This window comes from Ctenocephalides felis, unplaced genomic scaffold (assembly GCF_003426905.1).
Source record: "Ctenocephalides felis isolate EL2017-DRISC unplaced genomic scaffold, ASM342690v1 CF-g0.4_SCAFFOLD_01886, whole genome shotgun sequence".
NCBI lineage: Eukaryota > Metazoa > Arthropoda > Insecta > Siphonaptera > Pulicidae > Ctenocephalides > Ctenocephalides felis.
The window spans coordinates 105,628,129-105,700,217 of record NW_020538040.1 but is presented as its reverse complement, the minus strand read 5'-3'; the positions used below and the strand labels follow the sequence as shown (position 1 = coordinate 105,700,217).

The 72,089-nt window shown below is 28.7% G+C and overlaps 3 protein-coding genes across 5 annotated transcripts in view; 2 read left to right on the top strand and 1 right to left on the bottom strand.

Moving 5' to 3' along the window:
* The window catches only part of LOC113375640 (cytochrome P450 4c3-like), a 13,611-nt gene extending 8,569 nt beyond the window's left edge, over positions 1–5,042 (bottom strand). Inside the window, exons 1-7 of the mRNA XM_026615569.1 lie at positions 4,994–5,042; positions 4,016–4,106; positions 3,762–3,947; positions 3,164–3,230; positions 3,002–3,035; positions 576–644; positions 332–500 (exon numbers count right to left, since the gene is read on the bottom strand). Of these exons, the coding sequence (XP_026471354.1) occupies positions 332–500; positions 576–644; positions 3,002–3,035; positions 3,164–3,230; positions 3,762–3,947; positions 4,016–4,106; positions 4,994–5,029 (652 nt within the window). The 5' untranslated portion in view covers positions 5,030–5,042. The remainder of the gene's footprint in view (positions 1–331; positions 501–575; positions 645–3,001; positions 3,036–3,163; positions 3,231–3,761; positions 3,948–4,015; positions 4,107–4,993) is intronic.
* A 20,679-nt stretch (positions 5,043–25,721) lies between these two features.
* LOC113377059 (cytochrome P450 4C1-like) lies at positions 25,722–39,298 on the top strand. The gene is made up of 10 exons (XM_026617235.1): positions 25,722–25,802; positions 30,007–30,116; positions 30,255–30,345; positions 32,022–32,207; positions 33,761–33,833; positions 34,656–34,977; positions 35,070–35,138; positions 35,212–35,380; positions 36,521–36,700; positions 39,118–39,298. Exons 1-10 carry the CDS (start codon positions 25,793–25,795, stop codon positions 39,282–39,284), a joined length of 1,377 nt encoding a protein of 458 aa, XP_026473020.1. The 5' UTR covers positions 25,722–25,792; the 3' UTR covers positions 39,285–39,298.
* A 7,117-nt stretch (positions 39,299–46,415) lies between these two features.
* LOC113377053 (double-stranded RNA-binding protein Staufen homolog 1-like) lies at positions 46,416–62,735 on the top strand. Of its 3 annotated transcripts, none has more exons than XM_026617230.1 (15): positions 46,416–46,640; positions 47,672–47,843; positions 48,791–48,915; positions 50,799–50,999; positions 52,304–52,593; positions 52,715–52,904; positions 52,991–53,166; positions 56,465–56,677; positions 56,889–57,093; positions 57,560–57,756; positions 57,934–58,309; positions 58,666–58,953; positions 59,032–59,255; positions 61,172–61,413; positions 62,620–62,735. In XM_026617230.1, exons 2-15 carry the CDS (start codon positions 47,701–47,703, stop codon positions 62,693–62,695), a joined length of 2,946 nt encoding a protein of 981 aa, XP_026473015.1. In that variant the 5' UTR covers positions 46,416–46,640; positions 47,672–47,700; the 3' UTR covers positions 62,696–62,735. The 3 variants fall into 3 exon arrangements, with proteins under 3 accessions (XP_026473015.1, XP_026473014.1, XP_026473016.1); XM_026617229.1 differs by having other exon boundaries at positions 46,418–46,640; positions 52,979–53,166; XM_026617231.1 differs by lacking the exon at positions 50,799–50,999 and having other exon boundaries at positions 46,423–46,640; positions 52,979–53,166.
* The last annotated feature ends 9,354 nt before the right edge of the window (positions 62,736–72,089 follow it).

Below are 72,089 nucleotides of genomic sequence, written 5' to 3'. Positions count from 1 at the left end.
AAATATCTGCATCCATACACATGTTACTAATATGTTCAAATTTGTAATTTTGTAGTAAAGAAACCAAAAATTGTGGTTTGCCTTTAAAACTATGTATTTCTTACTGCTTTTAATTTTATTTATGTAAATTTTTATATATAAGCACTAACGCAAAAATAATTAAATGAATGATACAGATATTTTAAGCTTTTATTAAAATTCGAAAGCTTTACTCGAACGCTTGAAATATTTGCTTGGAGCAAATCTCTCATAATCATTCGAAACTTTTCAGTTGCTGATACGGAATTTGAAGTTATTTTAATAGCATATTTTGAATATTTTATATTTTTACTTAGTTGTAATGGTTCTTCGTTATATCTGGATATAAGTGGCACTGAAGGATAAAGGCGCAGTACTTCTTTGATGCATCTCTCCAAATACTGCATTTTTTGCAAATCCTGCGTCGTTGCCAAACGATCAGAATCGCCAAAAATTTCAGTTAATTCTTCTACGATTGTTTCCTAACAATTAAAAATAATATTAGTTGCTTAATACTTGAACGTAATAATTTAAGGTATATATTATATTTATAATACCTGAACTTCTGGATTATTAGCAAAACACATCATTGAGTAAGTAATTGCCATAGAAGACGTATCATGACCCTGTGATTGTGATATAATTTTATATTAATATTTTCATAAAACGATGATATTTAATGCATTATTAAATAGCATCACGTTCAAAAAGATACCTATAGAGAAGTTTAAGAGTGATTATGTGATTTTACTTCTTACTTCTTGATTATCTAACAAGTTTTGATTTTTTTTTATATTTCCAGAAAATCTTCTTTACGTTTATTAATGACTTTACACGTGAAGGAATGGAGTTGATCGAGAAGAGACTTTGTTTTCGTCCAATTCTTGTGAGTCCAAAGATGATGTCGTTGAATAGCCAGGGACGAATCGATCGATATACCAGGTATTCACCTTGTCTTAATTGCAAATAATTTTTTAATGAGTTTCAAATTTCTAAATTTTATATCTCATGAAATTAAAGAATGATATTAGATACAGTTACCAACAAAAGATTTTTTGGTCACAATAATCGGTGATATCACAATACGAATTTGTTTTATTTATTTATTAGTTATTAGAAGGTAGTTTCAAAATTATACTGCTTTATAATATTTACTCTATGGATGGTGACTGGCTCTTTCTTTATATTTTATATAGCTTAAATTCTATCTATGGTAAATTTGGTAAACTGACCTTTGGTAAATTTATTCATTAAATTATTTATACCTTTCATACATTTATATAAAAATTATTTTTAATATAAAATTTACGAAATCAACTCATGTTGCTACTTGCTACAAGCTTTTGCATCCAATATGTTTGTTGTTTCTTAAATTACTCATTACGTTCGTCTCACATACGATTTGTGTTAGTTCGTTTAAAATGAAACATGTTATAAGACAGGATTCGATAAAAACAGATCTCTTACACAAGTTTCGTTCATAAAAAATTTAGTTTTGATTAGTAGACATTTTCCATAATTTCTAGTTTTTAACTTCCCGTAGGGCAAGTTATAGTAATCGCAAAAAATCGAAAATGAAAATTTTTATATATCTTCACATTTCAAACCTTCTGAACATTTTGCATACCCATTATGTTTACTTAAATATGGGCATACCTTAGAAAAAATGGATGTGTGTGTGCGCGTATATGTGTGTGTGCGGATACAAATTTTCGTCGACGATTTCGGGAACATGGATGAAGCGATTTGAATAACTCAAAAAACATTTGATTCGTATTGATAAGGAGACACGCTAATTGTTTTTGGCTAAGTAGGTCTAGCCGTCCGAAGATAAGGGGCAAAAAGTGCCAAAAACTGTAACTCAGTTTTTAAGAGAACGGAGCGTCCGATTTTAATAATTCAAAAAAACACTTTACTTGTATTGACAAGATGAAGAATTGATCAAATTTTCATGAAGGCAGGTTTAGCGGGTTCGAAGATCTAGTAAAAAAGTAAAAAAAATGCCATTTGGCGGTCAAAAATGATCATTAGACATATGCACATGAAATTATTAGATATTTTATAGAGATTTTTAACAATAAGTATAAATTTTGTTTAAATTTTTATGGGTTTCGTACTAATGTTTATCCGTTCAGAATTTCCAAAATATTTCAAAATAATTTTTTCTTTAAAAAGTCTTTTTTTTCAAAAAAAAGTAAATTTTTGTCAAAAATTTATAGTTTCTCAAAATTCTAATTTTTTCAGAGTATTTTTTTTATAGTTTTTCAAAATCTCTTTTTTTCAGAGTATTTAAATCTTTTAAAAAAAAATAATTTTTGGTACTGAAGTTCCAACAAGTTGGCTTAAGGCACGAAAAAATTTTTGATGAATTTTTAGGGATGGAAATATTTAATTGAACGAAACTTTCAAATTTTATTTATATATTTCAACATTCTTCTGAATTTTTTTCATTAAAATATATGTCATAATATGCCGGGTATAAGCATTTTGCCGATGCGCGCGACGAGCCGTGTGGGTGTCATTTGGCGGAAAAGATGCATTTTTAATAGTATAGATTTTAGTTGAATCTAAAAATAAAAAAAACGAGAAATTCACCAATTTTTCGCAACTTGGAAAAAAATCATGTTTTTTTATTCAAAATTTCACTTTAGATTGTTTAAAAAGTGGGTTAATTATAACTTTTATTAAGTTTTTTTAGGTTCAACTAGAATATAATTTAATCCTGAATACAATGAATTTTGTCTCGTTTCGATAGGACGTTTAGTTTTTTTTTATCTTTCCGGCCAATTAGAAAGAATCGTAAAAATGAAACACCGAAAAATCGCGCTTCGAAGTTTTCGTTTTGCTCGTATACATGACGCTTGCTCACTATTTTTTCTGTAACTCCGAAAATAATTTGAATGTGTTTCTTAAATTTCAGAAATATATTCTTGGCTAGTTTTGAAAGGCAATATTTGAAAAAAAAAACAGATTTTTTTCAAACCTCTAAATCAGGCTTCCCTTTTAAGGATGCTGCACTATAGTTGTATCATCAAAATCATAGAAATGCAGCACTTGAATTTATTTATACTGCTTCAAATTAGCTTTATTTTAGCTTCAAACCTTAGAAAAACTATCTACAAAAATTGATACAAAAAATATTTACCTGCAAACGGCTTGCTTATATGTTTGGGCTGAATTATCCTGATCAATCTTGAGTCCCATAGCAGTCTCTATTTCAAATATCATATTTTTAATGAGTCATTATATTATTGTGACTAAACAAAAAAGTCTTCACTTATATAGTATTTATTATTAGTTTCTCAAACAGCAATTAGATTATTATCATATCTAATGAATTAATTAGTATGCATTAATCTTAATTAAGGTTATCCTATAATGTCAAAAATAGTTTCTATATCAAAGATTTGGTCAAAAGGTTCACAAACATCACTCACACAATAATTTCCAAAAAAAAATACTATATCAGTCAAGGCGTAAAGATCATTGGCCATAACATGAACTAATTAATAAAGCCAGATTTTACTTGGTTATTAATAATAACATATGAATACTTCAAATTTATTTCAATTTGTATTCTCATATGTTACAATGACGCATATGTGCTGAGTTTGATACTTAATTAAATCGCTTCTTTTTACTCTCGGAAACAATACCAACATAGGATGTCAATACATATTGACTCTTGACCTTATTTATATATTTACTTTAAAAATAATTTTCTTTGTATAATTATTATTTACCGCATATTGTATGTAGTGTATATTCCGTCACCAATGGCACTATATTGGGTTCTTTTCCAATATGTTGCTCCTCTAACTTGCGCACCAAAATTTGAGATTGCTCCTCGAAAATTGGAACAAACTGCTGCAGAATATTAAAATGGAAAGCCGGCGTGAGAATTTTTCTTCTCGATTGCCATTTTCGTCCTAAGACATAACACGAATTTAAGTGATGTAGGTTAAGAGACATAGTTCATTTTTAAATTAGAACTTACCAAAGCTGGTGAGAAGACCTTGCCTCAGCCAGGGATTAAGGAAATCGTATACGTAGCTTTTTTTGGTATGTTTAGTGCTTGATAATACTATCTATAAAGAATTAACAATCAAAGGAATGAAACGGGTTATTCTGAAGTTAATAAGAAAATTTGAAAAATATAGATTGATTGCAAATAAATTAAGATATATTATAATACATTATTATTTGAAAAAAAAAAGCATTTATTGACGTTATATGATAGAGCATAGCTTAAAGATCAGCGGGTAAAAAAGTCCACTATTATTATTTAAAAACAAGCAAAGTATAGAATTTTTTATTGACACTGTTTTAAAGTGGAAGGCAAAAGATTTGTAACCAATCATCACTTGACTTCTTACAACGTCGCAGTCAAGAGATAAATGAAAATGTATAAATATCCATAACAATTTTTTTTTTCATTGGTAGCTTTTTTTAGTTTTGAGTTCTAAAAAGTATTTAGTTTATGATATATGGATGTAAATTTTAAGAATACGTTATTTATTTTTTTTGAAGATATTTTATTATTTTTACGTTAGATTCAAGTTTTTTTTATATAACCTCTATAAGAGCTTACATGTAGGTGGGATAAATATGATCAATTGAACTTTTACATTGGCGAAGATGTAAACAATGAGAAATAGTAATAAAAAAAATTAAGTTTAAAAAATCTATTCTATAGAAGTTAAGTTAAAATATTCCTTTGACCTTTGCTGATGAATATTTTTTTTGAAATACCAGATCAAGGTTATATACAATAAAATCTTTGTAAAAAGAGAAAGAAACATAACACAGAGTTGCCATGACAACGGTCTAATTTACCGTAATTGAAACCTTTTACACGTTAGTCTGGTGCGTGTTGCCATTACGACCATGCCCGACAAAAATACAAAGCATTTTTATTTGATTATTTTATAATCAAAAGTTAACTAACCTGAACGACCTTTTAATATTTTCTTACCTCTATGTCCTCGGGTTTGGCCAAATTCAGGAACATAGTAAACCCAAAACGGCCTTTGAAAATGCCATTGAATTCTCTACCATATTGTCGTAACAACTGAAATATACCGGCTGTAATAGAATCAAATTATCACCTTGAGTCAGGAGTCAATATTTTACTTTCAATTACTAATGTCGCTCACAAGATAACTCATATGTCATAATGAATTTAATAGGGAAAATCGTCATCTTGGTAATTTTGATAATATACATAATCATATATTTATATTGATTTTTTTGTTCATTATAAATGTTATTATGTTATTTTCAGATAAAGACGGGTTAACAATGTCGACGATATAACAGGTCAGGGATACTGCTATTACCAAATTTACTTCTTATCTAACTGAAGAAACGCGTAAAAACTATTTTTGTAAAATTGTTTATTATTTATTTTGCTTTATCAAAAATTTCAACATATCCAAATACACACACACATATATATGTATATATATATATATATATATATATATACCTGAATAGTTTTTTTCGACGTTGGAACATATTTAAAAACAAATTAGCAGCCCTTTCGTCGAAATCAAAACAAAGTTTCTTTCATGTTTAAACACTTAATGTGTGTCATCATTTAGTAATCACCAGCATAAAAGCATAAAACAAAAATAATATTAAATCTATATAAATTTTACACAAAACTAATATTGGATAAAAATAGATAACTATTGATAAAAAAGTTCTATTATTAAAGTTTATCATGAAGTCTAAAATTAAAATCATGCTACCGTATATGGATGACATTGACAAACGCTGAGCATTTATGACAAATTTTTAAATAATTAAAACAATGTATAAAATTATATAATTTTTGTTTGCTTTTAAAGAAGTTTATTATATATAATAATTACTCGATTCTGGAAATAATAGTGGGACAGATTTCCCATTGCCATTTTACCCCCAGTTCCGAAATTGGCTTATTTTCAATTGAAAACATATTTTTGATCTATATTTCGAGTGAAAATGGGCATTGCTGCTGCCCGATGTCAGGTTGTTCAAAGCGGGATTGAACTCGGAAACATATACATATATATATTATATTATTAAATTTTTATATAATTGATGTTGAAATATGTGATATTAGTTTTCAGGGCATACATCAATTAAAATTTGTATGACTTTAAAAATTATTTATTCATACGTTTCACATTGTTTTGTTTATTCAGTGGACTCTAGATTAAAGAACAATAGAAATATTAAATAAAACTAATATATAGTGATATGGTATGAACTTAATGTAATGAATTAATCCTAAGTATTTCATATTATAAGTTCACAATGCACATCCTAAATTATTTCATATTGTAATGTTACAATGAACAATCCTAATTATTTCATATTATAAATGTTCACATGCATAAAAAAATCATCCTTGTATTTTAAGTTAAACAATATGGGCATTGTGATATAATATGAAATAATTAGGATAATTCAATTACATGTATCATACCATATCACTTTCTATATATTAGTTATTTAATATTTTATCGTTCTTTAAATCTAGAGTCACTGAAGATGACACAAAACAAATGGTCGAAACGATGGAATAAATAAAAATTTTTAAAGTCATACAAATTTTTTAATTGATGTATTGCCCTGAAACTGAATATCAACATATATATATATATATATATATATATATATATATTCTTGATGAATGGACAGAAAACTTTTCGGTTATTATTCCAATTAATAAATAAAAACAATATTAGGAAAGGGAAATTAGATGTCTACAAATGCCCAATGTAATTTTTTAAACATAGTCTTACACGATCCAAAAAAGTATATATTATATATATATATATATATATATCATAGGGTCCAAAGTTTATTCACAAAGTACACCGGTGGAATAAAACAGAATTTGTTTCAAGTGCTACTTATGTCGTGTAGTGGAATAACACCAAAATGCGAATTTAATTTTGATACAACTGCGAATTTTTGCTAAAAATGCGTTGCGTCATCATACATGTGTTTATTGTTTCGAAAGATTTCATTCATAAATATATGATAATTAGTGAAACGTCATATATCTGTAAATCAAAGTACATATTATACTATCCGTTAATCATTGCATTATTTGGTCATTAAATAATGCCTCATATCTATTTCTCAAAATAGCAGGTTTGACGAAAATGTTATTGAATTATGTGCGAGATTTTATATTAAATATAATAAAATGTTTTGTATCTCAGTTTAATTACAGTTAAATAAATCATTTAATAGAAATGTATTATGATTCGAATATTATTAGGGTAGAACGCTACTTAAAGGTACGTGGGTAAAAAAGTCCACCACCGATATCTCAAAAACCAGTCAAATTAAGAATTATTTATCAACAATGTTTGAAAGTAGAGGGAAAAATAATGTATAACTAGCTATTACTTTCGGGAGAAAAACGTCAGTGTTTGAAAATCCATAATAAAGTTTTTTGTTAATATTTTTTTTGAATTCTTAATTAACTTCCCGTAGGGCAAGTTATACTAATCGCAAAAAAATCGAAAATGAAAATTTTTATATATCTTTACGTTTCAAAACCTTCTGAACATTTTGGCATACCTTAGAAAAAATGTGTACCAATGTTTAACAGTTAGACAGCGGCGCGGCGCTTACGCGCTTTATATTTTGTCACTATGCAGTTAAATCAGTACGATTGCTTTGAAAAAAAGTTCAGATCTTCCAAAATATGTCAAAATAAAGGAAACATTTTTTCCAAAAAAAAAAAATTTTTTTTTTTAAATTTTTTATAAAAAAATTTTTTTTTCCAAAAAAGTAATTTTTTATCTAATTTATTGTTTCTCCAAAATCTAATTTTTTCGAAGTAATTTTTTTTCAAAAATGTTATTCGTTTTTTAAAAAATAATAATTTTTTATAAGGGAAGTTCCAGCAATTTGCTTTAAGGCACGATGCCATGCGCCCCACTAGTTTTAAGATAGATTCAAAAACTTACTTCGAATTTTTAAGGGGGTTTTTCTTTTTTTTGCAAAAAATGCAAGGTATTTGTTTTTGTTTTTCTCGAAATGTATTTATCATAGAGACATGCGGTTTTTTTTAAGCAAAAATTACAAAATCATAGAATATTACGTAATTTTCTTCTTTTTTTTGCGCAGTCATTTTTTAACCAGGGGGCGCCAAAGTCGGTCTTGCAAAATCGATCTCTTTTGCGGTGTTACAGATAAATCCGTTGCGCATTGCCCGAAACAAAAAAAAGAAACTACGTTGAAGTAGAAGTTTGAATCCAGTCCCCCTACCAAAATGAAAAAAAAGCAAGAAGGAAAAAAATGGCAGCTATTTTAAAAAAAAAGTGTCAAAAAATGCCTTTTTTTAGGGCGAGAAGCTTCGCAAAAAGTTTTTGCGTAATGTTATCAAGTTGTTTGAGGTAGGGGGACTAGGTATTGCCTCATATCTATTTCTCAAAATAGCAGGTTTGACGAAAATGTTATTGAATTATGTGCGAGATTTTTATATAAATATAATAAAATGTTTTGTATCTCAGTTTAATTACAGTTAAATAAATCATTTAATAGAAATGTATTATGATTCGAATTTATTAGGGTAGAACGCTACTTAAAGGTACGTGGGTAAAAAAGTCCACCACCGATATCTCAAAAACCAGTCAAATTAAGAATTATTTATCAACAATGTTTGAAAGTAGAGGGAAAAATAATGTATAACTAGCTATTACTTTCGGGAGAAAAACGTCAGTGTTGAAAATCCATAATAAAGTTTTTTGTTAATATTTTTTTTGAATTCTTAATTAACTTCCGTAGGGCAAGTTATACTAATCGCAAAAAAATCGAAAATGAAAATTTTTATATATCTTTACGTTTCAAAACCTTCTGAACATTTTGGCATACCTTAGAAAAAATGTGTGTACCATGTTTAACAGTTAGACAGCGGCGCGGCGCTTACGCGCTTTATATATTTTGTCACTATGCAGTTAAATCAGTACGATTGCTTTGAAAAAAAGTTCAGATCTTCCAAAATATGTCAAAATAAGGAAACATTTTTTCCAAAAAAAAAAATTTTTTTTTTTTAAATTTTTTATAAAAAAATTTTTTTTTCAAAAAAATCTAATTTTTTTATTGTTTAATTTGTTTCTCCAAAATCTAATTTTTCGAAGTAATTTTTTTTCAAAAATGTTATTCGTTTTAAAAAATAATAATTTTTTATAAGGGAAGTTCCAGCAATTTGCTTTAAGGCACGATGCCATGCGCCCCACTAGTTTTAAGATAGATTCAAAAACTTACTTCGAATTTTTAAGGGGTTTTTTTTTTTTTGCAAAAAATGCAAGGTATTTGTTTTGTTTTTTCTCGAAATGTATTTATCATAGAGACATGCGGTTTTTTTTTAAGCAAAAATTACAAAATCATAGAATATTACGTAATTTTCTTCTTTTTTTTTTGCGCAGTCATTTTTTTTACCAGGGGGCGCCAAAGTCGTCTTGCAAAATCGATCTCTTTTGCGGTGTTACAGATAAATCCGTTGCGCATTGCCCGAAACAAAAAAAGAAAAACTACGTTGAAGTAGAAGTTTGAATCCAGTCCCCCTACCAAAATGAAAAAGCAAGAAGGAAAAAAATGGCAGCTATTTTAAAAAAAAAGTGTCAAAAAATGCCTTTTTTTAGGGCGAGAAGCTTCGCAAAAAGTTTTTGCGTAATGTTATCAAGTTGTTTGAGGTAGGGGGACTAGGTATTGCAGTGGTGAACAAATTAAAAAAAAATGCAAGTCGATCCGACTTGTAGTTTTTTTTGAATTTGTGGCACCGCATTGAAAAAGTCAATTTGAGAAAAACGTATTTAAAGTTTTAAATATAATGTACTAAATACACCATTTAATTTAATGTACTAAATACATCATGTTGTTCAAAGATGCTGACACATTAAAAAGGTCATGTGCATGAGGTATTATAATGAAAAAGAGGCAGCTGGCATACAATAGCTCGCGGAGCAATAAAAAAACGGTTTCAGAGGATCATACATATAGATATATATATAATATTATATATATATATATATATATATATATAACTTCGTCAAAAATAGATATTGAGATGATTTTTTTAAAAACAATTCTAAGGTTTTTAGCTTTCATATTATCAAAAATCTCAAAACCGAAACAAAAAAAATTAAAAAACAAACAACCCCCTTAAACATAGTCAAACAGTTGTTTGTTTGACTATATTTGCTCAAAGTCAAATTGAACTTTTGTGCCCCGCCCTACCCTATATCATAACTCATAAGCTGTTTATAATTAAATATGTTATCAATATTATCAAATTTTCTCAATGTGATAAAAGTGATTGTTCATTCATTGTAAATTTTATAATCTATAATCGTATTTTGCACGACACTGGGTTCCCCGCCATGTGTCGATATAAATTTAGAGGACAGTTCAGTTTTTGCCTGATTTTAGAATGAACCTGGTAACATTTATATTTTCATTTGGATTACTTATTAGTGAGATTCATTAGACGCTCCGAAGTTTGCTAAACAATGCAACGCGTTAATTGCGGACAAGGCTTTTCTTATAGTAAATCAGCACTCGTACTGAATTTACAAACTCGTACTATTCTAATTTAATACGATGTAGAATGGAAATATTATGATCTTATCATTATCTCAAATATTTGCTCTGAATGAAATAAAACTGTATTATTACTCTGGATGACTGTGAATGACTTTAGTAACTATATATTGTAATAGGTTTTAACTCTTTCCACTCGGATGCCGCTGCTCCGGCAACAAATACACATTAATTCTGCAATTTGCGAGTGAAAAGCTATAACTTAATAATATAATTTTTTTTGGCTTGTTAACCTCTCACAATATAATACTTCATATGAGGAAAAACTGATGGAATGAATTGATTGATAAGTTATAAGTGAATATAGTTATTTTTGACCTTTTTACCTTTACAATATATCTTTACACTAAGAATTATACTGATGTAATATTTGAATGATATGACTAAGAATAATTACTGATGTAATTATTTGATGCACCCATCTCAAAAGTATTTGTAAACAAAATGAGGGATTCTAATCTCAATTTACTAGAGATGAAAAAAGGGCTTTTCTTATCTATGGAGCTACATTTGGCTAAAGAATTAGATCTCTTTAATGCTTGTTAATACTTATTTTACAGTATTCAGTTAATATTGTTAATTTAATTAAATAGTTAATATATTAATTACTTTACTTATTAGCACTTATTCTTAGTATCTCACAACGCGGTTTCCATACAACGCCATAGCCGGTTTTCATAAAACGCTATATAAGAATTATGCTATACGGCTCAAATCGAGTTCTTTTTGTAGCGCGGTTTCCATATTACGCGAACGCACTCACCGCGTTATGTTTGAAATAATTAAAATAATGATTTTCTCGTTTCAATTCAATTGCATTCATTCATTAATTTTTATATAAAATATGTTTATAAAATAGGTAATTTCATAATTTTTGCCTTCAGGCGCAGTCGGATAGGGTAAGGCGGGGCTAGTTGAGCATAGGGGCAAATTGAGCAATCGAAATATCTCGAAAACTATTCACCATCCGTTTAGGCACTATATGGCGGAAGATAGAGGTTTTGGGAGAAATAAACATCCCGCGATCGCTAGTAGCCGCTGGACAAATGAGTGAGACTCACGGGCGTTTTGTTTATTTGAGACCAAAAAGTAAAAAAGTCATTCATCACGAGTTTTCGTCTGGTTTAGTCAAATGTTTTTTATTTTAACCAGGTAAATCTTATTCTTCCATATAATTATAGTACTTTTAATATGCACAGATTCTGGGTATAATTCTAACGGTTTTTTTAAAAACTCACTTTTATTTTGAAATTCCGAGTTGGGGTTAGTTGAGCATAGTTGCTAAACTTGTTCTGTCACTAAGACAATACCATTAACTTCCAGAAATTGATTATTATTTTTAAGATTTAAGCTAGTTTTATGAGTAATGATATAAAGAATAATGATTTTAAACCAAAATACTGATATAATGGTAAAATAATTCCTAAGTTAATTAATCGTTAATTATTCAAAGCAAATTACTATAAGTTTTTGTTTTCTCTGTCATGAAGACTCTAAAATCGAACATGATTTTTTATTATTTTATTTTTATCTCACTTTTAAAGGTCATTTTAGGAACATTGAAAAAAATATGTATTTATTTTTTTGTCTACTGTACGCATATACGTAACTATAGATACAAAACTATAATAAAACTAGTTGGTATTGGTATTTTGCCATGAGGCAAGTTACATAAACTTCCCGATAAATAATCGACTTGATCAATAAAAAATAAATTCATTTATAAACGATTAAAGTATTCCCAGCGGATTTATAATATCACACATAATTGCAAACGAACGAACACGTTAACTCGGAGCTTTTTCTAAAGGCAAATTTTCAAAAACCAATAATTTTTATGATTGAACCAGTTGCCGTAGGACTTTAATGGTTTACTATGTTCATTAAGACCAAGTACTCTATCGTTATACCAAGTAAATCGTCTAATTTTAATTTTAACAAATGTCAAAGAAACTACTCATTTTCTCAAACTTCTATAAATTTTTAAAATTAAACTACTTGTCGTAAGGCCGTAATATTTCAATAAGTTGTATAAGACCATAAAATCAAAAAAGGTTTCATTAAAATCGGCTTAAATTTTTTTTTCAACAGTTAATTACAAGAAAACGGCTCGGTAGATTTTCACCAAAAACTAATCAGTATCATTCCCAACCAATATCTTTCAAACAGGTTTTGATTTTTTAAAATCGATTCGGTAGTTTGTGCTTAAATGTGGACGAAAAGTTTAACACTTTTTTCCAAATTTCAAAGGAACGGCTCGGCCGATCGCCGCACAAAATTGACAAGCGATAGTCCTCATTAAGACACATCAAATGGTTTCTAAATTTCTGAAATCGGTTCAGACGTTTTTGAGCAATCGTCGATGAAAGGTTTAATTTTGACAAATTACAAAAAAACGATACTAATTTTTGCAAATTTTGAGGAATTTTTAAAGATAACGAGTTGTCGTAGGACCGTAATATTTTAGTATGATCTAGAAGACTATTGTCAGAAAATAATAATAATAAAATTCGTCGAAAAAGAATTTTTCAACATTTTATTACAAGAAAACGATCTCTCCAAAAACTCATCAGCACGATTCCCAACCAATATCTTTCGAACGGTTTTTGAATTTTTAAAATCGATTCAGAACTGCGGGCTAAGACGTAGACGAAACTTTTTTCATTTTTCTGCTATTTACAAAGAAACGGCTTGACTGATCGTCGAGCAAAAATGATAAACGCTAGTTCTCATCGCAATGCATCGAATGGCATTTGAATTTTTGAAATCGCTCTAGCCGTTTTTGAGAAAACGTCGATTTACGACAAAAAATCTGTTCACACGTACGCACACACACACACATACTTTTTCCAAATTTGGTCTCATTCGATTCAGAATGGCTTGAAACGTCGAGAAAACATAAAATTAGCGAATCGGATTTTTTGATGAAAACATAAACTTCTCCTTCAGGAAGTTAATATATGACAAAATATATATGTAGGAATTAACTTCAGATAGTTAAGAAATTTGCTTCGTATTGATAAACGCACAGAAGTTTTTACAAAAACTACGAGCATGTCCAGTTATTTCGAAGTCACCAAGAAAAAGGTGGCAGTATCGTTTATTTGGCTAGTGATAGTGATTTATGCAAAACAATTTTGCTGAATTTTCAATTTCGTGCCCATATATGAGTATTATCAAAATCAAATTTTCACAAGCAAAGATTTTAACTATTTAATCAAAACTTGTTTTATTTAGAAACCTATATAATCTATATTATGTTTTAATTTAAGTTAGGGTTTCAATATCATTTAACCCCAAACAGTAGTGATATCAGTTTTCAATTGTACATATAGATCTAACTATGATTTCAAGTGAAAAGAGTTTCGCGGGGCATTGCTGCAACATCAAAATTAGAAAGAACGACAATTGGTGCAACCTTCTTATACCGTTCAGAAGTAAATAATTTTAATGATACAGTAAATATACTCAATAAATATATTTCAATTAAGTAAAAATAGCTTATAGAATAACTTAGATCTGATTGCTGTTCAATAACAAAACTAGTGGCGCATGATATCGTGCCTTAAGGCAAATTGCTGGAACTTCCCGTACCGAAAATTATTTATTACGGATAAGCATTGGTACTGAACCCATAGAAATGTAAACAAAATTTATACTTATTGTTAAAATCTCTATAAAATATCTGATAATTCGATGTGATAATTTGATTTGATGATCATTTTTGACCGCCAAATGGCGTATTTTTTTTATTTTTTTTATTAGATCTCCGAAACTGCTAGACTTGCCTTTATGAAAATTTGTTAAATTCTTTATCTTGTCAATACAAGTAAAATGTTTTTTGAATTATTAAAATCAGACGCTCCGTTCTCTTAAAAACTGATTTGCCATTTTTGGCACTTTTTGCCCCGTACCTTTGAAATAGCTAGGCTGCCTTCGCCAAAAACTAATCAGCACGTTTCCTTATCAATACGAATCGAATGTTTTTTGAATTATTCGAATCGGTTGATCGGTGTTCCCGACATCGTCGACGAAAATTTGTATCCGCACACACACACATACACGCACATACACACACACACATAAATACACACACACATGCATCTATTTTTTCTAAGGTATGCCAAAATGTTCAGAAGGTTTTGAAACGTAAAGATATATAAAAAATTTTATTTTCGATTATTTTGCGATTACTATAACTTGCCCTACGGGAAGTTAAAAAATCATTTATAAAGCAAAAGTAAAGCATTTATAAAGTATTAATAATAACGAAACTTTTAAATATTAGTTATTGATAAAAGTTAGTACTATGTTTTGAATAAGTAAAAAATGAATATATATTCAAAACTTTCAATTAAGAAAAAACAGTATTTTCAAAATATATTCGAAACAATTAAATGAATAATTTCACTTTTCAATTCAAATAATTTATTAACTAATTTTATTTATCAAAAATGTGTTTATAAAATAGGTAACTTCACCACTATGTGGCAATGACAATAATATTCAAGGCTCGTAATCTTTATGAGTTTCTAATTTTTGTAACGTTTGCATTGTCATTATTTTTGAAAATAATTTATAAATCCGCATTTGAAATATAATCTTATCAATTGAGCTCGTATTAAATTTTGGCGACGGAAAAATAAATAACAGATGGTCATATCTCGGTGCAGCAGTTCTCAAATCAATTCATACAAATATGTAAACATAAATAATTTGCTCTTATCGGCTTGAATGCTGCAAAGATCTATTTAATTATGTTTCTAAAAATAATTTTAATCGATTTTATACGTTCAAGTCCCAATTTGACTCTTATCTAGTGGAAGAAGAAGAAGAAAATCTCTACATTAGTTGAAATTTTTCTACATTTATTTATTTGATTTTGAAAAGAAAGCATGTCTTGGCTCAATAGTAAAACCCTTGGCTCTTCATAGGGTTTTAGGTTCAAGGGCGGGGCAGAAAGTAATTATACTGTCCTAAATAAATCAACTACTACAACACATAACACGTATAAAACGAACAACTATCATACTATGTTCAGTAATTCCTAACTATAGAAATGTGTTTGTTACTGTTTTTTGAAATCATTCATCTATCTTTTTTACCCTATATGCGTGGTAAAATGGTACAAACATATCCAATGTTTTAGTTTTAATTTTGTATGGATTTTACGTTATAATAATTACAATATTCTACCAATGCAAAGTTTAAATTTTATGGGCACATTTTTGACAAAGATAATACGGTATAAGACCTTGATCTGGTATTTCGTCAGAAATATTTATTAGAAGCGTTAAAATAACTTTAATCAATCTAATTAATTTAATTTATTTCTTGTAAAATTGTTTTTTTAACTGAATTTTTTATTGCGTGACAGTATTTTGTTATCTTTCTAAGTCTTTCGATAGTATTTCCCATGAAATCCTTATTAATAAATTAGAAAAATATGGTGTGCGTGCTTTAGCACTTCAACTTTTCACATCTTACCTATCTAGCAGAATAAATTTATCTTGATGATTGAAGACTTAAATATAAAACTTGGAGTCTCGCGAGGCTCTATTCTTAGTCCCTGATTATTTTTAATTTATATTAATAATTTGCCTAATTGAACCGATCTTTGCAAATTTATTCTTTTTGCCGACGATACAAGTTTAATTATTAAGGGAAAATCTTTTGAGGCAGTCAGTTTTAAACTAAACTAATCAATGATTGCAATTTCTAATTGGTTCAACTCTATTAACCTTTTACTTAATAACGATAAAACTAAAATAGTGTCGTTTTGACTTTGAACTGAAATTATTAATGATGTCCTCTTCAATTTTTCTGCCGGTTCTAAATTCCTAGGAATTCAAACTCAAAAAAATTTAAATATTATAGAGGTTATTTAAAATATGTGCTGAATGTGACTCAAAATTAACAATACATCATTAACAAAACAATTATATACTTAAAAATTATATTAAGGTCTCGTAAACTAAATAAAAGTTCTCATAAGTTTGCAACCAAAAAACTAACAACGATTGTTCTAGATTTTCAAACATTAACATATTAACATAAATAAAAAGTTTATTAAATTATATAATTATTTGAAATATTATTCGTTTATATTTTATGTGTTATATTATTTTTCTCATAAGTGTAAGAAAAGTAAAAATTTGTATGAAATTAATCGTCATATTGCTAGTTGATTTTTATACGATAAAACATCAATTTTATTTATTAAAATAAGTATATTGGCACTCAATATTTTTTAAAAATTATGCATACAAATATTTAATAATAAAATGAAAAATAAAATATAAAATAATATTGTAGTTTGCAATAATAACCGATAAAAAATAATAATAAATAATAAATAATAATTATCTTTGATAGAATTTTTTTGCCAATAACGATTATATTATAATTGCTATTAATTTAAATTAACACATAATTGGCAAATTTGTACCCGATGAACTTTTATCAATTTTCTTGTTAATGCATATAACCTTGTAATTATAAAACAGCTAGATAATTACGAGTATGATTTTTTCTTATCAGAAGCAAAAACAAGAATTTGCAAGACTAATTTTTCTTCTAAGGATCTATATAATTGTCAGTATACGAGGTCTGTTCAAAAAGTACCCGGAATTTTCGTTTTTTCAAAAAAATATTTATTTATTCGTCTACATTAATGTGGTCCCCTTCAAAGTAGTCCCCCCCCAGATATAATACACTTATGCCAGCGTTTTTTCCAATTTTCGAAGCACCCTTGATATTCACTTTTTGATATGTCCTTGAGCACTCTCAGCGATTTTCTTCAATCGAGGAAAACCGCCGTCCTTTCATGGGTCTCTTCAACTTTAGGAATAGGAAAAAGTCACACGGAGCCATATCTGGTGAATTTTTGCACTTTGCAACACTTTATTTCATTTTTTACGCAAAATTTAATACAAATTCTTTGACTTTTCAATTCTTCCATTGTAAAAATCGCCGAGCTCAGAAAAACACGTCGAAACTTAGCGACTACCACAGACAAAGTAAACAGTGAATATAGCTGAAAATTTCATCATACTTTAGGGGCATGTATACCAACACAATAAAAAAAAATTTTGACAATCAGACACTCCAGACCCGCGAAATTTAATTATTAGTAATTCCGGGTACTTTTTGAACACACCTCGTATTAATCTAATAGTTTCACATATATAACTCATTGTGTGATCATTAAAAAACGTATACGTATATACTCTGATGATGTAAACTCGAAGACAAAATCATAAATTACCAAAAAAAATTGCGTTACTTCTGTAATCAAATTTGATGTGTAAATCCTTACTGGTTTTAACGAGATCGATAAAAATCTCATTAAGGGACCGTATAAAAATATCGTTCGCTATATAATCTGACTTCCACATATGAATTGCGATAAAACGATGTGTAATATACAAATATCATTTAAAAAAAGGACAACTAATTATTTTTATCGGACTATCAGTTTTAATTTTCGATATCTGTTCGTATATCAGGTCAAAATACTTATTAAATTATTGTCATTGTCAAGTTGACTCGGCGTGAGTGCAGCCAGGGGTGCTGAAGATAGAGAATAATTTCAAGAAATTATTTAATGTAAAAAATCAATGAGACAAACACATTTTTCGGCAATTATTTGTTAGCAACATATATCAAAACTAGTGGTGCATGGCATCGTGTCTTAAAGCAAATTGCTGTAACTTCCTATACTATACGAAATGATCGAGGAATAATAAATGTTTTCAAATAAATTATTATAAATATTGTAACATTGTCTAATATTTAAAAGAACTATATAAACTGAATTGCAAAGTTGAAATTATTTGTTTAAAGTATATAAGTGAACTTCAGAAGCTTTGCTAGAATTAAAATTAAAATCTGAATTACTTTCGATAATATCGAAATAAAATAATTTTTGTATAATACAAAAAAAAATGGAAAAAAAAATTTAAATATTTTTTGCTTCAAAAGCAATTGCTTTGCCAACACAAGCAGAATGTTTTTTGGATCATTCAAATCAGATAGTTTATTCTATCAAAAACTCGGTTTCTATTTTCTCTGAAACGTGAAGATCACTAATATCTAATTGAACTAAAGAATTATTATTCATTTTCTTACTTAAATTATTTATTTAATTTATGTTTAAGAATAATAGTACCGCTACATTAAGATTATTGTGTATTTAGGGTAGGGCGGGGCTAGTTGAGCAAATTTTTACTTAAACGGGTGTAGCTCCTCAATGAAAAATATCTCAATAAATTGTTATACGGCTTAATGGATTTGTTGTTTATCGCTTAACAAAAGTGTTAATACTATTTTTTGGTAATAAGTAAAATTGAAAAGCTATAGCTGTTTAAACGCAAAAAGTCAAGTATGCTCAATGTACCCCATATGTGGGGCAGGTTGAGCACTAAGAAAGTATAATGAAATCATAGGTTCAATGTCGATTAGTGATGAAATAAAATAAGTTTTTAATAACCAGTTCTATATTTATAGTCTTTATTGACAGAGAAAACAAAACTTATAGTAATTTGCTTTGAATAATTAACGAAAAGTAGAATCAATAAAACAATATCGTATCTTAGGAATTATTTTATCATTATATTCAGTATTTTTGTTTAAAATCATTATTTCTTTATATTATTACTCATAGACTTAGCTTAAATCTTAAAAATAATAATTAATTTCTTGAAGTTAATGGTAATTGCCTTAGTGACAGTACAAGTTTAGCAACTATGCTCAACTAACCCCAACTCGGAATTTCAAAATAAAAGTGAGTTTATAAAAAAACCGTGAGAATTATACCCAGAATCTCTGTGCATTTTAAAAGTATGTACTATAATTATATGAAAGAATAACATTTACCTGATTAAAAATAAATAACATTTGACTAAACCAGACGAAAACTCGTGATGAATTACGTTTTTACTTTTTGGTCTCAAAATAAACAAAACGCCCGTGAGCCTCACTCATTTGTCCAGCGGCCACTAGCGATCGCGGGATGTTTATTTCTCCCAAACCTCTATCTTTTTGCCATATAATGCCTAAACGAACGGTGAATAGTTTTCGAGATATTTCGATTGCTCAACTTGCCCCTATGCTCAACTAGCCCCGCTCTACCCTATACCGTGCCTCAAATTAAAATTTTTAAAAGCATTAAAATTTGTTTAAAACTTTGAAAAAAAGTAATTTCTTTTGACTGACTGCGTTGCAGTCTAAACGTTAAACATTATAAATCTCGATACTACCATAGAAATGTAAACAAAATTTGTACCTATTAATAAAATCCCTATAAAATATCTGATAATTTCATGTGCATATGGCTGATGAACATTTTTGGCCGCCAAATGCCAATTTTTTCCTGTAACCGCGTAGCCACTAGATCTGCTTTCGCAAAAATTCAATAAATTATTAATTTTGTTATTACAAGTAAAATGATTTTTGAATTATTCAAATCGGATGCTCTGTTCTTTCAAAAATATTCTATTTTCTTCACTCGTTGCTCCGTATCTCCGAAACGGCTGGACCGATCTCTGCCAAAAAATAGGCAGCACATCCGCCCATCAAAAGGTATCGAATGATTTTTGAATCATTGAAATCGGTTGATCTGTTCTCTTCAAAACTGTAATTTTTTTGTTCATTTGCCAAAAACTAATCAGCACGTATCCCCATGAATAGAAATCCATTGCTTTTTGAACCAGTCAAATCGGTTGATCCGTGCGCCCGAAATCGTCGACAAAAAATTTTATAATGGGCTTTAATTTTTTAATATTAGTTTAAAATATCAAGAGCAAAGTAGAGAATTAAATTAAAATTTTATCAAAATTTTCATTTTTTATTAAGGTAATCGACTTTTGCATTTCACAAGATGTAAAAAAATATTTTCAAATGAAGCTTTACAACATTTTGTCATTTACTGTATTAATTTATAAAAAAGCTATTAGTTATCATTTTCATGTTATTAAAAAAATTATCTTTTTAAAATAGTTTATTTCTCTTTACTTTTTGCATTAGCCTTGTCTGCGTTATCAAGTTCGGTCGTTGCACTTTTTGGCGGAAATGATATTTACTTGCTAATCATTACAGAAGGGAAAGAAAAACTTTTTATGAAAATATTAATGCAATTTTCGAGTTTTGTACCCTTAAATTCGAAAAGAATTCAGCGATTGAAGAAATCAGAAAAAATTATATATTGTATGATATTTTTTATAAAAAAATAAATAAAATAAAAATAACATTCTTACGTATCATTCTTAATATCTGTAGAGTAATTTATTATAATCGGATATTATTTTATATACATGTACACATACACGTTTTAAATTTGAAATGACTATTTATATATACTATATATATATATATATATATATATATATATATATATATATATATATGAGTAAGTTCTTCAAGGGCATACATCAAATAAAAGGCAAAGATTTAGAAGTTAATCTTTAATTTTTCCAAACGTTTCGACATAGTATTTTATGTCATCATCAGTGGATCTACAGAATGAATATTGAAAAATTAATATAATCTAGGAAAAAATGACAGAAATTGGAAAAAGAACTATAGATATAAGTAATATAATTATAGCAATAACAATTATACTTAACAGATAGATAAACAAGAGAAATGAAAAGTAAAAAGAAACGGAACGCACATCAAATATTGTTTATAAATTAAAATGCAATGATTGTGATTCCATTTACATAGGTGAAACTGGACAAAATTTAATAAAACGACTAAAACAACATGATAATAACTCTAAAAACCCACGACAAAATCAAACTATGATAACAGAACATATAAAAAATTTTAAACATTCTTTTGACTTTTATAACGCTAGTATACTTTATCACGAACGGAACATTATTCAGAGAAGATTTGCTGAATCTTGTCTGATCAGCACCTCGAAATTTTGTATTAATAAACGCCATGATGCCTCCTTACTCTGTGAAAATTATCAGGTGATACTTAATAATATTTCCAAATTTGTTTCCACTTAACCTACGTAATTCCGAACCTGTAAACCTACCCTTACGCGGTCCGATCCCGAACTTTGATTCTTAGCCTCTCACCCATACTTAGAAACACTGATTGTAAAAAACCCGCCAACTATTCCCTCAAACGGTCTCTTCAAATAATTTTTAAACACATGTTACTACAGCCTCGGGCTCTGTCACATAAACTACGTTCTCTGTGCAAAATATATTATATATTTCACAAATATTTTGCCATACTCTGTTCAACAAATTAATATATAAAAAAACAAGTTAATGTATATATGATAGTGCAAAATTGTGTTCCTAGCGCTAGCTACTGATGTAAGACCATATTTATGTAAGTTACCTTCATTGTCTATATATGTGTATGTGTCTGTATTGCATATGTATGTATGTGTATGTATATGTATATATATATATGTATGTGTATATGTATATATATATATATATATATATATGTGTGTATGTATGTATATGTATATGTGTATGTGTATGTATGTATATATGTGTATATATACATATGTACATGTCCGTATGTATATGTTTATATATACGTATTGTTCGTATGTATATATGCATATGTGTACGTGTTTTTACATGCATATCATATATACATGTTTGTTTGTGTGTATATTTATGTATATATATTACGCTTTTGTATGTTTATATATATTTCTTTTTACTTTTCATTTCTCTTGTTTATCTATCTGTTAAGTATAATTGTTATTGCTATAATTATATTACTTATATCTATAGTTCTTTTTCCAATTTCTGTCATTTTTTCCTAGATTATATTAATTTTTCAATATTCATTCTGTAGATCCACTGATGATGACATAAAATACTATGTCGAAACGTTTGGAAAAATTAAAGATTAACTTCTAAATCTTTGCCTTTTATTTGATGTATGCCCTTGAAGAACTTACTCATATTTCTCAACATCAAAATTAACTACTTTAACATATATATATATATATATATATATAGGGGAGAGCGGGGCACAAAGGTCCAATTTGACTTTGAGCAATTATACTGTGAAAACCAAACCAATTATGTCACAACAAATAACACATATCTAAAAACAACTATCTGACTATGTTCAGTAAAATTCTATGCTATTTATTGTATTAATTCATTATTGTAGAAACGTGTTTATCTGCCGTTTTTTCAAAAATTTGTTACCTGGTCCTTTTTACGCTATAAGCGAGATAAATTGGGACGGCCAGAATGCAAATAGGTTTAATATCTTATTTTCAATTTTGGGATTTTACGAACCAATGCAAAATATAATGCAAAACACTGTACGAGTACATAACCTTTATCGTTATTTTGTCAGTAATAGATATCAGCGGAGTTAGAATAACAATTTATTTAATTTATCTCTTTTAATATTACTGTATTTAACTTAATTTACATTTTTATTAACTTCCCGTAGGGCAAGTTATAGATTGCTTTGAAAAAAAGTTAAGAATTTCCAAAATATGCCAAAATAAAAAAAAAAAAAATTTTCAATAAATTTTTTTTTAAAAAAAAGTAATTTTTTATCAGATTTATAGTTTCTCAAAAATCTAATTTTTTTTAAGTAAAATTTTTTCAAAAATGTTAATCGTTTTAAAAAAAAATAATAATTTTTGGTACGGAAAGTTCCAGCAATTTGCCTTAAGGCCATGCGCCCCACTAGTTTACTACTTTATATTATTTACATCTTTGCCAGGGTAAAGGTTAACTTTTTCTCTTTTTCCCTATCCACGTGTAAGCTTTTATAGCGGTTATAAAAAAACTATGAACGAAAGAAACTACTTTCGTTTTTTCAAGCATTCAAGGGGATGGCTGATTATACATACATCTTTTCCCTCAACTTTCAAATACTGTTGTTAAAAAATTCTTAACTTTATTTGTTTTTGATATCGGTCATGGATTTTCATATATATATAATATATAATCAGCAGTTTCTTCAAGGAAATCAAACCAATTTTTCAATTAAACCTTCATCTCCAGTCTCCACAACGCATTTAACTTCCTTCCGCAGAGCAATAAACCAATTTCAATTCATTTGCCATTTGTGCAAATAAAGTGCAACACGTGATCATATGACAACCTCTTTTAAAAATAATCGAAAATATTGATTGTTTTATCAAGTGCAAATTACAGTTGATGGATTTTAATTATGAACTGTTGTTATCAGAAGTTCTGTGGAAGAAATTGTATTGTAATTTGTGTGCATTGAATTGAAGCATGAAATAAGCGAATACTATTACAGGGAAATTTCAATACAAAATAAAGTATTATTAATAAATTTTACCGATTATTTTGATAAGAAGCAGAAAGAGACATATAGTTCAAACGATCAACTTTGAAATGAATTAATCTTTTAAATTGATGTAAAATTTATCGAGTATTTTTTATTTTAAGATCCTAAAAAAAGATTTTTATTTTTATTCATTTATTTATTTTCTTATCATTATATGACATATTTATGTATTTTATTCATACCTCTACACTACATGGACTGCTAGTCGAACGCAAAATAAGTGTCATAGAAGGGACCGTGACTTCACTTAGTGAACGAGCGTTGCCGACAATCGTGGAACACTCCCGATTGATTAAATGTCTTATGTCATATGTCAATATCATATGTTTAACCGAAAATTAAATCTTATGCTTGAAAGTGTTAAATTCTGGTGAAGAAAAATAGTTTGTGAAAAAAAGAATTATATTATATAAGAAAATATCATTTTCTAGAAACTATCACAGATAATATTTGAATTACATTAACTATTATGATGTATAATATATAATATATTATGTAATATCCACTATTGGTTACGCAAATTAAACTAAAATATTTACTTTTAAGTTGAGCACGTGACATATGACATATGACATTTAATCAATCCGGAGTGTTCCACGATTGTCGGCAACGCTCATCCACTAAGTGACGTCACAGTCCCCTTCTATCTTTTGACATTTTATAGAATGGAAAACGTATGAGGACTAGCAGTTCATGTAGTGTGAGGTTCAGAATCTGTAATTGTTAACGTTGGCAATTAGAAATGCATCAATTTAAAAAAAAAAATTATAAAACCATTTTTTGTTGGAATGCTCGACAGTCTGGAATAACATTTATATTTAACTTGGCAAAGAATTACTTGTTATTCAATTAATTATCCAATTTATTCTATAAACTTTTAATCTAAAAGTTCTTAACTTACTGTGTAAAAATTTATAAATGAGTACCTTGCTGGATAAAAAAATCTTTTAAAAATTTAAACGGAATTTAGAAACTATCTCCATATATCAATAAATTAAGATTTGAATAGAGTTAAAAACTGAAATGTAAATAATTCGTTATTGTTAGTTAAGTGTCATTCATCGTGTATACTAACAACAAGTGAACAATAAGTGAAAATTAAGTTAAGTAACAAAAGAATTAAAATAGTAAACAAACAAGTCAGATAATTTTTCCGATGTTGAAATACTATGGTTGCATTTTTGTTTTTAGGTATTATTGTAGAGACGTTAAGATTATCTGGAATCAAAAAAGCTAATGTTAGTGTGTGCTCTTATCATAGAAATTAGTTTACAAGCTTATTACTTTGCAATCTTTTAAACCATGTCTGTTTGAAATTATTTTCTTATTATGTTTTTCGGTACTCTGATAAACTTCGGACTTTGGTCAACTCGATCTGATAACTTATCATTGATAAGTCTTTATTTAGCCTGCGTAAAGGAAAATTTGTTATTAAAAATTTGCTACTTTAAGGTTGCTCTTCCCTGTGCTGGTGATGAACTAGTGTAAATATTTAAAAAGATTAGCAAAAATAATGATCCATCGTAATAACGCAGCAACGTAACACTGTCATCTGCTGCTGCAAACGGCAAATGTGTTTCGACTAAGGAAGTGACCTGACTTCGTCCGATTCGCACGGGCCTAATTGTTAAAAAGTAAAAGTTGTTAAGTGTCTTTATTATTATCGTTATTTACAATTGGAAATATGTTAGCAATATTGACATCGGTGCTATTCACGTTGTTCTTCTTTCTGACATTGCTGCACTATGGTTTCAAAGAATTGGCGCAGGTCAGGAAAGTTGAAAATGTTCCGGCTGTTAGACCCTTCCCGGTTTTTGGAAATATTTTTGATATCATCATGACTCCAAGTAAGCACACGATTAATATTAAATTTACTTTATCATATAGTTGTGAGTCAAAGTGCATTAACAAATATTTTTATTAAAATTATTTGTGTATTCAAATAGAAAATGTTTAAATTTTGGCATTGAAATTGCTAAAACAAATTATTTTAATTGAAAATTGTTTGTGATGTAAAATTGATACATTTTAATTCGGAATTGAATTAAATTGTTTAAATTAATTTTATTTAATTATGTTTTCAATCAAGAAGCTATCCGTAATTCTTGTACATGTATTAAAATATTACGTGGGGTTAAATATTACATATTTGATCGGGGCTTAAAACTCCGCGGGTAAGAAGATCCACCACCGATATCTCAAAAATATCTCAAGTTGAAATTTTTCAACAACAATATTTGAAAGTAAAGGACAAAATAGGTATAAATTAGCCATCACTTTGATTCTCACGACGTCACTATCTGGAGATAAAAGACAATGTTTGAAAATCCATAACAAAAATATTTTCTTTTGTAGTTAGTTTTTTTGGTTGTGAGCACTGTTTAGTTTTAGTTTACGAGAACTCAAAATAATTCGATTGTTCTATAAAATGTTTTGTTAATTTTAAGTTAGATTCAACAGTTTACACGTGAATGGGGTAAAAAGGACCAACTGAACATTTACCCTGAAAAAGACGTAAACAATAAAAAATAGTGAATAAAAATTTAATGTCAGTTAAAAAATGTAATTTTACAAAAAATAAATAAAATTGATAATTACTCCAATCCTGCTGACGAATATTTACCTACTAAATAAAATTTATATTTAGCTTTGGTTGAAGAATGTAGCTATTAGTTTGTAAAATCCCTTCAAAATTTAAAATTGAACATTGGACCTATTGCCACCTAGCCGTCCCATTTTATCCCGCCTATGGAGTAAAAAGGGCTAGGTGCCAAATTTTTGAAAAACTGAAAAAATACACATTTCTACAATGAGCTGGGAGTTTTACTGAACATAATTAAATAGTTATTTGTTTGATATGTATTATTTGTTGTGATATAATTGGATTGGTTTTCACAATATAATTGTTCAAAGTCAAATTAGACCTTTGTGTCACGTCTTACTCTTATTTATTATATTTTATTTTATCATTTTATTAAAAGTGCTTACCGGCAATTTTATAAGTAAATTTAATCAAAAAAAGAATTTATAATTTTTTTCGTAGGAATGCTTAGTTGTATTAATTAACTTTTATTTTTATTAATCAAGGTGTTAAATTGTATTTCATATTATATAGGTACAAAATAATAATATTTTGTATTGTTTCGTAATATTTTATGTTTAAAATACAAAATCAAATTAATAACAAATTTAATTTTAAATTAAATAACTACTCAAATTAATTTTATTTAAAATTATTTTTCATTATTTTTTAATTGGATTATTGTCCCTTTTTTGAAATAATAAACACGTCCATTTTAAATTAATTTACTAAAATTAAATTACGACTCAATTATTAATATCGCATATAAATATCTAAAGAGAGTTAGAAATTTTCCATTTTTAGTTGTGTACACATCCAATTTATTGACTTATTTATTATAGATCATTGAAATAGATTTTATAAATATCATTATTTAAGGCAATTAAAAACACGGAAATAATTTTTTGAGAAAGAAATAGTGATCAGTAACCTCTAAATTAGCTTTTTATATTTTGTATTAATTTTAGTAAGCCCCAGATGTGTGTTGCGCTTTTATTGATTTTATATGAATAGAAACAATGATCAATATAGTTATCTAAAGTTATTTATACACTATAATTATCTAAAGTTATTTATAGTGTGTATCGGTCATAGAAGTTGTAAATAGTACACATGACCTATATCTGGGTTCACCTTTCCATATTTGTAGTCTATAATACATTTCGAAAAGAAAACCACTGGAGCATTGCATCGTGCCTTAAGGCAAATTGCTGGAACTTCTCATACCAAAAATTAAATTATTTAAAAAGGCTTTAAAATTTTCTGAAAACTGAAAAAACAGATTTTCAAGAATTGTAAAATTTTTGAAAACATTTGACTAACTTGAAAAATTTGATTTATTTATATTCTGACTTTTTTGATTTTTTTTTTTCAAAGCAAAGGCTGCGTAGACTAACATTTGATAAACATTGGTACGGAACCTATATAATTGTAAACAAAATTTGTACTTAATATTAAAATCTCTATAAAATATCTAATAATTTGATGTCCATAAGTCTAATGATCATTTTGACCGCCAAATGACCTGTTTTTAACTTCCTGATCGTCCAAAAATCGAAATTTTTCGGTCACTTTTTCGGGCGCACGGATCAACCGATTTGAATGGTTCAAAAAACATTCGATTCCTATTAATAGGGAGATGTGCTGATTAGTTTTTGGCAAAGGCAGGTCCAGCAGTTACGGAGATAAAGAGCCAAGTGTGCAGAAAATAGAAATCAATTTTTTGAGAGAACGGAGCATCCGATTTAAATGATCTAAAAAACATTCAATTAGTAATGATTGAGAGAAGTGGTTATTAGTTTTTGGCAAAGGCAGCCCCAGGTATTTCGAAGATACAGAGCTAAATGTGCAAAAAATGGCAGTTTTTGAGAGAACTAAGCGTCCGATTTAAATGATTCAAAAAACTTTCTGCCTGTTTTAACAAAATAATTGATATTGGAAAAAAAAAATGTTTCAAAATTTTTTTTATCATTTTTTTTTCAAATAAAAAATTTTTTTGTATATCGAAAATAATGCAGATTTTATTTTTAACTCTGACTAAAGTTCTACTATATTTTAAACAAATAATTTCAACTTTGCAATTCAGTTTATATAATTCTTATAAATATTAGACAATGTTTCAATATTAATAATAATCTATTTGAAAACATTCAATATTCCTCGAACATTTCTTTACGGTACGGGAAGTACCAGCAATTTGCCTTAAGGCACGATGCCATACACCCCACTAGTTTTTTTTTTGCAATCACTATAGCTTACTCCGCGGGAAGTTAATAGCCAATGTGTCAATTTGAATAATTAAAATGAATAAAATAAAATAATGGATTGTTTTAAAATGTTGCCGAAAATGCAAGTTAGTTGATCACGTCAGCCAATGTCGGATTAAACGCTTCTTACAATTAATGTTTGTTTTTGGACAAAAGTCATTATTGTTTTCCTTATTTAACACATTTCCATGTTCAAATATAATAAAATCTAGAAATGTTTATCTAGCGACATTGCGACGTTTGTGTTAATTTCTTGGTGATGTTTAATTACTGTTACATCTTAAGACTTAAGGAACGTAAAAATAAATGTATTGTTTAGTATTAATGTCTATATATAGTAAATTCATTTATATTAGATTTTCAAACTTAAGCTGCAACTCGTAGATAAATTAACTGCAGAATAACATGGGTCTATCATATTTATCATTTTCTCTGAATAGTGTGATTAAATAAATTATCTCGCTGTAAGTTGCATTTTGCATTGAGGTAAAAGCTTTCCGATATCTATAAATAATCGACTGTAAATAATATGAATTGATTTTTAGTAACTTTTGAAATTGTAACAATAGAGATTCGAAAATTTATTACGGCTTACAGTTTCAATCTTTGATGATTGTTAAATTAAACCGCTTTTTATAGGCCTTATAATATTTTAAGATGTTCAATAAGGCCATGAGCTTTATCATTATACAGTTTCATAAAATTTGTCAAAAAAAATCAAAACTTAATTACGAAGAAACGCCCACAATCAAAATCTTTCCGATATCTGTAAATAATTGACGTAATCAATATGAATTGTTTTTTAGCAACTTTTGAATTTGTGACAATAGAGCTTTGAAAATTTATTACGGCTTATTGTTCCAATCTTTGATGATTTTTTATATTTAAACCACTTTTATAAGCCTATAATATTTTAAAATGTTCAATAAGTGCTCTTTCATTATACGGTTTCATAAAACTCGTCAAAAAAAATCAACACTTAATTACGAAGAAACGGTAGATTTTTGCCAAAAATAATAATCACGACTCCCAATTGATTCCTTTCGAACGGCTTTTAAATTCTCAATATAGGCCTAATAGAAATAAATAGTACAAGATACAACATTTATTTACAATATAAATATAACGCGTTTTATAATCTTGTTGAGTATATTATTTTAATTTAATGTCACCAGTATATTTATGAATTTACTTTATTTTCAGGTGAATTATTCGACTTCGGTAGACATCTCGCACGGAAATATAAACGATTTTATCGTTTATGGATATTACAAGATTCTTTTATAAATTTACTTAAGCCAGAAGATATAGAAGTGAGTATGAATCGTACGCACGACATATTCGAAATTTTAATTATTTTCAATTAAATAATTTAGTTAAAATCGAAAAATTTTGATCCTGCAATACTCTTATATTTGAAGATTATATAATGTTTATTTTATACGTCGCAGGCTCTTTTATCAAATATCAAACACATTAAAAAAAGTCGAATATACGATCAAATAACGCCATGGTTAAAAGAGGGGCTGCTGACGAGCTATGGTAAGTAATTTTAACATTTTTATGTTCTATTTAAACGAAGATGAGGAATTTACATTACCTGCAAACATCCTCATAATATTTTGTTAATTAAAAGTCTGATCTGTCTGATTCAATGCTAAAATAAGGAGAGTTAGGGGCTTATTGTAATTTTTTATATTTTTTATTTCTATTGGACATGTAAACCGCTTTGCAAAATATTATCATAGCTACAGCCACGCAGGTCGACGCAATATACAGAACTGTGCAGGTCCGTCATTTTTGACAAATTATATTATACTATCATCAAATTTCTGTTTGCGTTATTATATCGACTATTTTTATATTTTATATATCTTTGTTTCAAATTTATGAATCTTTGATAATTTGTAACAATTTTTGTGATTGTGAAATTGTTTGAATAGTCATCTTGATTCATGTAAAATAATCATAACTGGGGTTAGTTGAAACAAAATCTTGGGAGAAGTTGTAACATGCTACATTGGTAATCTGGTATCTAGTGGAGCTTATACAGATTCAAGTCAAGAAAATGGGATAGAATTTATAATTTGTAAGATGTGTGCACATGTAAATTATGCAGGAGACGCTATATCTTTTATTTGTATTTTGATAATAAATGTAGTTTACGTTGATCTATGATAAGACTTTCTATTATAGGAGACACTATATATGTTAGTAGTATTGATTATAGTTTACATTGATTTATGAAAACAATTACTTAGTAACAAGTCAATTTTTTCAAAAATAAGTAAAAATTAAATTGTCAGTGGTATTATTGTTTTTTGTCGTTTCTACTTGCCGAGGTGAATGTTACAACTAACCCCAAACACAGGGTGATTTGCTCTTTAACTAAAAAATGATTAATTGTGAAATAATGAGCAATAGTTATGGAACTATTTTTACTTGATTCGGTAGAGAAATGGTTACAGCAACTATCTCTCTTTTTTTCGTAGAAATATAAAAAAGACTGTTACAACAAGCTTCTAGCTGCCCTACAAGAGTTATGAAATATTATATACTTATATTTAATTATTAGTATTAGTTTTTATTACAAAACGTGAAACAAACTTTTACTATACTCGTAAACAAAATGCTTCTCAAAGCAAGTTATAAATCGTTTTTACTATATTTTATATAATTTTAAGATAATTTTAGACGAGGAGTATTCACTAATATATTGATACAACTTTTTCTGTTCTTGTTAATTTTTATCTTCATATAAAAATGTAAAAAAAATACTCAAAATATGCCAAAACGAAAAAATCGCGTATAAAACTTAATAAAATGAATGTAATTTTTTCAACTTAGCAATAAGTGCAAAATAGTTTTATTTAAGAATATACTTTTGGCCTTAATTGATATTCGAAAATTTTAAATTTATATACAAAAACGGACATTTCATTCAATGCCGTATAGATGCTCGTAAAAAAATCTTTTAACGATTTAATTTTTTTAAAATTATAAAACAGAAGATCTAATTAGTTTATTTTCCTTTTATAAGTTTGAAGAATCTAACGACGAACTGAATCTAGAATTATTCAATCCAAGATGAAACTATATTAGACAATTGATATGACCATAAGACTCTAGAATCTTTAGCACAGCTAATTGTGACCTATTACAATCCTATATTACACCCATTATTAAAATCATATAAATTCTGTTAATTGTTTCTGTAGGTTCGAAATGGCAAAGCAGAAGAAAAATCCTGACGCCTGCGTTTCATTTTAATATATTGCAGCAGTTTGTTCAAGTTTTTGGAGAACATAGCAAACGCCTTGTTTCCCAATTGGAAATCGAATGCCAAAAGGACTCAACGGACGTCAACTCAATAATGGCTGATGTCGCATTGAATAATATATGCGGTATGTAGTTTTTAGTATCAATTCTAATAAAACAACGAACGAAATTAACGAAATTTAGAAATTGAAATTAAAGTTTAATCTACAAATTACGTTGCGCCATCTACCAGAACCAAATGGAATGAAATTTCAAATTAAAGTAAAACCACATATGCTTACGTGAAATCATCAATTTCTTTAATAAAAAATATTTTAATAGAATAGTTTAAATCTGCACACAACTTTATTTTATACTTCACCCTTAACTCGGAATTATTATCGACCCTAGCCCTAGTCATAAAAATGGAAGCATAATTAACATTAAGACTATAAAATTTCAGAAAGTAATATGTGAGGGCAGAGATCGACTCTTACAAATGATAAAATATAGTTAGTAAAATTCAGAAAACTGTTAATTAAATAAACTATTTATAATTAATTACTTTTATGCCGCTTTTTTCACGAAAAAGATCGCAAAAAATACATATGTATATATAATAAACGCAAGTCCCATGCTGGAACTAACCCGTTACGAAAAATTAAATTAAACAAAAAAACTAAAAATTTTTGAAAACTAAAAAAATTATCTTTCTGAAAATTTTGAAAAAAATACCTTTTTTTAATTTGTTGAATTTTATAACAAATTTCAAAAACTTAAATTTTTTATTTATATCTTAAAATTTCTAGAATATTTTAAACTCTTTTTCAAAGCAATTGTACTGCGTGGCTGTCAAAACGACGAAATTTCGATGCGCGTAAGCGCTGCGTCGCAGACTAACAGAATAATATTGGTACAGAAACCATAGAAATATAAAAAAGTGTACTTATTATTAAAATCTCCATAAAGTTTCTGATAATTTGATGTGCACATTTCTAATGAGCTTCTTTGATCTCCAAATGAAATTTATTTTACTTTTTTATTGGATTCCCGAAACCGCTGGATCTGCCAACCTGCCTGCAAAAATTTAAACAGTACAAATGTTTTTTGAATTGTTCAAATCCGTTCTCTCAAAGACTGAATTACAATTTTTGGCACTTTTTGCCCCGTATCTTCGAACGGTTGAACCTACCTTTGCCAAAAACTAATTAGCACGTTTCCATCTAATACCATTTGAATGTTTTTTTTGAATCATTCAAATCGGTTGATCCGTGTTCCCAAAATCGTCGACGTCGACATCATGTCCATAAACCTTTGAAACGTAAAGGTATATAAAAAATTTTATTTTCGATTTTTTTACGAATACTATAACTTACCTTAAAGAACGTTAAAAATATTTTTATCTCATTCAAAATTCAGTAATTTAATCCAGCAGAGAAAATGCACCAGATACATTGTGTTCATTTTGTTAGTCTACATGTTTTAAATATAAAAGATATAATTATTTCTTTAAAAAAATAGATCACTTACTTATAATTCGACGTTTAGTTTTTTCTCGGCTAATTGACGAAGTTAGTTTTAAAACTTATTCACAATTATCAGTTAGATCTATGGTAGTTTATTTTACAAGGTTCAATAAATAAAAAATAATTTTGATAATCTCTGTTTATTTAGAACATGTTTTTATATTTACTTGTAGAAACTGCAATGGGAACAAATTTAAAAGCTGTCATTGACTCTGATTCTATTGACTACAAGTGCTCAATTTTCAGGTAAATTTCTATAATACAACAAAAGTTCCTTATTTGCGCTTACTGCATTCGCGTTTTAACTATTCGCGGCCAAAGTCTTATTTTTAAGGGGCAAATTATCAGTTTACAATACGGAAGCAGTTAAAAACTGCCGAGGAAGACAATATTACAAAATTTTTCAAACCATTGCCTTAGTCTGAACATAAATAAGCAAAATGTACAAAAACTATAATTAAAAATTAGTTTTTAATATATTGTTGAGTATAACAGATGTCATATTAAAATTAATCGGTAAAATGTTTAGTACCATATATAATATTAATATAAAACTTTTATAAATTGACCCTTATATTAAGAATATATTATTGTAATTAATATAAAGTTATATATTAATGTTAAATTTGATACTAAACTTATTATTAACTAATTTTGATAGGGGAGCTGGCATACTCAAGATATTGCATATTACATTACAACTATATTTGTCACATTTATTTTGTCACCTTGGAACGTATTTCTCATAACACCATGCAAAATACCATCCTGCATTTGCGTATTTTTTTATTATTTGCATTTGTATCCCCTATAATCCCATATAAAATGCCATCCTGGATTTGCGGATTCTTTATTCGCGGCATTTTTATGGAACGTATCCCCCGCGAATAAGAAGCTTCTACACTATATGTATTTGAAAGCAATTAGGACAATGTGATTTAATCGAATATGGCTCTTGAATATATTTATTTGTGTCTTTGTCCTTAGCTATATAATGTTTAAAATTTAATTTGACAATGTATTGATTTTTCCTTGAATTATTAAAAAATATATATCTGGTTCGTCAAGGTGGAGTCAGTTATTCGTGTATCGTCTTCAAAGATATTGGCTTCATCCAGCCGTGATCTACAACTTAACGCCCATGGGCTACCAAATGAGAAAAGTTCTCAAAAATTTGCATTCATTCACTAAAGGTATCATAACTGATAGAAAAAAGAAATTGATGACAAATGTATCATTGAATGCAAAAACAAGTGATGATGAAGACAAAGATGAGTTCCACGTTAAGAAAAGAATGGCTATGTTGGATTTGCTACTATCTGCTGAAGCACGTGGCGAAAATATTGATGAAAATGGAATTCACGAAGAAGTTGACACGTTTACTTTTGAAGTAAGTTTGAGATGCAACTTATCCGATTTATGGATTAAAAATTATTTTAGGTATTTTTTTGAATTTCGTCTAAAACTAATAATTTTTTGTAGGGCCATGATACAACGTCGATGGGTTTAATTTTCACACTACTATCGTTGGCGGATAATCCCGATGTTCAGGTGAACTTACAAATTTGAAATGCAAACTACTTATTATGTTAAGATTTTGTTTTGTTAATACTTATTTTTTTAGCGCAAAGCTTATGAAGAAATTGCAGAAGTATTTGGAGAAGATGAAATGCCGGCAACAATTCAGGATTTGCAAAAATTGACTTATTTAGATAGGTGCATTAAAGAGACTTTAAGGCTTTATCCAAGTGTTCCTTTTATTTCAAGAGATTTAACGGAACCATTAGATTTAGGTAATAATTATATATTAATGCTCTGCCCAAAGGGAGGTTCATGGTGTGAGCACGCAATATTTTCATGAATTTTTACACCATTGTTTAAGGGGGGAGCCTGCTCTATAGGCTTCAGAAAATCGCTTTTTTGAAGAATTTTTAGGGAAGGAAATAAATATTTAATTGAAACAAAACTTTCAGGTTTTATTGTTATATATTTCAACATTCTTCTCAATTATTTTCAATAAAATATATGTCATAATGTGCCGGGTACAAGCATTTTGCCGATGCGCCACGAGCGTGCAGAGAAAAGATGCACGTCACAATTTCCATCCGAAACAAAAAATCAAAACAAATATATATTTTCAATAGTATAGATTCTAGTTGAACCTAAAAAATCCAGAAAACCTAGAAATAGATACAAAATTTCACTTTAGATAGTTTAAAAAGTAGGTTAATTAAAATTTTTTTAGATTTATTTAGGTTCAACTAGGATAGAATTTAATCCTAAATACAATGAGTTTCGTCTAGTTTCGAAAGGACGTTTAGTTTTTTCCTACTTTTACCGCCAATTAGGAATAATCAAAAACATTAAAAACCGAGAAATCGCGCGTCTTTTCTTTTCTTTCTGCTTGTATACATGCTTGACTATTTCTTCTGTAATTCCAAAAATAATATAAATTTGTTTCTGAAATTTTAGGAATATATTCTTGGCTAGTTTTGGAAGACATTTTTGCAAAAAAAATCGCTTTTTAAAGCTTGTAAAGCAGACTCTCTTCTTAAACATCTGCTTTTATGCTTATTATTTCTGTGTCTCAACTTTCGATTTCGTAAAATTATTACTTTTACTTCCGTAAATTGTCGATTATATTTTATTTTATCATTGTGATTCTTTTTCATTTTATCTTTGCAATATGAGTTCAATTTGCATTGGACATATACTCACATAGATTTTAATCGAATCTAGTAAATTCTTCTTTTATTCTACTATTTCAAAACTCCTTGTTCCTAATCTAAATCCACTGCCCCGCCTTCTCTATAATTTACAAAAGGTAATATATTTTTTGAGAACCTAAAAGGAATAAATATTGAAAACTAAAATATTGAAAACTAAAGAATAAATATTGAATCATTATTAATTTAGTTACGTTTTTCTTACAGTTGATTGCAGGATACCGGCCGGTCAAATAATAAATGTTCACATATTTGACTTACATCGGGATCCAGATATATACCCGAATCCGGAAATGTTCGATCCTGACAGATTTTTACCAGAAGAGTGTGCCAAAAGACATCCTTTCGCATACATTCCTTTCAGTGCAGGACCGCGCAACTGCATAGGTATATAAAAATATAAAATTGTCATAAATAATTGACAAGCATTTTTGTATTAAATGTATGTATTACAAAAAATCTCAAAATCTCCTTTCGCCGAATTGTATAAAAAAGTTATTAAATCAGACTATTAAATCAGAATATAAACATGAAACGCTATAAATATTAATGATCGGCAAATATAAATTACGATCTAATTTGATTCGGTTTTATGTCATAACTAATCTATAAAACTTAACAATCGTTTTATTACGTACATAATATTATATCACTTTCGTAAATATTAGGTGGCGTTGACAAATGGAACCGCCGATTTAATATAGACTGTGTAATATAAAATAATAATTTTATTTTTGAATAAATATGAAAAATGAGTTTTTAAATTATCTGAATTATACAAAATTCTTTCACAATATCAAACTCTATCTCACAAACAAGTAAGAGAGACTAGGTACGGTTGTGCCAGGATACTGTAGTTACCCTGTTAAATGTATATCACTGTGTTATTTTACTGTAAGTTATTTACCAGCAATTAGTTTTTGCTAAGATATTTTAGCTCAGTCATAATGATGATTTGTTTTCAAATGTGTGCGTTGAGTACGGTTGTGACAAATGTGTGCGTTGACAAAAATTCTGGAGTAAAGATTAAACAGATAAAAAAAATCTAACTTAACCAATACAAAATACTAAAAAGAAAAGAAAAGGAAAATTCAATACAAGAAAGAAAAAGATTTCACATAGAATTCTTGTTAACTTCACTTAAACAATTATGTTGTGTTATATATTGTTAAATTTTATTCATAAGCTTTTTTAAATGTTTATGTTGTAATTTGTTACATATTATTGTTATTAACTACAAAAAAATGTTATTAATCATTTTTTGTGCTTAGATCTACTGTTTTTACATCTATTTTTATGCCTGCCACAACCGTCCCTCGGATGTGGACGGTTGTGATAATCGCTCTTTTCTTGTATCACTTGGTTTCATGACAAATCCATCGTATTTAAGGTCATTGTATTTTAGTATTTTTACATAGACAAATTTTTAAACTAGAATATCATTAAAATTATTGCATATCGAAAAAAGTGGCACAACCATACCCAGTTTTGCCTATATAATTGCCAAACTCTTGATAGTTTTTATTCAAAAATTTCAAAAATGTCTATGTGATTGTTTATTTTTTATCACTTTTAATTTAGATTATATTTTTCTGAACTAATCAAAAAAAATATTTCATTTCTAATTATTTTTACGTTTCGGGGATATTGGATATTCTTCAGAAATTATAAAGGATTGATATTAAAAAAACCTTGACTTAAAATTATAATTGAAAACACTTTAAGTTATAGGTGTGTATGGTTGTGTGTATATTGATCGATTAAAAGATTGCAATTTTTCTTCACTGTTATAGAACTCAATTGTATTCCGTGATTAATATATTATATCTTTTTTTCTTCCATTAATACCTTCAAGTCTGTCATCAAACTTCCCTTTTAAACATTTGAAGATTTCCAAATTCAACTAACTACTAATAGATCGGGTAATCTATAATGAAAACAAATCTATTATATGTATTATATTAAAATTTAAATTTTGAAAAATTGGAATTACCGATCGATAATACAACACCATTATTTTATAAGAATAGGGGTCTATTAGTGGCTAAGAATTCCTAGGGACGAGGTCGAAACGGCGATCCATTCCCGTCGCGATTTTTTCTTTCTGACGCGTACTTTCACACTCTCGACACATCTCGTTAGACAATATTTGAACCGGAGTCATTTAAACTGAAATAAATATTATTGGTATATAATAATAAGTCTTTGTACGTAACCCTATGTGTACACACATGAATACAATTTAAAACCCTCGACGGCCTCGGTCAGCTCTCCCATTGTGCGCGATGTGCATAACGGTCGACATTGTATAAATAAAAAAATATAAAAATAAAATATGAAAAAAAAATCAAAGAATTGTATAGGTGACAAGATTAAGGATCCGAATAAAATGCATACAATCAGCTGATGGCCGCCGTAACAGGCTGAAGGACTATCTCCTCTTCCTCTGACGTACGAGTTGATTAATTGGTTCAGTATCGTATATGATATTATTATATAGAAGGATTGTATTTCTTTTTGAAGGGGTTCTTGGTCATACTCTGTGACATAAGAGATGAATTATTTTTTATCTCAAAGAATATTATAATTTTATAATAGTCAAAAAGTAGCCGAGTGGATACTGACCATTATGCAGACTGCACCATGCAGTGCAATATTCATATTCACATGAACATGAAATGAAATATATATTTCCAAAAGGCACCCACACCCAAACTTTTTTGAATACAGTTTTCTCATGTCAAAATAAATAGTACCTAATCATATGATTGATGTTAACATATGTATGAATTGTTTATTTTTAGGTCAAAAATTCGCTATGCTGGAGCTCAAGTCTGTGGTTTCGACGATTTTGCGTCATTATACGTTGGAGGCGATAACTAAACCAAAGGATTTAATATTTGTGATCGATATTATTCTTCGCACGGATCATCCCATCAAAATCAAATTTAGAAAAAGACGACCTTTATAAGCTGTTTCTATTCATAAGCCAAATATTTTTGTATTGAAATTATTTTTAACTATGTTAGTTTATTTTATATATTAATATGTACACAAAATATGTGAAAAATGTAAAGTATTTAAATTAATATGATTTATTTTCTGTCAATTACGTTGGAACGTTAATATTGATAATCTATATATTTTGCTTTACACGATTATTAACTTCCCGTAGGGTAAGTAATAGTAATCGTCAAAAAATCGAAATTGAACATTTTTACATTTCTTCACGTTTAGAAGGTTTCTGAACATTTTGGCATACTTCAGAACAAATGGTTTTGTGTGGATTTGTGTGTGTGTATGTATGTATGTATGTATGGATACAATTTGTCGTTCACGATTGCGAACGCACGAATCAACCATTTGAATCCGATTTGAATGATTCAAAAAACATTCAATTTATAATGATCGAGAGAAGTGGAGAATAGTTTTTGACAAAGACATATTCAGTCGTTTCGGAGATACGGAGCTAAATGTACAAATAATGGCAGTTTTTGAGAGAAGGTAGCATCCGATTTGAATGATTCAAAGATTTGGTTTTATTGACGAAATGATTGTTTTTGGGGAAACCATGTTTTTCTATTTTTTTTAGTTTCCAAAAAATAACTTTTTTATGTAACGAGAATAATTTGGATTTTATTTTTAATCTAGATAAAATTTTACTTGAAATAAATAATTTTAACTTTGCAATTCAGTTTATATAAATTGTTAGAAATATGAGACAAGATCCTTCATTCTAACTCTGCTTTGAAGGGTATCATTAAGTTTTGTTTATATACTTTTCATATAACTTATATAAACAACTTAAATAACTGTCATATTCCAATTTATAAGCTCTTATATTTTGTCTATAAAATACGAATAATGAAAGTTACAGTATTTATAATAATATATTTGAAAACATTTAATATTCTTGGAAGCACGATTACAGCACGGGAAGTTTCAGCAATTTGCTTTAAAACACGATGCCACACCAATAGTTTGCTATTTAAATGATTTAGCTCGTTTAGACGTTAAAAATTTAAATTTTATTTTCGCGGTGCATCGCTGACTTTGTTGATAAAAATATAAATTAGTCTGTCAGAGTTTTAAATTTAGCATCTAATGTGTTTTCAAATCCTCAATTTAAGTGTTCTAAGAAAACCATATCAGCAAATGACAATTTTAAGTGCGTCGATAGTAATTGTGCGCTTACGTAAATTGTTTGTGCCTTCCGAGAGCAAAACCAGCTGTACTCGTTGCTGATGTGAATTCATTCGTATACTATAAAATCATATCGTAAATCTAAGACGCATTTCAATTTAGCAAAAATGTTTTTTCATTGCTTTCAGATGGTGCTAACTCATTTTTCCCTACAAGACCAATATATTGTTCACACTTGCATGCAATTCTCTTTAACAAAACGTAAGAAGCTGCAAGTACAGCCATTCTTATATTACTCAGACCCGTTTGACGAGCGAGTGATCGACTTGTCTGGCAAAATATCTTACCGTTATGAAACGAATGCAGTCAAGCACTAAACTCAATTGTACATTGACCACTTCATATACGATATTAATTCATTGTCTTTTATTAAATGCTATATCATTTTATAGTATCTTGTTAACTTCCCGTAGGGTAAGTTATATTAATCGCAAAAAATCAAAAATGTAAATTTTTATTTTTCTTTACGTTTTAAAGTTTTCTGAACATTTTGGCATACCTTAAAAAGAACTGATGTATGTATGTGTATATGAATGTCCAAATACAACATTTCGTCGACGATTTCGAGAACATGAATCAACCGATTTCAATGATTCAAAAACATTCGATTCCAGGAATCGAAGCACGTCTCCTTATGAATAGATTCATAAGGAGACGTGCTGATTAGTTTTTAGCAAAAGCAGGTCTGATTAGTTTTTAGCGTGCTGATTAGTTTTTAGCAAAAGCAGGTCCAGCCGTTTTGAAGATACGGGGCAAAAAGTGCCATAAATGGTAGTTCAGTTTTTGACAGAACGGAGCGTCCGTTTTCAATAATTCAAAAAACATTTCACTTGTATTGGCATAATGAAGAACTGATTGAATTTTTAGGAAGGCAGGTCTAGCGGTTTCGATTCCATTTGGCGGACAAAAATGATTATTAGCCGCATGCACGTCAAATTATCAGGTATTTTATAGATATTTTAATAATAAGTACAAATTGTGATTACAATTCTATGGGTTCCGCTCATCATTTAAACTGTGACGCGGCGTTTACGCGATTTGATACTTTGTCTCTACGCAACTAATGCAGCGCAATTACTTTAGAAAAACGTTGACAATTTTCAGAAATTTCAAATTAAAAAAAAGTCAAATTCTTCCAAAAATTTCAAAATTCTCAATATCTATTTTTTTCAAATTTTCAACGCGGAAAGTTCCAGCAATTTGCCTTAAGTAAGGTGACCATACGTCCCGGATTGGCCAAGACAGTCCCGATTTTTCGCCTTGCGTCCCTGCTTTTCCAAAAAGCAATATTTGTTCGGGATTGTCCCGGATTTTTGAAAATGTTTTGATTGCCAATATTTGAACAAATTGAATTGATTGAAAATTTGAACCGAAAAAATGTGCATATAAGTTTTTCGCTCCCGGATTTAATGCAAAAAAATATGGTCACCTTACCTTATGGGACGATGCTCCACTAGTTAATCTTTATTTTTAATAATGACCGATTTAAACTGAACGAGTGTCATGTAAAGTTAGAAAACTTAGTTTCGCTTTGTAGGACGAATTCGGCACATTAGTGTATAACAAATAAAGTGAAAGCAATTGTTTCTATGTTGAAGATCTATATAACAAGTAGCAACAAGACTTCGCCAAGATATTGGACTTAGACCAAGAATTTTATCCGGATTTTTTTTATCATGTATTTTTTTTTTGTTCAGCTCATATTATTTTTTCGAATCCTGACATTACCCACAATCAGTTTAAATCCTTATATTGTTCTAACAGCCTTCATTTAAATTTGATTATTAAATTTAACCATGACATTAGATTTGAATAATGTTTGCAATTAAATAATATGAAAAAGCATCGTTTTTTAAAATCGCAACGTCGTATTTTTTTGCCAGTGCCAGCCATTATTGAAATTATGCAAACCCGTACTTCCCCATCCGATGATGTTTTAATTCAGATAAGGACACGCCTGTATTTTGCAGCCGCTGAGGTATTTAGGTGCTAAATAAACGAAAACTAATATCTGCGATATCAAATTGCTGCTATCACAATAAAAAGCTGATAACAATACACGTTAGAAACCGTGACTAAAAGATGTGTATATCGTATTTCATTCTGAAACTGATTATTTATCAAGCAGTTGTTGTTGATGTGTTAATGCAATTTTTGACAAATGAATATACTATACTATTTCTCAATTTAAATCAATTATTATTTTCGATACTTTGATACATAAATAATAAATTATTGATATATACCAATATTGAAGATATATATTCATGAATAGGGAAGAAATAAGATATTTGATTTTTAATTATATAATCTTAAATCAAAATAATAATAAAGTTTTTTTGGACCTTCTTGATATAAAATATTTTTATTAAAAAACAGTTCGTATACATCAATTTTTTTCATTTGCACAACAATGTTTTGGGCAAACAACTGTTCGATTCGAATTATTCAAAAAACGTTTTACTTGCATTGACGGAATAAATAATTGATTATATTTTTGGAAAAACCAGCGAGTTCGGCGATCTAAAAATACGATTTTAAAAATGCCGTCAAAAGCGGTCAAAAATGGTCGTTAGACATAATTAAAACATCACATTATCGGATAATTCAAACGAATTTAATAATGAGTATGAATTTTGTTTTCATTTTTTGGGTTCTGTACCAAGATTTATAATGTTTAATTATACAGTAACGCAGCGCGATTGCGCTTTCATTTTATAGCGAGTTTGTCGAAAAACTTTCAAAAAAAATCAAAACTTTCAAAAAATATTAAGTTTTCGAAAAATCTTTGAAAATCATTCAAAATTATATGGCTTTTAGCAATTTTAAAGTAAGGTACGGAAAGTTCCAGCATTTAAGGCACGATGCCATACGCCACTAGTTTTAGATCAAGACTAACGTATTTCAACATTACTCTATAAGATTGTTACTATAATAAGTTTATTAACTAAATAAGTGAAAATACTGCATTAATATTTCATTTTTCATTAAAATACCATCAATTCTTAAAATTATCATTTTGAATATTATAAATATATATATACAGGGTGTCCCAGACCTCGATAGAATGATTTATCTTAATTGCCCAAAAAATAAAAAATAAATTATCCCACGTTGTTCGGAAATCATGAATTTTTATGTGCAATCTAAAGCTTTGGTTAAATTGTGTATATTTTTTGGTAATTGTGGTTAACTTTTATTAATTTTGTTTATTAAAACTTTGTAACCGTAACCGTGAATAATATTTAAAATAAGTAAAAAAACTACAACTACAACTGCTCAGAGTTTTCAAAAACTAAGACTTTTGAACTATGAATTTAAATTTTTTTAAATCTGGCGACTTTGAGAGCCCTCCTTTAAAAAAATGTACTGAAGTGTGTTGGCAAGTTCCAATATATTATCATATAATTTGTTATTATATTTTATATAATAATATAATTATTATATTTTTATATAAATTTAACGTACTTTTTCATATAATTTCAATTACAAATTGTAAAAACAGTTGAAAAATGTTTATTAACTTCCCGCAGAAAAAGTTATAGTACCGCAAAAAAATTAAAAATTAAAATTTTTATATATCTTTACGTTTTAAAGGTTTCTGAACATTTTGGCATACCTTAGGAAAGAATTGATGAATATGTATATATATATATTTATATATAATATATGTGTGTGTGTGTGTGTGTGTTCGAATACAAATTTCGTCGTCGATTTCGTGAACACGAATTAACCTATTTGAATGATTCATAAAATATTTGATTCGTATTGACGGGGAAACGTGCTGATTAGTTCTTGGCATGTTCTTGTCAAAGAAAGATCCAGTGGTTTGGAAGATACGGGGCAAAAAGTGCCAAAAATGGTAATTCAGTTTTTGAGATAACGGAGCGTTCGACTTGAATAATTCAAAAAATATTTTATTTGCATTGACGAAATGAAGACCATATATAAAAATTTTCATTTTTGATTTTTTTGCGATTACTATAACTTACCCTACGGGAAGTTAATTACCCTACGGGAAGTTAAAAAATTGGATGTCAAAGATGATTATTAGATATATGCACAGCAAATTATCAGATATTTTATAGAGATTTTAATAATAAGTACATATTTTATTCACATTTCTATGGGTTCCGTACTAATATTTATTCGCTAGACTGCGATGCGGCGCGATATTTTATCTCTAAAACAGCTACGCAGCCCGATTACTTTACAAAAAGTCCGTTACTTTTCAAACATTTTTAATAATATTAAATAAGAATAATTTTCGAAAAAGTCATTTTTTTAATTCCCCAAAAATCTAAATTTTTCAGAGTTCAAAGTCATTTTAAAGCTTTTTGAAAAAAATAATTTTCGGTACGAGAAGTACCTGCAATTTTCCTTAAGGCACGATGTCATGCACCATTAAGTCTTTCAAATGTACAATCTATAGAATACTTAATATATACAAATTAAAAAAATAATGTACATCTCTATATAATTCCATGTAAAAACAGTTAACGGTTATTTGGAGAAAACCCGAATAAGTGACTCTATTTTCATCTTAAAAATTGTCAAAATGTGATTTCTGAAACGGCATATAAAATAAAGAAGCAAAAAAGGGGAAACGGCTCAGGATTGTCCGCCCACTTTTACTCGACGGTAGACGAGGATCTGTAACCGTGTAACTTAACTAACTTATATAATGCAGATGGACGATGACGTTACGCAGACGTAGGGTAGTGGACGTGAACGTGAACCGAATTCGAACCGTCTAAAATACTTCGTTTCGGCTAAAGTATCGAGATCTGTGGCTTAACTAGCTGCAAGTGGAATTCTGTCTTAAGGCAATTAAGGCATCGTGCCTTAAGGCAAATTGCTGGAACTTCCCGTACCAAAAATTATTATTTACGATTAACATTTTTGAAAAAATTTTACTTCGAAAGAATAAGATTTGTGAGAAACTATAAATTGGATAAAAAATTACTTTTTTTGAAAAAAAAAATTAAAAAAAAAAAAAAAATTTTAACTTTTTAAAAAAAAAAAAAAAATTTTTTTTAACTTTTTTTTTTTGAAAAAAATGTTTTCTTTATTTCGACATATTTTGCAAGATCTAAACTTTTTTTCAAAGCAATCGTACTACCCTTACTGCATAAAGACGAAATATCAAAGCGCGTAAGCGCCGCGTTGCCGTCTAACGCGTAAACATTGGTACGGAACCCATAGGAATGTAAACTAAATTTATACTTATTGTTAAAATATCTGATAATTTGATGTGCATATGTCTAATGATTATTTTTGACCGCCAAATGGCATTTTTTTTTTACTTTTTTCATTAGATCTCCGAAACCGCTAGACCTGCCTTTATGAAAATTTGATCGGTTCTTCACCTTGTCAATACAAGTAAAATGTTTTTTGAATTATCAAAATCGGACGCTCCGTTCTCTTAAAAACTGAGTTACCGTTTTCGGCACTTTTTGCCCCGTATCTTCGGAACGGCTAGACCTGCCTTCGCCAAAAACTAATCAGCACGTCTCCTTATCAATACGAATCGAATGTTTTTTGAATTATTCAAATCGGTTGATCGTTGTTCCCGAAATCGTCGACGAAAATTTGTATCCGCACACATATACATACACGCACACACACACACATACATCCATTTTTTCTAAGGTATGCCAAAATATTCAGAAACCTCTGAAACGTAAAGATATATAAAAATTTTCATTTTCGATTTTTTTGCGATTACTATAACTTGCCCTACGGGAAGTTAACTAAACGGCAAACGGGCAAACGGTCTCGGCGTGCGTTTTGCGCAGTCGTCGACGAACCGCTCTCCACGCTCTCGGCGACACCGTGCCCCGTGCCACCGGCGAACGAGCCGAACGAGCGTCGATCCGACAGCGTCGCCTTGTGGCAGTAGTGCGCGTATCATGGACGATCCATTATACGAAAACTAATATGGCCGAAATTTAGTAACCCTTTCGATATTTTCTTTATTGTTCGCCAACGTATTTGAAGTGTTTCGTAGTGCGACGAATTACGATTATTAACATTAAACAAAACATTCAAGCCTATTTCATTACAAAAAGGTGTTAAATTGCTCGACGAACGTTTTTGAAGTGAAATAGGTACTCCAAAAGAGGTTAGTTCTTGATGGAACAAGTGCGCGGAACTTAATGGAAATTGTTCAATTCTATCATAGTTGGCCGTAAAATAATTGACGAATAAATAATTCACAATGTCGATAGACTCGTGCGCAATTATTTAATGTGCTCGTTGTTGTATTTCATGTTAAAATTATAACTGTCAAACGCAAAAGGATTTCGTTCCCTTAGGAGTGGCCGAGATTTATATATCCCTATGACGACAATAGCCCTAATAACGAATTTTATTATATCACTGCATTTTGCATATGCTAATTGGTGATTGATAATATGCATATGTGTATTTTCAAAAATTAGGTTGTCTTTTTTTGTCTCTACAAATTTGACACACAATTATCTGTCACCTTGTTATTGTCAATTTTATTGTTATTTTTATCATAATCTATAAGCTGCACTACAAATGCAACATATTTAGGTCTTGCTTTTAATATGCTTCAATTATTTCTTCTATTATTGTTTATTTCATGTTTTATGTTGCATAATTATTCAACAAAACTTTATTTTATTGCAGACAGAACAGTGGTTAAATAATATTTAATAATATAGACTGAGATAATTTAACAGAATGAACTTGTAAATCTTGACATTGTTTTTAGTTAAATCATTTTTAATTATAGCAATTTACACATCAGTGTGACATTTATTTATAAACAAGCTTATAATTTATACAGAAAAATTAGTATATGTTTGGTGATCTGTATCTGCATTCCTTGTTTACACTTACTTGTGGAGTATTATCTCAAATCATTTTACACCCAACAAATTTCCAGTCAGAATAAGGATATTTAATTTAATCTATTTCTAAAAAGAGATGTTTTATAAAAGTTGCCTGTTGAAACTGATTATGAATGTCGACTATTTATATTAATTAATATATTGCTACATATTAGCATTTCAGTAGCACGTCTTAGAAAGATTTCAGTGTTTTTAGCTCATATTTTTAATAAAATCCTTAGCATTCTCTGTTTAATATCTATTATGTAATCTTTATCTGTTACTACTATTGTAGGTCCTGATTTCTTGTGTAACCTTACCATTATGATGCATCCAAATATGCATTCACATGGGAGTCATCATCATGGGGGACACCCTATTCATGGGGGTATTTCCATGGCACATCCTGTTGCTTCTGCTCATCAGCATCAGCATCAGCAACATAACTCACATAGAGATCAGAACCGGTAATTATTAATTGAAGATGCTATTAATTTTTGTTTATATAATTGATCTCTTATGATTTATGCATATAAATCTAAATTTAGTAATTAGTTATTATCTAGTGGGAGTATATATATATATATATATATATATATATATGCAGTTAACTGTACATATATGTACAGTTAACCCCCATACAACACAGTAATTACGTTTGAGAAAACTAGCATGTTATGCGAATCCGTGTTATAAGGGACAAAGAACTAGTACAAAAAGAAGGGTTACGTTACGTTCCAGAAATTCAAAAAAAACATGCTACATATCATGCTTTCTTAATAAATATTGTTATATTTATTCAATTTTTTAAGAAGTACTTTTCTAAGTAGTTTTTACTTGAATTATATGATTTTTCTGTCATATCAAGATATCTTCATCCTCTGAGCAGTTTTCTATACTACCTCCAAATCCGTACATGATGTTTTGCAAAAAAAATTATATTTGCGATTACTTGCTTTTAGCAATATAATATTTATATATTTAACACATGTAAAGTAATCTTTGTTAAACTTTTATGCTCATTTTATTTAAGGAATTGCTTAAGAATTATTCAATATATTGTTCGGATAATCCTAGATTTTTGTTTTTGATAGAACGTACGCGCCTTAATAATATATATCAAATTAGTTATCTTTTGCACTAGTTTCATCACATTTATTGAGCTATTGTACTGCGATTTTACTAATTTTAGATTAAATAAAGTTTGCTTTTTATAGGTTTTACTATATTTCTTATTTTATTAACACTTTCCTCAATTCTTAAATCGTGTTAGAGCAAATCCGTATTATAGAAGTACCGTGTTGTGCGAGGTTACCTGTGTATATATAAATGATATTGATCTGCCATTCATAATAAATGTGTTTTAAAATCATTTCTTAAATTTAACTTGATGTTTTTTTTTTAAATTTTGTAGTGTTAATTCAAATGGACGTATGACACACAATCAGCACATGTCATTGCATCAGCACTCGGTTCAGCAACAATTGCAACAACGTACAGTTCTTCATGCTGTGCCCCAACCCAGTGCACAACCTACAGGTATGTAATGACTATTTCTTTTTCCACTGCATATTACTCTTTCTTTATTTTTCCTTTATCATTTCCATATCAAGTAGTATTTGTTGCTACTTGTGAGTGTTTTGAGCTCTCTAACACTTGTTTCAAATCTGAGTATGTTTTTATTCAAAGAAATTTTATTAACTTGTTTTTTTTTTATCATCACATAAAATATATAATTAGAACAATACCTAAATACAAGAAAGTTGACAATTCAAATTTGACAGCTTGTATTTGGAAATAACATGTCAACATTCTATTTATGCTTCATTTACTTAAGTTTCAAGCTATCCCCAAATACAATTTATCAAGTTTAAATTATCATTTTTCTAATATCCAAGTTCCATGTTCTGAATTTTGTAGTTTTCCGGGATTTTCGTTTTTTTTTTAAATTATTGCTATTTTTAGGGAAGTTATTAGTACCCAAGTCGTAAGAAAGCATTGATCTTAAGATACAATTTATGCATTATTTTTCAGTAATTTTCTATGTAATTGTGGAGATTGTAATAAAAATGCCAACAAATACCCTGTGTTAAAACTAATATTAAGTACAGTTCCTATATTGTGTGATATTAGGTATTTGTTTTATTTTTACGTAATTAAAAAAAAAATTTTTTTTAGAGGTTATAACTAGAAAGGCTATTTGTTTAATTAATGATTTTACTGTTCAAATTTGTCATAGTACTATATTACAATTTTTTTTGTAGATTATCAATTATGGTTGTGGCACTAAAATTTGCGAAATATGCTATAAATATCACATGCAAATCTGTGGAATGCATATATCAGTAAAAGGCTTATTGCATGTGTTATTTTTTCTATCCAACTTCCAAAATGTTGAGATAAAATTCATGTACTTACAGCTTTGTTACCACTTTTTTCCTTTTGATTTTTTATCTATGTATTAGAAAATTTTAAACACTATTTATTTTTCAAATTCATATTCAAGAGATTAACTTTATATCTAAACCTAATTATTATTGTTTTATGGTCAGACTGAACAGAGATGATGTCTATAAGTGTATATATATATATATATATATATATATATATATATATATATATAATGTGCGGCAAATATTGATATGCAATCTTATGATCAAAGGACCTTGAACTTCTTATGTTTACGGTTACCACAATATTTATTTACAGATTTTTATCTGTTTTGATCAAAATTATTATATATTTTTTCTGATCAATCCCCCTATTTGTTTCAAAAATTACCAAAATCTATTTTTTTTTTGCATACATTATGTGGAAGAATAAATTCGGGGTTTTAAAGCACTTCTATACCATAAATATTATTGGTATAGCATAAAAATTTAATACTAAAATTACTTTGCTTTGATATTCATTTGTACTTTAACTTAAATCTTCTAAAATTGAACGACCATGGTTTACATGTTACACTTTATGAAAAAAATATACAAAGGTTTTTTTAAAGATAACAAATCACATACATTTTTGGTTTCCAATTTTTATTTGCTACTATAATTAGCAACTGTACACTCTTTGTTTTTTACTTATATTGTCTCTGCGCATACAAATATTACTTTGACAGTTCCATGAATCGAAATGATAAATTCATCTTTACCAAACAGAACGATTAGACTATATTTTAGTTTATTTATTTACATTGCAATATTACTCATAGAACATCATTTTCTGTGAAGTTCCCTGGTTGCTACCAATCTCCATACTGAAAGATAATCTAATTCAAACTTCCCCACCTCCACTCTTTCTGTAAAGGTGATTTTATCATTGGAAGCTTGTGAATAAATTCTAAATATCTATGTGTGCTACGAGACATAACTTGATCATTTTAAGTTGATTTTATTTCTTTGTTTTTTTTCCTTTCTACTCAGACTACATAAGTAAAACAAAAGGGAAATGGGAAAAATGGTGTATTTTTTTTCAACAACTTTCAACTGCTAAGGTATTCGCACTCGCGCTCGTCCTGTTAGTGTCGAACTGTATTGGGACAGCCCATGCTAGAAAACTAGAACAGACAGTGTTCACAGCTGAAGACTTGTATGAAATGTTTGGGCCAAACGGTTGTCTGGAAGGTACAAACATTCTAGAAACGTGTTTCCCAATGCGAACATTACGTCCCGTCTAAATGCATCATACTCATATTTTTATACTTGATATAACCCAATAACATGGTTTATATATACATGTTTTTAACCATTTATTAATAATATAATTTAAAGTAATTTAACAGCATGATTCCAATATAGAGGAAGCGGGACTGACCAAAATTGAATTGGGAAGCATTGCACTAGAAAAATCTATTTTAACTTACTGAATCATGGGTTTCTTTCTATTATTAAGGGCTCCCTAATTCTGTTGTCGTATGTGAAATGCGAAATGTGAAATGTACGAAAATGATAAAGTGAATTCTTCTGCTGTATTTAATTGGTTATTGTGGAATTATTATAGTATGCAGATACACATAGACACGCATATATATATATATATATACTACTCTTTTAAAAATCTCTTAAAGCTTTCCTTGCCTACATATCCACTGGTCATAAAAATTACTTCACTTACACTTTATTATACTTTTGATAAATCTCAACACTTTTATTTCATTACACTACTTTCTATTTTTTATTTTATTTTATTGTGTATTCATGGCAAAGAGTTAATTTCTTTTATATTTTGCATATTCATTATTTAAATATATCTTCACATTTGTGCTTTCTCTAAAATTTTTCATCTACGTTTTTGGTAGTTTTAAAAACGTGAGCAAAATAGATTGAAGTCACTTGAGTTCATTGTATTGATGTACTAAAGTTTCTTCTTATTGTAGTCTTTTTTTTAGCTGATGTAGTACTATTTTATTTTTTTCATCATATTTTGATCAGAATTCATAATTGGTGTTGGTTTCCTTCCTTTTCTTTTGAAAACTTTGCTTTATTCATGGAATAATTTATAAAAATCTTGGTAGCAGTATCTTTTGCATCATATAATTAGTAATTATATTTATCTTTACATTTTTGTATTATTTTTTATTTCAAATTACTTTTTTATAATATCGTTTACTATAATTTTATGTTCTGAAGAGCAAATTTTAACTTCGATCAATCTTATGGATGCTGATGTATTGTCTATGAATAATTCAAAGATTTCTTAGCTCTCACATGGATACTATGAGTTCACATAATTTTAGGCATTTTTTTTCACCAAAGATTATTTTGTTGATTGAAAAATTATTTTTATTTCATTGTAATCATTATGACACAAAAATTTTACGATGCTTTGATTATATATGCTACGTTTTTATGTATTTCTGAGCTTGTGCCGTGATATGTTTCATTGTCTAACATACGCCATATCGCGCTGTCGCGTTTTTGTGTCCCAGGCGTTCTGGTGTCCATGAGCGCCGGCCCCACTCCCGTGGTCTCCGCACAGGGCGGCGGCGTCAGCATGACGTTGAAGCAGCAGACTGTGTCCGACGCTACTGGTATCACCTCAGGAGCCACGTCCGCCACTGGCACGAACGACCCGGTCGTCGAAGTGGCGAACGTCACGTCTACTGTTCGCCCTGAAAACACTACAAACGGCAGCAGCGCGCACTCTGCGTCTACCTTGGCCAACACTAAAGAGAAGACCCCCATGTGTCTAGTCAACGAGCTGGCAAGATACAACAAGGTACTGACATAACACACGCTATAAAATATCGATCGAGTGAAAATTAAATGTTTCTCTATTGGGTTAGTTAAGTTAATTAGGCTTAAGAAGGATGTAAGTGATATCTTTGAATTCAATACAGATACAACATCAGTACAGACTGACGAGCGAACAGGGACCCGCACACAAGAAGCGATTCACTGTTATGCTGAAGTTAGGCGATGAAGAGTACGTTTCCGAAGGAGCGTCGATTAAGAAGGCACAGCATTCTGCTGCAGCAGAAGCTCTTCAGTCTACGCAGTACAAACATCCACCACCCAAAACTACACGAGGTGAGGAGAAGACATACATATAATACATAATTCAATTATTTCATTCAATCTTATTCGCTAAATTATATTATTAGGCGGTTTAAGAGGTTCCTCCGATAAGTCTGGAACCAGTGGTAGATTAGGAGGCGGCGGCAACATAACACCGACCGTCGAATTGAACGCGCTCGCCATGAAACGCGGAGAACCAGCCGTTTATTACCTGCAACCTATGATGGACATGTCAAACGCCACAAACGCCTCTCAACCGCAACAGACGCAACAAGTGAGTAAGAAACTAGATGTAGAGTCGAGTCGTTCTCGCTTGAAAATCCGATTTGCTAATTTAGTTTTCTCGTTTCAAGTCATTTTGAATTGTGTGAGTCCCGACTTGGAAAAAGTATGTGTGTGTATGTGAGCCTATTGTTGACCTAAAAACGGCTGAACCGATTTCAAAAATTTAAATGTTATTTGATGAAACTCGAAAAAGACAGCTCGAAAGATATTTGTTGGGAATCGTGCTGATCAGTTTTTGGTAAAGATCGGCCGGGCCGTTTTCTTGTAATAAAGTGTTAAAAAAAAAATTTCGACGATTTTTATGATTTTGTTTTGACGGTAGATACCATAGTCTTATAGATCATACTAAAATATTACGGCCCTACGACAACTCGTTCAATTTTAAAAATTTGTCAAAGTTTGCAAAAATTAGCATCGTTTTTTTAGCATTTCTCAAAATTAGACATTTGATTGACGTTTGCTCAAAATCGCCTGAAACGATTTCAGAAATTTAAAAACCATTGGATGTATCTCGATGAGGATTATCGTTTGTCAGTTTTGTGCGACGATCTGCCCAGTCGTTTCTTTGTATTAGGTGAAAATCTACCTAGCCGTTTTCTTGCAAATAACTGTTGTAAAAAAAAAAATTAAGCCGATTTTTATCGAACTTTTTTTGGCGATATATATCATGGCCTTATAGAACTTACTGAAATATTACGGCCTTACGACAGTAGTTAAATTTTAAAAATTCATCAAAGTTCGAGAAAACGAGTACTTTTTTTGACGTTTGTGAAAATTAAAATTAGACAATTTACTTAGTATAACGATAGAGTACTTGGTCTTAATGAACATACTAAATCATTCAAGTCCTACGAAACTGGTTCAATTATACAAATTATTGATTTTTGTAAATTTGTTTTTAGAAAATACTCCTAGGTAACGTGTTTGTTCATTTTCAATTGTGTGCAATAAATCCACTCAAAAGACTTTTAATCACTCATAAATTAATGTATTTTTTATTGATTAAGTTGATTATTTACATATATCGGAAGTTTATGTAACTTGCCTCAAGGCAAAATACCGATACCAACTAGTTTATTTTTTGTTGACGTTCATATAGAAAGAATATAATATTTATCATCACTAATTATGGCAGATATTTTAATTCTCAGATCACATTGTTAACACTAGAAAGACGGACGCAGTCATTTTGACTGTTTTCCATTTTCAAACATAAAAATAACTATGTATTTGAAGTCGCAGCTTCGTGAAATTTCGTGACTTTTTATACAACATCTAAATGCGTAGATAAATCGTATTATTTGCCTTATCTCACTTTTATTTTCAATATTCTTACATGTTATGCCTGCATGGACGGAAAACAGTCATTTTGACTGCTCTAGAAATTTTACATAAACAAACGGCTTTGTTATTGTATTGCAAATCGTTATCTCGCGATAATTTATCTCGAATGAGCCATAATGCATCTGTTACATAGAAATAACCGAATTATGGTAAGTATTGACATTAGACCGGTCTTTTTCACATAGTAACTTTCAGTATAACGCGTTGTTTAGTTGATTTTTTAGAACTTATAAATAAAATGTCGAAGAGAAGTGAATTGTTGCAAAAGCTAACACACATAAGTGAAGAGTGTTCCGACATAGAATAAAATGCAGAAAATTGGGCACAATCATCTGAAGATGAATTGGATTATATTCCACGTGAATCATCTGATTCTGAGGGTAGCGATGAAGGTGATCACTATTGATGAAAATGAAAGTGCCATCAGTGTATGCAGGAGGGTGCTAAGTGGCTCAGAAACTGATGAAAGAATTCAAGAAACGGAAACAGCTGTCGATGGTACTGTATGGACAAAAATTGCCGAAGGTGGTACTCCAGGAAGGTCATCATCTAATTGTGTCTTCAAGGGTGTGAAAGGGCCAACAAGCTATGCAAAAGAGAATATTATTACAGGTGATCTTGTCAGTGCATTTTCGTTGATAATAGATAATTATATTATCAAACACATAAAACAGTGCACAGAAGAAGAGGGCAGTCGAATTTCGGAGTACGATTGGACAACATCGTTACCGGAAATACGTGCATTTATTGGAATTTTATATGCTCGTGGGGCCTATGAGGCAAAAAAATTGAAATTAACTTATTTATGGTCAGCAAAGAAGACATGGCAGATCAAAGGTAAAGAAAATATACCGTGAAATCCAGTTCCAATCCAGTAGATGACCTCTGCAAATATTTTTCAATATTTTGGATTTGGCTGCGATAAATGCCTGGATTCTTTACAAGGAAGCGACAGGAATAAAAATCCAAAGAAAACAAATCCTTAGAGAACAGTTTTTGTTTGAATTGGCAGAACAGCTTTCCGCGGACTACACGACATCAACACAAAAAAAATCAAAGGAAAATGATGACCCACAGACATCATGCAAATACCAATAGAAATAAAAGAAAATTTTGCTAAATAAGACTTTGTAATAATAATAAAACTAATAATACGTGTCAAAGTTGCAACAAAAATTTTTGCGAAAAATGTATTCATAAAAACATCTTAAATTATATTTGCATGAATTGTAAAAATAATGAACTTCTTTTTCAGATGAACTATTTTTTTATTTTTAGCACTTATAGATGATTTGTATAAATGTAAATAGTACATGAAATAATAAAAATTAATTTTAAACAAATTTCTAAACGCATTATTTATTTTTTTCGCGACGCAGTCATTTTGACTGTTTTCAGGCAATGTAGGTATATTCAATTCGTCCGTCTTTCTAGTGTTAACTAGATTGGCTTGTAACTCTAATTCTAATAATAATCAATATCTATTTCAAATTATTCTATTGTGCCTGGGTTGAATTGTCTTATATGTTTTATTTTTAAGTGTTCTCACTTTAACCAATCAAATTTTATTAGAATATCTACAAATTACAAATCTTATAATTATTTTCGTAACTCTTTATACATTGGACTTTTGCATATTATTGATTATTGTAGGTGCATTTGACGAATGACTAGATATTGCCCACACATTTATTCAAGTAAAAGTTTGGTAGTGCAGAAAATATAATGCTTTAAATTATTTTTATTTTCTCTGCTGATAAATATTTTTTGGATGTTTTTATGTCCAAATTATATCTACAAAATATACCAAAATTTTCAAAGAAGTATTTTCATGCTATCAAAGCTATATCAAAGTTTCAGTTTTTGTAATATGTACATTTTTCTTACATTTTTAAATTTTATGTAAGATAAATAAGTAAGCAACTATATTTTATTTCAATTAGGGTCAAGTGCAACCGCCTCACTTTGTGCAAATGGCGCCACCACAAGCCGCACAGTTGAATGGCGCAGGCGGTTTTAACAATTTTCACCATCACCATCATACTCATAATCAACAACATAGACCAGGAAATACGTATCAACAACAACAGAATAGATTTCATCAGTATGATCGGAGGGGAAATCTAATGAGAAACTACCATGGAGCAGAGAACAGGGTATGCCGGAATTATAATATAAATATAGTATACATTATTTTTTATTTATTATTTTGTTATCCATTTTTTTAATTATGTTTAATTTAAAAAACTGTCTCTATTGGAAGCTCTAATAATGATTTTATATCATAAATTTATTATCATGAACGTATATGTATATGGATTTATTTATGTGTTGTATCTAATTAATTATTTATACAATAAATGGCAGAGATATTGGAAGCAACACTCATCATATGGACATGTGGGTCCAGGAGAAGTCTGCAGTGTGATTTTAAAAGTGGGCTCCAGAGAATTTGTAGGAGCTGGCAACACGCCCCAAGCTGCCCGGCACGATGCTGCTTCTAAAGCTCTTGAGGAATTGAAGAATCTTCCCATGCCAGATGGAACATGTCCTGCTGTGCAAGGCGATAATGGTATATTTTAAATTTAAACAAATAAAAATTTATCTAAAGAATTGAAATGCTAAATTGTCAACTTAATTTTAATATTGATAACTTCTATCAATATTGGGTTTGCCGGGAATAGCTTTTTTTTTTTCATAGTCAATTCAAATCATGAGTCTATATTAAGGATGGTGATTAGAACTTATATGAGCATGGAATCCTTTAGTAAAAAATGTGGTCCTATTTCTTCACGCTGTAAAACTAAAGTTACTCTTTTGCAATGTAACATATAGAGTCTATTAAGATATATATTATAAGCTTTATAAATTCTAATAATTTTTTATGGTTTGTGCATTTGCACAATGCGCATCAATCATCATATTCAAATTTAAATGATTGTTTGTATAAAAGTATGTTTCTGCAAATTTAATTATTTTTTATTATAGTTCAACTAATATATTTTGTATAACATTTTCAACTTTAACTTTTATTATAGTAACTGTTCCAATGGAGGATGATCCAAATTCTGAATTAAAATCACCTATATCTCTTGTTCATGAGATCGCTTTGAAGAGAAGTTTAGCTGTACACTTCGCAGTATCCAGTGAAAAGGGTCCACCACATATGAAAGTTTTTGTCACAATTTGTAAAGTAGGTGATTTGCAAACTGAAGGAGAAGGCAACGGAAAAAAGGTTTTAATCTTTTGTATAAATATATTTTGGGAATGTATATAATAATGTTTTATAATTTAATAACTTCCTTCCAAATTAAATAAGAAACATTGGTATCTATTTTAACTCTAACAATTTTTATTTATTTTCGTAAAATATTTTTTTTATTTTTCTAAAAAACAAAATTTTAATTATCAGGTATCAAAGAAGCGTGCTGCAGAAAAAATGCTTGAGGAACTACACAAACTTGGACCGATATATACTAAACAGACCTGTGGAGCACCTGCTAGTTGCGTTACTAGAATTAAACGCAAACCATCTGCTACCAAGAAAAAGTCAAGAAATCTGATAAAAGAAAAATCTGCCGAACCTGAATTTAGCGAGGAGGTAAATCCTATTTCAAGGCTTATTCAAATCCAGCAAGCCAAGAAAGAAAAAGAACCAGTTTATACTTTGGTGGAAGAAAGGGGTGCTTCAAGGAAAAGAGAGTTTGTGATGGAGGTATCTGCAGGAGGTCATAAGGCCACGGGAACGGGTCCAAACAAGAAACATGCTAAGAGAGTAGCTGCGGAAAGTAAGAAACTACATAAAGATTTATGCATTCATATAATTAACAAAACGTGTGCTACATTATATTGTTTATTTTAATATTACCTAGTTTTGATATCGAAATAGTCATACTTTTTAACATATGATATTGGAAATAAAGTAAAAATAAAATAATAAAAATTGCATTATGGGCTGTAATTATAAAAATAATTTGAATAATAATTAAACAACCAAAATAGTACTAGGCGGAAAAAACAGTCTATATATGTTTGTCATTTTTTCCTAAACAATCTTCTTACAATTTTTTAATTTGACACTAGAGTTTTAAGCTAATCAGCTTATGATGTTTATTAATGCAATAGGTTTTTTTTTTTCTTTTAGACCTCTTGTCTTTGATGGGATTGGTGACTCCAGTTAAATCATCTATAAAAACCAATGCTGAAGACAACCCAGTGCCTCCAGAAAAGCCTCGCAAAGTTACTTTCCGTGAAAATTTAGATGTGGTGACTCCACCTGGCACTGGTGGTGCCAGTCATAATCAACAACATCATAGTAATAATCAGCAAACTGGGCAGTCAACAGGTGGCTCAGCAGGAAGACAATTGGTACCAGGACTCTTGCTTATGCAGGATCAGAATACACAGAACTTTGCAAGTGCGCAGAAAACAGGTAACTTGAGATTTAACATTCACACAAAATTATACTTAATTTGACAAGTATCTTTTATCATAACCTTAAAATTTGTAGGAGTTAACATTCAAACTACTGCTACAATTGCCAAAGAGTTTTTAAATGCTGGTAATTCACCTACAGCTGATGCTTTGGCAAAAGCTGGGCACAACGGACAAAAATTCTCTGGAGAACAGCATTTGTCTGGAGGCATGGCCCAGTCTGTTCTCAGGCCTAAAGATCAACTACTCTATTTAGCTCAATTACTTGGTTTTCAAGTTCAGTTTTCAGACTTTCCAAAGGTTTGTAGATACAATATTAAAGATTTATCTGGAATATCATTTATTATGACATATTGTATATTATTTATAATAATATGATGTACATTATTAAATTTCTGAAGGAGAAGTCGCTAATTGCTAATTGTATGTTTCCTCAATGTTTCAAGTAGTTCTGAATCGAATGAGACCAAATTTGGATAAAGTATGTATGTATGTATGTGTGAGCCGATTTTTAACCCTCAGATGTTTTGACAAGAACTTGTTGACAATGTTTTGTAAGTAATATAACTGATATGTTATTGATTAACTTGATTATTTATGTATAAGTATAGGGGATTCATTATATATAAATCATATCTATTAATTTCCTTTTTAACCTTTTCAACATTATGCAATGTTCCTTTTATTAAGGGAGGAACCTGCTTTAGAGGCTTAAAAAAAATCGATTTATTTTTGCAAAAGTGTCTTTGAAAACTAGCCGAGAATATATCGCTAATATTTCAAAATCAAATTCAAATTATTTTCGGAATTACAGAAGAAATAGTGAGCAATAGTCAGGTATGTATATGAGCGAAAACAATACGCTGAACGAAAACAATACGCGATTTCTCGGTTTTTAATTTTTTCGATTCTTCCTAATTGGCGGGAAAGATGGGAAAAAAACCAAGCGTCCTATCGAATTGAGACAATTCATTGTATTCAGGATTAAATTCTATTCTAGTTGAACCTAAAAAAATTAAAAAAAAAAATCATAACAATCTAAAATGAAATTTTGTATGAAAAAACATGATTTTTTTTTTCAAGTTGCGAAAAATTGGTGAATTTCTCATTTTTTTCTAGATTTTTTTAGGTTCAACTAGAATCTATACAGTTGAAAATATATATTTATTTTGATTTTTTTGTTTCGGATGGAAATCTTTCTGCATCTTTCCCGCCAAATAACACTGGCACTGGCGCATCGGCAAAATGCTTGTACCCGGCATATTATGACATATATTTTAATTAAAAAAAATTGAGAAAAATGTTTATTTCCTAAAAATTCCCCAATATAAGCGATTTTTTTAAGCCTCTAAAGCAGTCCAAAGCATCCAAAGCAATTTTGGATTGTTATTTTTGAATTAATAAATAATGTATTTATGGACTTATTCTATCTAAGGCACATGTATAAGTTGTAAGGAATTTTGTCTTAAGACAAGTTGCATGAACATCTTGATACATGTAATAAAACGACTTAATAAATAAGAATTTACTTTTGGCTAGATGCCGCATACAGGTAATTCATCAATATATCATTAACAGCACTAAATCCACATATGCTAAATTTGAAGATAATCAGAATTATTTTTTGTTAAAATAAATCTAATAAACATTTTTTGTTAAACGTTTCAGCAATATCTATCATTTTATTCAAATTACCCAGAGTGAAAAACTTAGTCGTTTTGAGTCAATTTTGAACTTGGCTGACTTAATTTACAAATTGCCCTCCTGTGGGTGCATACGCCCCGCGTTGAGAATCTGTGGATTGCCTAATATGCTATAGTTCTACGGAAAGTATATTGATTTGGCACATGATCGTGTTTGTGCACCTAATCCAATTATTAATAGTATAAGTTTGTTTGAAAGATTTGAACTAAAAATCGCATTGATTGGTTTGTAGTACAATCCAAAAATGCTGAAATAAACAGTTTTGTTGTTACTTTTATCAAAGTAGATAAATGTTAATTATTATAGATTAAGTCATTATTTACACATATCTGGAAGTTTTTGCAACTTTGGTATTTATATTAATTTAAGATACGTATTATTTTTTTAATTTATTTAATTTGTATTAAATTGTTATTTTACTCAGCTGTATTAGAGGTACAATGTATCACGAAAACAGAGCAATATTTGCAATTATGTATTTCTACTTAATAAACTGCTTATTACTTTTCTAGGGAAATCATGTCGAATTTTTGTCACTGGTATCTTTAAGTACAAGCCCTCCTCAAGTTTGTCATGGTGCTGGAGTGTCTACAGAAGCATCACACGATCAAGCCGCTCTTACTGCTCTGCAAATGTTAAGTGAAATGGGCATTGACAACATAACGCCTAAAAAGGAATTAAGTTCTACTGCGGCATCAGTAACTGCTTCAGGAGCAGGAATCAACTCACCACCCGCTGGAGGAGACAATGATGGGTAAGTTTATTTTATTCAACAGGTTTTTTATTTTACATATGTACATTTTTGTGCTATTTTTAACTTCCTGAAAGTGAATTTTCATAATAAAATCCATTTCGCTAATTTTATGTTTTCTCGACGTTTCAAGCCATTCTGAATCGAATGAGACCGAATTTGGAAAAAGTATGTGTGTGTGTATGTGAACAGATTTCGGCTGGATCGATTTCAAAAATTTAAAAGCCATTTGATGTATTTTGATGAGGACTGTTGTTTGTCAGTTTTGCACAACCATCAGCCAAGCCATTTCTTTGTAAATAGCAGAACAGTGCAAAGTTTTTCGTTTTAAACCGCAATTCTGAATCGATTTTTTGAAAAATCTTCCAAAGATATTGGTTGGAAATTGTGCTGATTAGTTTCTGGTAAAGATTCGCTGGCGCAATTTCTTGTAATTAACTGTCGAAAAAATGTTTTTCAACAATTTTTATGAATTTTTTTTGTTGATAGAGATATCATGGTCTTCTAGATATTACGGTCATACTAAAATATTACGGCGTTACAAGTCTTTGAATATTGAAAATTCGTCAAAGTTTGCAAAAATTAATCGCGTTTTTTTGACGTTTGTTAAAATTAGACCTTTATCGACATTTGCTCAAAAACGCCTGAACCGGTTTCAAAAATTTAAAAGCCTTTCGATGTATCTCGATGAGGACTATCGTTTCTCAGTTTTGGGCGACGAAAGTGTTAAACTTTTCATCCACATTTTAGTTTAATCAATTTTGGAATAAGAAGCTACAATGTTAGGACATAGAAGCACACGTGTCTGTGCACTATATTTAATATAATTACAGATATTATTAATCAATTTAATTGGAAATCGCAATGTTTAAATTTAATTAAAAGCGAAAACTTGATTTTTGAAATAAGCAGTTGAAAATGTTATCTAAATATCTAAATTTCAATTTCGGTTGTTAAAGTCAATTATTAAACGTATCGGAAAGTTTTTGCAACTTGCCTTAAGGCACAATGCAACTTTTAACTAGTTAATTATAATTTTCAGCTATCTGTTAACTTTTAGAACAAGCATGTAACCATAAAAAGAATTATTTTAATAAGTATCGATTTGTATAAGATTTACAACATATTTATAAATTTCATAATTAATAGTCATATTTATTTCTAGTAACCAGGATTATTTCTAGTAACAAAGATTACTTTCTGTTCTAGTATTCATATTGGTCAAAACAGCGTCGGAAGCAAAATAACTAAGAGCACTATCCTCGGAAATGGACTGAAGAAATAAGCTGTTTGTTTATTATTAATTTATCATTATTATTTTTTTTTCTTTTTAAAAAAGGAGGAATCTACAGATATAGAAGTATGTGATTATATTGCAGTATCAAACATCGGCTTTTTGAAGTTAATTTAAAAAAGGATCTGATGAATTATAAAAAATATTAGTTGTGAGGAAGTTTTGTGAAGTAATTTTAATGTTGGAACTTTATCAAATTATTGTTCTGTGAACAAATCCAGAAGTTAGAAATTGTAACTTTCATGTCTGAAATCATACACGTTTTTATTCTTTATAATTTTGTTATAAACAAATGTTTTTCAAAAGTATATTCTGTTGCCCAGTAATGTTCTAAATAGTTTTCAGTATAATAAGCATTAAAATTATTTTAATATTTTCAAATATTGTCCATAGGAATAATGGTTCAATTTATATGCCATAAACTATCTTCACATTCAAAAATATGTTTTATTGGAAATATTCATGCATTAAAAAATTAAACCATTTACATTAACATTCAATAATGATTAGATAGAAACATAATTTTTTTGACATATAATTGAACAAAATTGCTGTCAATAATTTATTTCTATGAGCTAATGGACCGCAACTCCAGAAAAATCTTTAGTTATGAGCACAAAATTTGTTTTAATTGAGTACAAGAAAATATGTTTGACGTGTGTTATTTTCATAATTTCTGTCGGCAAATATAAAGAATATTAATATATTTGTATATATAGCAAAGTTTATATTTTAATCTTAAGCAACTGGTTAGTATAAGATCACTTCTTTAGTTTTTATGCTTCTGTTACAATGCAATGCATTATAATTGCACAAAATATTTTGATTTGTTTCTCTACAAGATTTTGTGCTGTTATATGAAATTAGATTTCTGTGACATGGCATTGAGGTGGCTTAACACGTTTTTCTCTGTGTGTTATATTCAGTAAGGTGGTACAATTGTGTATTATTATTATTATTTGGTATATTATTGATATAATAATTGTCTTAAAATATATCACTACAGCGCGCTATCATCGACTAGTGCATTATCATAATAAATAAGCATCTGCACTATAAAGCTTAATGATTATTTGCTGATTTCGATTTTGAACTAATTGAAAAAATTAACTGGAACTTTTCCCAGATTGAAATCACTTCATTTAAGACAATTACAACCATTTTTAAGGAAGTATTTGGCTATGATTTGTCTCCTGGCAAAACAAAGGGGCGGCATATATTACATAATCCTATAACTATAGAAAAGCAAATTTAATTGTAAATAATTTTAAGAGATTATAAAAGAATTCATATATTTTGTTTTGCATAATCTTACAGTGATAGAAGAAATTATACAAATTTTGTGTGATTTAGTGCAAAATTATCTTTTAAAAAAATATAAGTGATAAGAAATTTAATATATTTAATTAAATTTATATCTGCTGTACCACTCTTTTTTTAAGAGTGATAGATATTAATTTGTTTTCCAAATTAAAGTGCTACTATTTTATTTAACTTATATTGAATTAATAAAAATTATGTTTTATTGGTAACAACAATTACATTGAGTTTTTGCCAAGTTACCTTTTCATTGTTGCGCCCTTTCTTTTGCCGGATGATGATACGCATAATTTTCCTGTTCCAAGCATCTGTGTTTTTTAAACAAAAATGAGTCGTAAATTTTATCACATTACGTTTTATATATGTTAAATGTGAAATTCTATGAAATTGTTGTGTAGTACATTACTCCCGGGTCACTACCTTCCCTTTTGGAGACATAGAATTTTAAACTTAATAAGATATAGCGACAAGCCCACAGTGAATTTCGTATTAATATATGTATATTGTACTTGTAACTTAATATACAAATTGTTGTCGGCAGTCAAATTTACTGCTTTTTAGGTATATGACGAGTATCTAATTAGGTATTATTATTTATTCCATGTGTACTGTATATGCTCCTATGGAAATATTGATTATTTAGTTACAATTTTATTTATATTTATATATTTTCAAGGTTTCTATAACACATGAGACAATTAAACAATGAATATTCCGAGATGCACCAAAATATTGATGATATTAAAATACTCTAAAACAATTTTGTGTCATATTTAATTTTATTGGTATTTGTTTTAATATAATTTAATATTTAAATAAGTTTCATAATATAGTATATTTTCTATAAAATCGATATAAAGCAAAGGCTCTTTAGAGTCGATGCCAGCTGATAACAGTATTTAAAGTATTATTACTCATTCTATTTATCAGTTAGGTGCAATAATAACAATGTTAGGATTTTAGAGGGCTGATCAAAATGTCCTGATCAAAAGCTTTTAAAAATATTTTCAATTTTATATCATTTTTTTCATTTAAATTGTACATGAGATAATGATTGAAAATAAACTATCGTATATTTCATATTTTATCCTATGTGTAAATTATATATATATATATATATATATATATATATATATATACGTGTGTATGTGTGTGTGTATATAGATGAAAATACCCAGAATAGTGTTCCATATGGAGACCAACAGAAATTGGAATAGTAATTTAAAAATATATGAATTTACATTAATGGATCCTAGGCATATTTACAACTTTTCCATATATAATTATATTATGGTTTTATAATTGAGTGAATATCATTTTTCCATATGAAACCTGAATAAAATATTTCAAAATTAGTTTTATTATTGAAGGCAGCATCAAAGTAATTTTCTTTATAAACTCAAATGTAATAAACTTGTTTTGTAGTGATCTTAGAACAGTTCGATTTATTATTTATTGTGGTATTTACTAAATTAATTTTGTGGTATGCACTAAATTAATAAAATTCATTCAGTATAAAATTACTAATTAGAAAACCTATCTTTTATACAATAAACGAAGATAAATAATTTCCTTATCTATAATCGAATCCTGTATTATAAGATTTCATGAAAAAAATTCTCTCACTTTCAAATTGGTGGAAATGCGTCATGACAATCATATGCTGTCTGTAGAAACCTTATGAATTTTTCCTTGTTTTTACTATATTTTTGTAATGATTGTTTTCATCAAAAATTCGATTATTAAAGCAACCTATTGCACACGAAAACAAAGTTTGTATAATGAAACGGTTCGTCAAAAATGTACAACAAGCTCGATTAATAAATTAAAAGAAAATTCGTCAATACAGTCCGTAAATTTACAAAAAAGTTTTAAAATCGTTCAGAAATATTTTGCAAACGTTTTATTTAAATTTTACAACAAATTATGTTTTTTTATTTTTTTTGTTTTTGTGTTATGGAATGGATTTGACACAGTCGGTAAGTAATTTATTCTATTAATGTTGAACTAATATGTATGATTTCTTTTGTATATTATTATAAAGACCTAAATTGATTATTAAATCTATATTTAATATAATAAATTTTAACAATCGGTGGTAAAATTATTAGTGACAGTCCGGTTTTTGACTAATATTGTTTTATTAGGGAAATGACATTTTATATATTTTATATTAATTTGTTTTTTATTTAAATATATAGATACTTTATAGAAAGTAATTTATTTACATTCCGTCGCAACTATAAACATTTGCATTACGTGTTAAACATATACATATTATATTATGTATCTGGAAGTGTTCGATTCTAATATGGATTTAATATTTAACCACGAGATTTTTTCATATTTATTTTAATTGAGTGATATATTCGTTTTTTGAATTTTTTTTTGACATGGACGGGCTCAGATCGTTTATACGACTGTTCGATGTAGAATCTCATTGTCAGTTCATCCAGAGTCGTTCCTGTTGTTTTGTGTTGATTGTATGCTTGTTTGATGTTTATAAAATTTCTATTTCTAAACTAGTTGTGCAAGGCATTGTGCATTAAGACAAATTGCTGAAACTTCTAGTTAGATAAGTAAATAAAATACTATATATGTTACAATAATTTGCTAATTTGCAATTAAATAGGATATTTTTTTATCACCTTATATTTTGTGAACAATTACAAGATTCTGTAACTACAATAATTTAATTAACAGAATTATGTGTTTTTAATTTTTCATAAGTATTTTGTTCATCACTTTTGTCTACGATCATTTCCCATTTACATACATTTTTGTCGTGCCTGATAATTCAACCAATAATAAATATCGTCTAATGAAATTTAAAAATAAATGATATTTTGGGCGCAGATTTCTATAAAACGTAGAATTTCTGTTTGCCACCATAGATAAAAGAAGAGTATGGATGTATTCACATGGCACAGAAATTTCTAGAAGCACCTAACTTTACTCCAGTTTGGCTCTGACCAATCAGGTGCCGTGTTAATACGTTCGGCAAAAAAATGGTAAATTTTCTTAGGAAAGTGATGAAAAATTATGCGATTTCTGGCCGCCGTTGCGTTGTCCATGCAACCAATTAAAACGTAGCTCAAAAAGGCATAAATAGGCGTGCGCCTACGGATTTACGGCCATTCTTGATAAAACTGTGAAAGTGAAAGTGGTAGTGAAAATAAAAATTGCTTGAGATGCAATAAATTTAGAATATTTTATTTCGGATTAAGATAATCTACACATCTAATTGCTGTGAAATATCGAGAAGTTATTAGGTGTATCGTCTGAAAGGTATTTGCAAATTTTTATTAAAATTGTTGTGTACATAGACCTTAGCATAGATAAAAGAAGAGTATAATACATTATAAGGGTTATGATTTTCCTTATAATACATTATAAGGACAATATAAGACCTTATAATATATTATAAGGACAATTATAAAGACAGAATAAGACCTTATAATATATTATAAGGGTTATGGTTGTCCACCCCTGAATTTTTTTTTCAATTTCGGAGCAACTTTTATTTTTAATGAATATTATGTATTCATATAGAAACATGACGCAGAATAATCTAGAATCATTAACATCAGAATCATATACAAACAATATTATTATATTGTCTAGGATATAGAAACATGGCACAGAATTTTCTAGAAGCACCTATTTTATTTCAGTTTGGTACTGACCAATCAGGTGCCGTGTTAATACGTTCGGCAAAAAAGCAGTAAATTTTCTTGGGGAAGCGATGAAAAATCATGCGATTTCTGAGCGCCGTTGCGTTGTCCATGCAACCAATTAAAACGTAGCTCAAAAAGGCATAAATAGGCGTCGCCTACGGATTTACGGCCGTTCTTGATAAAACTGTGAAAGTAAAAGTGGTAGTGAAAATAAAAACGCCCTGAGGTGCAATGAAATTAGAATATTTTATTTCGGATTAAGATAATCTACACATCTAATTGCTGTGAATTATCGGGAAGTTATTAGATATATCGCCTGAAAGGTATTTGCAAAATTTTATTAAAAGTATTGTCTACATAGACCTTATAATACATTATAAGGTCTACATATATTTATGGTTGTCCATCCCTGAATTTCTTTCAATTTTGGAGCAATTTTTATTTTTTTAATAATTTATTATGCGTACAGTCCTTAATTTTTAGCCTTTTAGCACAAACCCAAATTTGGTGAAAAAGGATGGCATTTTGATAATCATTTTTTTGTTTAGCAATAATTAATTTGACATTAAAGATAAGTTAAAACGTTTATATGTTGAAGATAAGTTGGAACATTCAGAATGATTTTTAATGAAAGACATTGTGTTAGCATAGGATTCCTACATGTGGATAAAGAACCAAGGGCTAGATGATATATATTGTCTAGGATATATATATTTTTGCATTCTTATTATCATGCCCGCTAATCGTTCGCCCATGATTTTATAATTCATTTATTTTTTTTTCGCTCAAGTTTAGGACATGTTATTTTTTACTGAATGGCCATGTTGCGTTGAGGGTTTTTTTTCGGAAATTGGTATTTGTTAAAATGATATGCTATGAACAAATGAAATCGTCCACTCACAGATCAGAATCATCTAGGTTTATGGCAGACATGTTGGATGTCTGAATTGTTTAATGTTATTCGCTAAAATTCTGTGTTTAATTATAGTTATTTGGATTTAAAATTGATGAAATAGACATGAAGACTAATAAGGTACGTTTATTAAAGATGTTGATTGGATTTTCGATCATGCAGCTTCACTTATTTTTTTCTTATATTGTTATGGTATAGTTATTGTAGGCTTGCAAATATTTTATTAAATGGCTAGTAAGTAATATACGTTGTTAAATTTTGATATGTTTATTTTTGAGTTTTACACTGTATGTTGTAAATCGACTTTTGTAGACAGGTACATAGTATTGTGTCACAATAAATATCAATTACACTTACTATTTTAATTTTCTTCAATCTAACTAGGATTGTTATTTAGTTATGATTAACTTGAACGAATATATATTATGTGAATGCACTGCTTTATCTTTAGTGTATATATATGTACGTAAACGATAATCTTTTTGCTTTAAAATTATTAGGATGAATCTTTGGTTGATTATGGATTACCGCTGTGTAATGAAATATAATGCCACGATATAAATGTAGTAGTGTAATAATGCATTTTTTTAAAATATTAAATTTAAATAATTTTCATTTAAAAGTTAAGTGTATGTATATTAATTAGTTATAAATATTGTATTTGAGATTTAATTTATTTTTTTAAAAAAGTAGACTTAATCGGTATCAAATAATTGCATTTTTTTCATTTTTATATTGCAATTTTTGCCTTATCAATAGCCGATGATTTTGTCATGTCACCTGCAGGTGGCGTACCTCCTGGAATTGCATAATAGCCAGTTTTGTTTGTTAGCTCTTTCGAGCTGGTCGTCCGTTGTGTAGTCGGTATCATTTGACGTGTATTGCAATATAGTGATGTGCTTTATTTGGCAATATAAATATTTATTTATTTTGAGATAAATTTATAAGGTGAGATAGTGTTTAATATTAGGCAATTATTTATTCAGTGCTCTGACACTTACGGATAAAATTGTTACTGGTGACGCGTTAAGTGATTGTATTTTATAAATTAGAATTTTAGGTTTATAATAATTAACCACAATGTATATTATGTTGACATTTCTTGGGTTTCCCTTACTTGGCTTCGGAATAAAAAATTTCAATGCTGCATTGGATCGGTATGTAATAGCATGCAAATAACAAAGTTTTTTTTTTATTTTCATTTACATTTGCTCCTATTACATAATAAAGGGTGGTTTACGAGTCTCTTTTTATAATTGTTACCATGGATCTGAGGTTCTTCATGTACTGTATAATATTGAAGTCTTTATGTATGAGCTAATTAAGTACATATTTAGGGGCACAATTTCAAAGTTTTGTCAGAACAATTATTTTTTTAAATATTTTTATTTTTGAATATGTTCAGCGAATGATATTTTTTTCTATTACTTATTATATAGGATTGACACAATGTAAGTTAAGATATATTGAAATTTTTAATAATTTTTGTCCTATACTGTTGAAAGTTTTTACGCAAGGTTTTTAGTTTAGTAGCAGTAGATATTAATAAAATGATTCAGCATCTATACTTGATTGACTTGATTCTATTCTGATCTATTGACTTATTTCATAAATTTGTTTGTGATTGACATATAGTTTGGAGACATTTACCACTGGGGGGGCCGAGGGCGGCATCAAGAAAGTAGATTTGGTTCGAAGACATTATCAGATATACTATAATGGTGAAAATAATAGACCGATTATGCCGTGAAATAGACCAATTATATAACAAGGCTATGTTTCGTAGCGTTTTTCATATAAAGTGGTAATAAAAACTGTCAAAATTCTGTGTCTAAAGAAACTTATCATAAATCCATCTTTGTGGTATGATAACATATGTGTGAAATTACATTTATGTGTAAACTGCCCCACTGTACAGCAAAAACATAGCATTTTGACAGTTTTAGTACCATTTATGTGCAAAACGCTACGTAACATAGCCTTGCCATAACATTGTTATATATCGGAGCATAAGTCTGTAGATGGTTAACTGTCGGAAGTTGAGGATAAATTATATTATATAGTGCACGGGCGGCTATGACCAAGTAATATGTGAGCGCAAAATATTTAATATATTGACACTATATTTTGTAAATCTTTGTCAGTCAGTCTTTTGAAAATCGAGGAGAAAGAAACATTCTTGATTGGCCTAGGAGCATAAATCCACGAATAATCTACTCACTCACAATAAATATCAATTGCAAGTTTTTCATTTAGTTATTTAGTTGTTATAACTGACATGATATATCATGTGCATGTGCTTTCATACAATAAATGAAGATAAATAATTTTCAAATATATAATCAAACTCTGTATATAAGAATTCATAAAAAAAATCACTTGCAATTCATGCTACTATTTTATAAAATACAAATTGACATTTATATGCTGTCTGTAGGAATCCTTGGAATTTTTCTTTGTTTTTACGATATTTTTTGTAATTGTTTTCATCATAAATTCGGATGTCAAAGCAACTTGAAAACAAAATTTGTATAATTAAATGGTTCGTCAAAATTGTGTAAGCTCAATTTATAAATTAATGAAATTTTTAAATAATAAAAACATTCGTAAATTTAAAAAAAGTTTCAACTTGATCAGAACTATTTTGCAAACGTTTATTCAAAATATTTTTTCGATTTTTTGTAATTTTGTGTTATGGAATGGATTTTACATAATCGGTGAGAAATTTTTTCTATATATTATTATAAAAATCTAAATTGATTATTAAATCTATAATTCAATATAATAAAATTTTATAATGAATGTAAAGTTATTATTTACAGTTCTGTTTTTGTCTAGTATTGTTTTATTATGGGAAATGACAGTTGAAACTTTTATTTATTTTTTTTAAATATAAAGATTCTTTTTAAATATAAAGATACATTTTTATAAATAAAAGGAGTTACATTACGTGTTAAGGTTAAGCATATGTATATATATTATTTATTCGGAATTGTTCGATTCAAATTGTGCAAATGGCGTTCTTATGTTGTTTGCAGTAACCTTTGGAGTTTTTCCTTGTTTTTCCGATATTTTTTGTAATGATTGTCTTCATCATGATTTTGAATATCATAGCAATCTATTGCAATTCGAAAACAAAAGTTGTATAATCAAACGGTTTGTCAAAAATGCACATGCTTCATTTACAAATTAATGGAAAGTTTCATAAATAAATACTATCGTAAATTTAGATAAAATTTCGAATTGTTCAGAAATATTTTACATACGTAAATAAAACAAAATACATCAAAATATTTTTTTGATTTTTTGTATTTTTGTGTCAGTGAATGGATTTGATATGATCGGTACGAAGTTTATTCTATTAATGTTGAATTAATTGCTTTATTATAGGATATGATTAAAATACTAACTTTTATAAATTATTTAATTGATTATCTGGTTTATAGTTTAATATAATAAATTTTTACAATGGAAT

Excerpts from the sequence above, each read along its gene's own strand:
- LOC113377059 (XM_026617235.1), top strand. Across the intron at positions 35,381-36,520 it reads AACGGAACCATTAGATTTAG|TTGATTGCAGGATACCGGCC; the intron begins GTAATAATTATA and ends TTTTTCTTACAG. Across the intron at positions 36,701-39,117 it reads AGGACCGCGCAACTGCATAG|GTCAAAAATTCGCTATGCTG; the intron begins GTATATAAAAAT and ends GTTTATTTTTAG.
- LOC113377053 (XM_026617229.1), top strand. The coding sequence starts at position 47,701 with ATGATGCATCCAAATATGCATTCACATGGGAGTCATCATCATGGGGGA. Across the intron at positions 52,594-52,714 it reads AGCTGGCAAGATACAACAAG|ATACAACATCAGTACAGACT; the intron begins GTACTGACATAA and ends AATTCAATACAG. Across the intron at positions 52,905-52,978 it reads ACCACCCAAAACTACACGAG|GCGGTTTAAGAGGTTCCTCC; the intron begins GTGAGGAGAAGA and ends TTATATTATTAG.